General features: G+C 38.7%; 2 protein-coding genes across 2 annotated transcripts in view; both read left to right on the forward strand.

Annotated features, from left to right (window-relative positions):
* The first annotated feature begins 11,904 nt into the window (after positions 1–11,904).
* Positions 11,905–47,229, forward strand: LOC128358760 (protein inscuteable homolog). Its single transcript, XM_053319145.1, has 12 exons — positions 11,905–11,912; positions 28,604–28,970; positions 29,777–29,829; positions 29,927–30,050; positions 31,475–31,588; positions 36,546–36,671; positions 41,341–41,512; positions 41,935–42,113; positions 42,368–42,434; positions 43,833–43,988; positions 44,927–45,003; positions 46,076–47,229. Exons 1-12 carry the CDS (start codon positions 11,908–11,910, stop codon positions 46,202–46,204), a joined length of 1,569 nt encoding a protein of 522 aa, XP_053175120.1. The 5' UTR covers positions 11,905–11,907; the 3' UTR covers positions 46,205–47,229.
* Positions 47,230–66,273: 19,044 nt separating this feature from the next.
* The window catches only part of zgc:113516 (uncharacterized protein LOC541449 homolog), a 26,313-nt gene continuing 20,497 nt past the window's right edge, over positions 66,274–72,089 (forward strand). Inside the window, exons 1-2 of the mRNA XM_053318531.1 lie at positions 66,274–66,817; positions 71,970–72,089. The exon at positions 71,970–72,089 is cut by the window's right edge and continues 143 nt beyond it. Of these exons, the coding sequence (XP_053174506.1) occupies positions 66,677–66,817; positions 71,970–72,089 (261 nt within the window). The 5' untranslated portion in view covers positions 66,274–66,676. The remainder of the gene's footprint in view (positions 66,818–71,969) is intronic.

The raw sequence follows: 72,089 nt of genomic DNA on the forward strand, positions 1-72,089 counted from the left end.
GGTTAATAAAAAATGCAACCATCAATTGCAGATCTAAGTCAGGAGATGAACTGCAGTCTCTTACATGAGAGTCAGACATACTACACATACCTAACAACCAAAGCAACCTTTACACACTTACTTTCCAACTTGCTACTGTAATGCACAGCGCTTTCTGCCTTTGAGTGTAAATCGTGAAGTCATAATCACCCAATATGGATGTAATTCCTATGGATAGGCTGGGTGGGAAGTTTAAAAAAAAAAATCATCTCTGGATCTTTCACTCCACAGCACAGAATAGTCATGTGAGACTCAAATGAATGAGGTGATGCCTTCTGTCCCCAAGTGATTGTTTGTCTTTCTGGACTGGGCCTATGGATGTGTGGCAAAATGCAGAAGTTATAGCAGTATTGTTAGGGTTAGTAGGGTCGGGGTTAGAAGGGTTAGGGTTAGAGTTGGGTTAGTGTTAGGGTTAGTAGGGTTGGGGTTAGAAGGGTTAGGTTTAGGGTTAGGGTTAGTAGGGTTGGGGTTAGAAGGGTTAGGGTTAGGGTTGGGTTAGTGTTAGTAGGGTTAGGTTTAGGGTTAGGGTTGGGTTAGTGTTAGGGTTAATAGGGTTGGGGTTAGAAGGGTTAGGTTTAGGGTTAGGGTTAGTAGGGTTGGGGTTAGAAGGGTTAGGGTTAGGGTTAGAAGGGTTAGGGTTGGGTTAGTGTCAGTAGGGTTAGGGTTAGAAGGGTTAGGTTTAGGGTTAGGGTTGGGTTAGTGTTAGGGTTAGTAGGGTTGGGGTTAGAAGGGTTAGGGTTGCCATCAGTGAGCCATCAATGTAAACATAGACAAGTAAACTTTTACTACATTCAAACTGTCCATCAACTATGTCTTCGATTTGCATATTTTCATCTTTAATCACTGTTTCTTCTCCTCACTTAGTGAACACTAGTGACTTGATCTGTTTGCTCTAGTGATGTTGCTGTTCTGGGGGTTAGAAAGTTGAGTTGAGTTTGAAAAATCTCTCAATGTTATGTTTTTGCACAGATCCTTTGATATTGCAGATCCAGCAGCCGCATATGTGATGACACTGTGGGTCCAGTTTGTGGTTTATTTTGATTACAATTTTGGTTTGGGGTTCAATACCGTTGTTGTGGGTTTTGACAAAGGCCTGAGCAGTCAGACCACAGATTCTCAAATGGATGCACTTCTGTCTCCTGGTTTTAACCTCACTGTTTGTTGATATTTTCTGGGCTCCGTGGTGACTCAGCTGCTTTTGTTCCTTGGAGATGGCCAGTGCTGGACTCTGATTGGGTTTTCCCCTTTTCTTTGCCACGAGGATTACATCTCGGCCAATCATATTCTGTTTCTGAGGTGGGTGTGGTTGAGGTTACATGACAACACCCATCAATCCTGCTATTTTGGACACCACACTGGGCTGTAACTGTTTTTTTTTCTCCCCACTTCAGTCATGTCTTCTCTGCTTTTTACTGACTAGAACTACGTGAAAGTTTTACTGGACTGACTACATCTTATATAAACTAGCACTAAACACACTATAACCTGCTGTGTTGTAAAGTGAGGAGTGCTGCAGGGTGATGTCAGAATACTTTGTTAGCGACATATGTCTAGTTGCATGGCCTGATTATAGTGTTATACCCTACTTTTACCTGACCACGCTGTAAGCCTGTCTCCAATTATGTCAGTATGACTCCCTATTAGCCATGTGGTGTGTGTGTATGTGTGTGTGTGTGTGTGTGTGTGTGTGTATGTGTGTGTGTGGTGCCTCTCTACAGGCCTTGCTCATTCATTATTAAGCAGCTCCTGATGTTTTGCCGGCCGTCACTGCACCGGTGTCAGGTACTCACACGGTCCCCTTCACTGAACCTGACTGCTCCAGGATCCAGTTCCAGTCTCTTTGGCCTGTTAGAGCTGCTCCTTCGAAGCAACTGAGCTCCACTCCAAAGCCTTTTGTGAGCTTTGGATGTTGTCTCTCCTGCAGCTGATTTCCCTCTGTTATTTATTCAGCTAACTGTCGATGGAACGGGGAAGCTTAAAATGCATTTGGATATTTCTCTTGGCATGACGTTGGAGCTATTTGAGCTCTCAGGAGGTATGGTGCTGCTATCATCTGTTTTTTTTTCTTGAAAATGAGAATTACGGGTACTTTTATAGCTGACCATAAAGTACCAAGACGACAGCGTATTCACTTTAGCAGACTTGTGGTGGAGCAATATAGTTATTTATGCAGCTGAATTTCATCTTTTTTTTGTGGGAAAATGTGTCCTCGGCTCCTTTGGTGTCTAAGAAATGAGACTTAAGCAGGAGCTGTTGTGATTACTGCTGCCTTCATGTGTAACTACTATCAGTTGTAGTAATCTGTCCACATTTATTAGTGTGACATTTAACAGGGTGGCTGGTTTCAGAGCATGCTTGGGGTTACAGGTCTGTGTGAGTGTGTATGCAACTCGACCCTGTCTGATGTCATCTCCATGAGCGATGTAGGTTGCCTGGAAACCTCATGAGGGCAAAGTATTTAACTTCCATATTATTATGCCAAAGGAAAGAATGCTCCAAGACCCAAATAGATTGCCCAGTCTTTGGCCTTACAAGGGAATCTTTTCATTTAGTCTAGTCAGGAGCGACTTGAAGTCTTCAAATCCCAAACTAGTGCATATGAGAGGCTACAGAGGATAATTAAAGCATCCTACCCAAAACCAAAATTGGCCTAATTTCTACTCAGCGTTTATACAGACTGCTTTCACTGTATGCAGGGCTAAGAATAGCTGTGTGTGTCTGATATTAAGTTGAAAAAAAGCTGTTGTTGTTATATTGGGACTGAAACAACTGGAAAAACTTCAACTGCACAAATGCTGGAAAATTACTTTTCCAGTTTTTTTATTATTATTATTTATTTTTTTATACTTGTAGTGAAGTCTATTAAGCAGCAAATTGCTTTTTGTTAAAGTAAGAAAAAGTTTGAATCTGTAAGAAAGTGAGATGTTCCTTATTTTTTCTGGGGACCCGCTATACATCCTGGGTAACAGTAAATGGGTACAGTATGAGTGACATAAGTACAATGGAGCAAAAAAAATGTGGCTCAGCTGTCAGGTACACTACTGGAGGAGCATTTCATGCGTCAAGCAAGTCCATCTTCCCCATAGTGGCTGATGACAGATGCTGAATGATAACTATCTCCATTTTTCTCCCACAAATGGATTTTTAAATTCAGAAAGACTTAAATGATCCATTAAGGAGACGTTCTAGTACTTTTTCAGTGAAATACTTTTTCGCATTCCACCAGATTTTGCTTTCTCGAACATTCATCTCATAAAACTGTCAGCAGAAGAACCATTTCAACCCTGTGCCATCCTTATGTAAACTTTTAGTAACCTCAAATTCACATATTTCATCTCTTACTGTCATCATTCATGATATGTTCTGCTGTTGGAGTCCAAACTCTCCCCACCAAGTGTTAAACAGACTCAGAAAAGATGACTCATATTGACCATTTGTCCATACTGTATAAGGCCCACTAAAGTCTCTTTTCTTCCAGCTCAATATTTAGTACTTGGTGGTCAGAAGTGTCTTTTTTGCATTATCTGCTGTTATTTTTGTACATACTGTATATGTTGCACCCTTAATATACTTGAATATTTTACTTTGTTATGTAATTTGATGCAATATTGTTTTTGCTGGTTGTCATTGATGCATTCTTGTGATTCATCTATTTAAAGTCTTGATACAAACCAGATTTCCTTCAGGGTTATAATAAAGTTGAAGTAGTTGAAGTGGTAGTACGTTTGGATTTTCCTCAAAGGGAAAGCACTTGTTGAAAATCATTTAAGCAGTCATTTTAGAATTTATATAAGCATGTCATTCAAATATGTTAATATTTGACATAGTTTGGATAAATGTGGTCTGAATAAGCACAGTCAAATGTTAAGCATTTAGTCCAAATTAACATTGTTTGGATTAAATAAAAGATTTAGCCAAGATATCATCTGTGAATGTCATTTGCATTGTAGGAAATGACATATTAAATGTTCAAATTATAAAGAAGGCAAAGCAGCTGTGCAGTCAGACCAGAGCTAAAACATCTATGACCACATCATGTTCACAATACTGAAGTTTCATAAAGTTAGGCTTTAAATCTGAACATCTAAACCTCTCATGTTGGAAGAATAATATTACGGAAATCGTCTATGTGGGGAACAGTAAATGTCACAGGAGTGTTTGTTCAGTCGTGTGCTTTACCCACAATGCATCTCCCTCATTTCCGCTTGTCATTCTCTTGTCTCCTCCACTTCTTTCTCAACGCTTTCAGTATCTCTTCTGTATATCCACTTTTTGTAGTAAAACTATATGGAAATGACATCCGTGCTTCCTCTCCATCCTCCTACACATTTTATTTCTGACATCATGGTGTGTGTCACAGACTCAAACTTGTGATGAAGTCCCTGTCACCATCACTGAAACATGTCAAGATGTTGCCATAGTTTTCCTCTCATTAGTTGTGTTTCTTTAAAGCAAATATATATTCCTGTGTCTCTAAAAGAACGGCCCTCCCATGATGCTGCAGTCAAAATACTTTACTGTGAGAGGAATGCCCTGGTTTGCATCGCTTTGACTTCCCATCTAAAGTAAATTTAGCGATTAGGAGAATCTGGAGTTAACTATATAGGACCTGTCAGTCTTTGCAGTGGTGGTTCAAACTGTGTTTGACTTGAAGCGTCAGAAATGATTGAGGTGAAATCTGAAGGATGAATTATTTTGACAGACCACCTGAACACCTGGATGTAGGCAGAGGGGAAGCTAAAAGGTTGCGCAGCTGCTATTTTAATACCAGACTTATTTTAAATGCTCTGGTGTGTGTGTGTGTGTGTGTGTGTGTGTGTGTGTGTGTGTGCGCACAGTGACAGGAAAAATGTATGCAGTTTACAGTAGATTACAAACATATGTGCTCTAGTCTGTCAGCTTCACACCGGAGACAAAACTGCAGAAACTTTGCAAAGAAAAAAATGCCTTTGACTTTGAGTTACATCACTAATGTCGGCCTGTGTCAGGAACTTTATTTAAGTGATATTTCACTCAAAATCGACACCCCTTTGTAAGCTCAAAAGAGGGTCGTAAAAGCTGTTTGCTTCATGTCTGTTGCAATGAATTTTAATGGGGAAAGTTTTGCTTCATTGAGAAAACTGGAACAAAACAATCAAAAACAATCATAAAACTTCTCAAACCAATGCTGCAGCAAAATCCACTTCTCTGCGTGTCATACTTAAAACACTCCTTTCACTAACACCATACTAATATTATATCATAACCTACTGTTATTGTGAATTGAGTTCAAAGGTTTAAGGACAATGGTGTCACACAGTATGGAAGAAGAGTACTGTTAAGCCAGATGTTCCATGATGGGCAGCAGGGAAGTGAATTAAGCAGCAGTAGTTTGAGAAGTTTGTGTGGACATTTTGATGCTGTGAAAACTGACATGAGCTTATAATAAACACTGCTTTTTTGTGGAGGACCAAACTATTCCAAAACAAGAAAAGGGTGTGTCGAACACATTTTAGAGTTTTTTGTGATATTGTGGCTTTTCAGTCTTTGTGAAACAGAGCTCTGTAATTACTTTCCATCAAACTAAACTGTGCATGAATGAGCATGCATTTACAACTCTCCTTAGTTATCAGTCTTTGTTTTGAAATTCTTCCTGGTTCATTGTGAGCTTTATGTTTACCAGTGCTGAATGGAGTGGTGGATGGAGTGATGGTAGCCTCGAGGTTTGGCTTTGGGCCAAAACATTTTCTCAGAAGATCAGTAAGATCTGTGGACGAGCTGGGCAAATGTGAGCAGGCAACAACAAGGCACTAACTCCGACTTTCTCTAGTATTGAAAGATGGAAAGAAGGGCTAGTTGTGAACAACTCTTTAGCTGTGTGATTGTGTAGCTTGCTCATGAGGACTCAAATGTTTGTTGTGTTTTGTTTAAACCACAGTGGAAAGGTTAGCTTTAATTGGTAAAATTCATACAACCCAAAGAAATCAAATACGTGCTTGTATACATAAATACCCTCAAATCTGGAACAGAAGTTTGGCAAACTCATTATTTACGTGGAAACGGTAAAGATCCAAATTTTCGTTTTTTGTCTTGGTGCAGTTCCATTGGCACCTAACTCCTAAACAGACCAATTTGAGCAACAAATGTCTCCAGAGATGGAAAAAACATTAACAAACATGCTCAAAGTGGACATACCAGTCAGTCAACCTCACACAAGCAGAGCTGAAAAATTGAAAATATTGGAAAGACTTAGACATTGCTGATGCTGAAATACTAACCATGTTGCCGATGTTAAAAGGACCACAAATCTATCAGCACAGCCTCTTCATATACAGTAGACGACAGTGTGCTTGTTTATTACGTTCACAGACTTAACCCTGTTTGAGTACCAAATGCAGATATTGAAGCAGAAAGGCGGGCTGGGCAAAACATAACCCAAACTTAAAATAAGTTGCCCATGCCAATGTTATCTGTGGAATGCACTACATTTAGACTCACTGAGATAATGAGCTGATGACTGTTGAGTCTGCAGAGAACAAGTTTGTCCTTTCAACATCTGTATCAGACTTGATTGACGGATAATTCGATATTTTATGACACAAAACACCATATCCAATAGCTTGTCAGTTAAGAGCTTATGATACGGTACATTACGTTAGTCTGGGTTGAACTTCTAATTCTTCCACAATTCCTCCCAATTTGTACATCATCTCACAATTCCTCACATCAGGGATCATCATGGTCGGTGTTGTAGATACGGTTTGTGCCAGGCGCTGGCACTGAGAGACATACTTATATGTCTTTTACCAACAAAATCTCCTTCAGTATTTTATGGTAGCATTATGATGGTGGTTCAATGGGTCAAGCATGGCTCTAATACTGCCAGTTTTTTTCCCCCACTACGGCTATTAGAAAAATTATTACACTGCCCTGGGGATAGAAATATAAAAAGAAACTTTGTATCTTACTAACATTTATAAAATTAAATTCAGGGAAGTAGTAAATGAAATGCTGTAAAATGAAGTGGTTTAAATTAGGCACTGAAACTAAACTTATTTTCATTATAAATGAATCTGCTGATTATTTTCACGCCTAATTGATTAATTGATTTGTCTATAAAATGTAAGAAAATAGTGACAGTAACAGTCCAACACCCAAAGATAACCAGTTTACTATCATGTATGTCAAAGAAAAGCATCAATTCATCACATTTGTGAAGCTAAAACAATTATTTGGATTATCAAATTACTTGCAGATTAAATTTCTGTTGATCGACTAATTGACTCATTGACTTAACCATACAGCACAAGTTGACTTTAGGTCTACCTCTTCGCTTTTCCTGGAACTTTCAACTGAATCTCTCTTACTCGGTGGATGGAGTTTTTTTTGTCAAACTACAATTTTCAGGGTCAAGAGTGAATGTTCACACTAGGTTTAGATGTACAGTCATGCTTGCAGATTGGAGAAAGTTGAAGGGACTCACTTAGGAATTCAAGCAGCTCCAAATGGAGCAACAGCATTTCACATCAGTCCTTATCTACACTGCTATGTGTGGGTCTCTCTGTCTAAGTACAAGGGCCCACTTTGAGCCAGCCCACTGTGTGTGGGTTGGGAATGCGGGGTCTACTGAATGGCTCAGCACAGCCTGACTCCAGCTTATTCCCACCCAACCACCCATACAGTACCCATCCTGCCCTGCCTTCCTCGCCGCATGACAGTTCTGTGGTGAGACTGTGACCACTGTCTCCTCCTCTGAACCCAGTCTCCAGCTCAATGATAGGACATGAGCAGCATGGCACCGGCAAGTCGCTGATGCAAAGTGTGTCCACTGTATTTAAAGGCCAAAGGCCAGGAACAACTTCTTTAGTAGATGCTTTATTCAGTCTGTGTGAGTTAGGACAGTATCAGGGGAAGAAGCTTGTTGTGCTTAATCGTTGGCAGTTTTGAAGTGAAGCCAAACCATAAGGAACCAGTTACACAATGAGGCACCCCTGAAACAACAAGGATCTAAAACTTAGAGTACACAGCCTGGCTCACTCTTTCCTGAACTCCATCACATTGATCCAAGCTGGTTTTGGCTTCTCAAAATGGTGAGTGGCTTTGCCTCTTTCTCCTGATTTCCTCAATGTTCAGCTTCTTCTGTTTTTGTCAAACAGAAATTCATTGCTTTTGGCGTAATGAAGCTGAGCCACTGTGGTGTGGTATTTTGTTTTCTGCAGACCAGTTTTTGTATTCATTTTGGTGGTTTTACCCAGAATCTGTGGGAGGCATTCTGCCCTACCACAGAACATTATAAAAAGTATTGCAAATGTATTTTTACTCTTTGACTCTGCATTTTTGTACAGCACAGTGAGGTCAGTGGACAATGAAATCTTGGTGGTAGAATAGAAATGTAATTTTTCACGTCTGTTATATTTGTGAATAGTTCAGCGTTAGTCAGAGTTAGACTGACGAAGGAGTGTATATCTCTGGCACTAAATAAATTTCAATTCCATTCCATTGCCCAAAATTTACAAATTTAGAGTTGATTAGAAGCTAAATATCTCCACATCTACGCTCTTTTCTTCTGGACTACTAAAGTCCACTATAATAGAGTGGCCTCAGTCTGTCAAAGTTATTACTGAACTTGTGATGGTCTTGTATTCAACGTTAACAATCCGTATCACCTTGATCCCACTGGGTCCATATGCATTGCATTCAAGTTTCGACAAGCTGACCGCAGCCACTGTAGTCAATACTTGTGAGTCCACTGGATCCATCGCAGTTTCACAAACATCCCAGAAGCATCTCCACCCTGTGTCCTACATACACGCCTAGTCTATATTTGATCAAGGTGGGCAGGAAGTCAGACACAGAAAAAATAAATAGCATCCAGTCAGTTTTCAAATTAAAACACCCCATGCAGATTCCAGATTGTATTTACAGTAAACGCGATTAAAACAGACAAATAAAGAAACCGATGACATATGTAGCCTACTTTTGCATAAGCACAAACGTAAAGGAAAATGACCAAATCAACAGAAGAGAAAGTCAACAAAATCAGGCAGTTTATTTGCGCTGCTTCTTCACTAATTACGGTAGCCTAAAGCTGCTCATTCCCTTTGACTATAGGCTGCTGTAATTACTGTAGTAGTGGTGCAACTGAATATAAAAGGCTGACTGCAATCAAACACTCTTAAACTCTCCCAGTGGGGTAGGACGCTGTGTGGAGGTGGAGAACATAACTGCATCAGACCTGGAACACAATGCAAATGCACTTTGTGAGACTCCAAATGTTGGATTCTGCCAGTAACAATGGAAAATATAAAGAGATAATTATTAGGTGTATATGCAATGAAAGGCTATTGCAACAACAACAACTAAATGTTTCCCATGAATAGCACAGAAAAGATAATGATAAATGAAGGAGCTGGCGTGACACTAACTAGAGGCCGACATCACATGAAATATCACTAGAAAACTACAAGTGACAGAAATAAAGCACACAACCACACACAAACCTTTAAAACCACCTCTACACACATGCAAAGAATAAATACAAGTGCTACAGTAAATCTGGAATGCAAACCCTGGTGATTTCCCTTACACACACAAGTCACTGAGTGGATGTTGTTTTACCCGGCATGTGACATGGAGCTTAGACAGAGGTGTCCTTTGTTTGGCTTACCTACAACCGACATGTTTCTCCACGGCAACCGAATGGGGAAGCCCACAGGGCCACTCAGGTTTCAGCCCAGACATGAAAAGAAATGTCCACCCCAGCAAGAAAATTAGCCAGGATCCTGTCAAAGCTGACCATCTGCTTAGGAAACTCATATTTCTGTGGCACTTGCAGCCTTCATTCACTTGGGGATGCTTAACTGCAGACGCACACATACGTATGGTGCTGATTTAAAATGAACGGACCACTGTAACTCTTTTTACCTATCGTGAATTATTACAGCACTGCAAAGCATTGCCTAAAACCAAATCAGTGGAGTCTCATATACACAGAGGACCTGCTGTAAACTTTTCACTGTAAACCTTCCCTCGCTTCCCTCATGCATCGTTTGCAGTCGGTGGCCACTCACAGCAGAATGACAGAGATCACTTTTAGCAAAATGGTCCTTAACACGGCACTTAGTGGCACTCTCTAAGTGCTCAGGACTGAATTGCTTGATTGGGCACATCAGACAACTCATCTCCATTTGTATGGTAATCCACAGAAGAGCGTCATAACGAGCTGGAGGCGCATGTAATGGAATCTGCTGGATCCGTGACTCGCTGGCGGTGACCCCTGCGCTCAATTTTAGGGCCAATATAATTCATCTACAACTCTATTGTAATAATCTAACAGTGCAATTATATCAGCACTCATTGTGTGGTATTCTTTTCTAGTCTAACAACGCTAAGTTTAATGAATGTGGGTTTTTCCCCCAACACAGAGTGCTTACTGTCAGTCTTCCAGATTTCCACGGCCCTGGCACAGTCTTGGTATCATTTCTGATTCGCTGTTCTTTCTCTGAAAATGGCCCTTGAGGAGCCATGCCAAGACTGCAGTTAAAAGACCCCCCCCCCTTTCTTCTTGCTTCTCTGTATCTTATCCCTGCTTGCTTCCTCTTCTCTTTTTTTTGTATCTCTCTTTCAAGTCTAGTCTGGGTATCTGTTTTTAGCAGTCACTGATTCAGTAACCGAAAAAAAGTACCCTGAAAAATGATTTCCTCATCCATCTTTAAATAGTTCCCTTTGTTGCTCATAATTATGTAACCTGGGTAGTTTTGTAGCAATCGAAGCAAATAGTAAAAATCAAATGGGTAACTCTAATGCGCTGCTGCTTCATCTTCAAATGCTGCAGAATGGATCAGTTGTTCTGCTATTGTGGCATTTCGGCTTCAAAATGCCTGAACACTGCGGCACTCAAAAAGCAGGCCAGCAACGAGTGACATCTCACATGCATCACCCATCCTTCTAGTCTCAATTTCTTTATTGTGAGTTCTCCTGTTTACGTCTATCGATCCCATAACACTGTAAGCATTTAATAAAAAGCAGGGCACCACAGCTGAAACCCGATCTGTGACACTAGCAGGGTGTGCGTTTGTGTGCGTGAGAGAGAAACTCACTTTGTAACTACCTGCTAATTATACTCCACAGTAAACATGAAATTTGTTACCACACCACTGCAGGATATCATTAACTAAAAGGATTAGGGTGTGGCCCAGGCAGGAGGGCATCCGTGGCTTCTCCCGAATAAAAATGGACTAATCTAAATGGGATACATCAATAAAACGGCAGAATAAAGTTGCGGGCACTTAAGAGCGTCAGCCCCTTTTGCTCAGGCTCAAAGTAGGGAAGAGAGTCACTGGCTGGCAGCCAGCCAATAAATTAGAAGATAAGAAATATTATTCCACTGGCACACCAGCGGCTTGCAGCTATTTAAAACAGGGAGGTTTATTGATAATTGAATTACTTGGAGGAAAAAAAGACAAGACAAGAATAGAATGCTTGGAGGCGGATCAATAAGGAGATATTGTAGTGGATAACGCTGCGGTGGCAAGCAGCACAGCCAGGAGGATGCAGTGTGTGTGTGTGTGTATGTGTCTGCATGTAGTATTCATTTTGTGTGTATTGAATGTGTCTAATAGTGCATGAAGACATTCAGTCAGAGGTGATCCATTTTGTTTTACACAATTTGACTCTTTTTTAAATAATATTTGACATTTAACAGCAACATAAGCTGTTAAAGAAAGTGTTGGTGTCACTTTCATGACTTGTAACCTTGATGTTTATGTTGTGTGTGTTGTGTTTCAGGTGCTGAGCTGAAGTAAGATGGCCTCGGACAGAATGGCAACTCCTCAGAGCAGCTCCAGACAGAGCAGCTCCAGACAGAGCAGCTCACTGTCTTCATCTCCAATGAGGTAAGTAGAAGTGCAGAGTGGTGATGCTCTGAATGCCTTGGGGTTATGGCCCCAACCATGAATCACAATGTCTCGGTTTGCATCCGGCTGCAGATTTTTGTTGCACGTCATTCCCCATCTTTTTCTCTTTCTCATCATTTCCTGTATGTCGCTACTGTCTGCCATAATACCAAAGACAAAAAGGAAAAAAAGAAAACAAATCTAAGAAGTGCTCTATGACCATATGAAGGAAGGAAGTTGCTAGTCAGTTTCTGTAATGTATTTATGTAAACACACACAACCCAGACCATCTCTTAAGGCATTCAGCTGGTTCATTTGAGCACTCAAAGATGTTATGTATTTAAAGGTTGGTTCACCCAAATCACAAAAATAATGTAATTTCCCTTTTGCCTCTTGTAGTATGTAGCCATGCAGATTTTTTTATAGTATTATTTGCTGAGGTATCCACTGCTGAGAAGTCTGCTGACATACCAGTATAATGGAGTAGACCAGTATAATGGAGTAGAGTGGACTTTCCTTTGTGCTGCTCAAAGTACCAACAAGTTAGATTTGTACTAAAACAGCAGTAGGTCTGCAGCTGTCAGGTGTTTATTTTCATTTTGCCCTTGATTCTAAATGTGAGAACATACTTTCACAAAAAGCTTTTTAAGGTTGGATGAGGTAGAAAAATTGGCATATTGAGAATGTATACTCAGTGTTTCATCACATGGTACATGCCTAAAAATTAAAAGAGCATGGCTGGTTTGAGTCCAATTGGTGGCCATATCTGTTACTATAGTGTGTGATAAGGGTATATTGCATAGGTTGATCAGGAGAGACATATTCAATTACAATTTTCATTTTATTCAAATGCTATCTTAAGTGGAACGAAGCAATGAAGTTTCATGATTTAATGATTCATTTATCAGTCAACATATATTTTGTTTTGGAAAATTTTCCAAAACTAGTATAAATTTACTTACAATTTTAAAGGCTATGCTGGGAATTAAATTGAGTTGTTCAGTTATGATCTGTGCACATTCACATGGTTCTGAGCAGAGGTCTTATCCAACAAAATAAGTGAAAACACTTGTCGAGGTGGACAATGGCTGTGCAGGGAATTAAATGGAAACGTAACTCTGTACAGAAACAATAATGAGGTAAGCTTGCATGGAAGACTGCATCTTGAGACAGAGATCTCAGTTTTTAAAGCAATTTCTGTGCCCCATACACTCCATGGCCCGCAGAAATGCTATTCCAAATAGAAAACACACTGAACATGAACACAACAGTTTCAGCCTTGGTGGCCATGTTGCTTGTTAGAACTAAACACTGTCCTTGCCATACAAACACTGAAACCCACATAACACAACCACAGCAATCAAACCATGAATACAACATGGCTAAAACAATGATTCAAACTTGAACATTAACAGTCCCATGAGCCCTTGTGCTCCATTTACATAGAGTTGTCAATAACTAGAGCGGCCTCCTCCTCTGATTGCTACAATTCTTTGGTTACTGCGGATAAAACACAGAAATTGCAGTCAACAGTTGAAACTATTTGCTTGGTTAAATGTAGTTCAATCACAAGGTTTTTTATGAACACAGTTTTGCGCAGTTCTCTCGGCTTCTCGTGTTAGTATTACAGCCATTGGTTGAGAGCTGTTAATATTCTCAATGCTGAGAGCACTTTTCTGTGGACACACGTCACAAACATGTAAAAAACATGTGCAAACACGCAAACACCATACTGACAATAATAGCCATGATAACAAGAAATTACCTTCCTGTTTCATCTGCTGATGGCACCCCCAGTTAAGCAGCATACTTTGGCCCCACATCTCCTTCTGATAATGTACTGTAATGATGACAGCGGTATGAGAAATACAGGTATCATGGCAACTCTCATTGTCACAGATTGAGGTTTCCAGTCGTGACAGGGTCCAGTCGTCCTCGGTGGTTTGTGAGGAGATGAATATGTCACATACATGTCACAGATTAGGCTGCTGTGAGGAAGGCAGGGAGTGAAAAAAATATTGAATAGTACAGCTTAAAATTTTACCATTGTTTGTCAAATATCCCAAATCCAAAATTTTAATTAGAAGTGTATTGTTGGCAGGGTTGCATTTGCAGATGGCTCACTTGTATTTTGACAAAGGGTTTCATTACAGTTCTTATTGACTGACCCAGGATCCTTGATCAACTAATTAGAGGCAGTCAATAACAGACAGAACAAAGGTCAAAACCTGACAAACAAACAAATACACCAATACACACCTTCACACTCCTGCCCACACACCCACACACCTGACCTGACAACATCTGTCCACAATTGGATTCCACATTTGAGGTGCACATGCGAGCCAGAGATTGAATCCAAAATTCCAGAAAAATCTGTAAGACACATGTCTGTGCACATACCAAACAATCAAAAACTGAAGTAAAAACAAAGCAGTTCTGCATCAACGCTGTCAAGCACTCACGAACAGTTGAAAACCAAAACCGGACTGCACTGCTGAGGCGTTTTTTGTTGTTGTTGTTGTTGCTGCTGCTGCTGTAATTGACGGTTCATGTGTAATTTTTTTCACTTTGAGAAAAAGAAAAAAACAAAGCCATTTTTAAAACTGCATGATTATCACGTTTTAAATAAACTGTGGTGACTAAGAAGTCTCTTTTTGGATGTTTTCAAGACATTACTCATATGACACAGCAGTGATTTACTATATCTTAGTGATGAAACTTTAAGTGCCAGATGCTGAATTCTCTTTTTTTTAATGGGAAAAGACTCTTCATCAGCTGCTGTGTTTGAGGATATTTCAGTCACTGATAATAAATGTGATTATATATCTTCTGACAGAGTTGTGTGTACAATTGCTTACACAGCGTCACAGAAGACACGCAGTGAATGCCCTTGGATATCAAATCAGTAGAGCTGTCACGCCATACATAGGCAACCAGACACACACACACACACACACACACACACACACACACTCGCATAAACAAACAGATCATCTCTTACTTGCTTTCTTTGTCTGTCTCTCATTTACACGTTCAAACATAAATCCTATTTGTGCAGCACATGGCTCACTAGCAGTCAGTAAATCAAGTAATGAAAGGAGCCAAATAACTGAATTGTATTAAAATAAATTGAAAACACATACATACCCTCAGTTGACAAACATCTCCAGAACAGAACCAGTGCTTTTCCCGGTTTGTTTATGTGAACAATCTACGCCTCAGGTTACAGTCTTAGAGAGGCTGGAGAGTCATTATGATATGATTTTTGTACCTTAATTTGTCTGTGCTTGTGTGTTTTTCATGTTGCAGATTTTTTCTTGCAGCCAATGCAAGAACGTTGGAAAAGTTAGAAACATAACTGTGTGTTTTTTTGCTGATGTGAGGCAAAAGAGTGTGAGAGAAAAAGAGAGCAAATGAGTCAGCTGGAGATGGTTTGAGACACAGAGATAGAGATTATTCCACAGTATAATGTCTTGTGCTTATACCCGCAATAACTGTAATAATATGCCTACAGTAACCAGGCATGTGTTAGGGCAGGAGTATGAGTCAGAAAAAACAAACAACGGAGAGAATTAAAGGACCAGTGTGTAGGATTTAGTGGCATCTAGAGGTGAGGTTGCACATTGCAACTAACTGAAACCCCCTCCCTCCTCCACTTCAAAGCATATAGGAGAACCTATGGTGTCAGCGAAACTCGCCAAAAACTTGAAGGTCCGAGTTACGTGTTTGGTTTGTCTGTTCTGGGCTACTGTAGAAACATGGCTCTTACTGTGGAAGAGGACCCGTTCCCTATGTAGATATGAAGGGCTCATTTTAAGTTACAGTAACAAAAGTTTAAGGAGATTTTACAGTTATTTAAACATACTTATGAATATTATATTCCATTTCTGCCAATAGATAAATACAAGCACTGGTCCTTTAAATTGAGAGTTGGTTTGACTGTGAGAAAGAAACAGAGAACAAGAGAGAAACAGACTCAGTGTGTTCTGTTAAAGGTGAATCTAGTCTTGGCTACACAATAGAGGCAGCCTGAAACATCTGGGAGTCAGATGTCTGCCCCCTCTGCCAGAATCCAACTGTACCAGTCAGAGGCCACTATATCCCCTTACCATGTGCTACTTCGGGAGGAGCACAGACTCAACCTTCGCCCAGAAAATTAAGGCGTGACATGCACATTTAAAAGTACCATTAGCCATATGTTTTTACCATTTACTTAGCTCATCATGCACTGCCTTTACACAGTAAGGCAGCATTATGTCAAGGAACCAGAGCTATAGCCTTAGTGTAAAAAGGTTTGTGCAGTGAATAGTGTTTAGAAATATGTCTCTTTGTACATATGCCTTCATATTTCATTAGTTTTGGGACAAGAGTGTCCTTGTTTCCTTGTACAGTTGAAGCCAAACCCACAATGGTCTAGGCTCAAAAGCTCGCAGCTCATTCTGCCCACATTTCCATTCACTATGCCCCACTGGACTGCGGTTCTGTTGTGGTATTTGAGAAAGATTTCCATTTGTTCATATGTGACATCAGGCGTCAGAGAGCGATATTCATGCAAAGCAGACACTGGACAACAGCTACGGGCTCCTTCTTGCTTATATTCTGCTGAATGACTTCCATATCAGAAAGCTGTGAGAAGAGTAATCAGAACTGCAGTCAGATACAATGGAGAGACTATTACATGAACTAACACATGTTGCTGTGGTTCTTTTCCAAACAAGCTACTTGGCCTGCCAGTAATATGTATGCATGCAGTCAGTGAACGATACAAGATGTTGTTTTAAACTATTCGGTGAGGGCTTTTATTCAAAACCTCTGATTGTACTGTGCTGTGAATACAATTGGGTAGTTTTAGTCTCTGGAGGATTTTTTTTCTTGGCAAAAACATTTCAGAAACAGTTATCATGCAAAGTTTCGCATTTTTAGAGGTGATGTTTGAACTAATTATATATTAGGTCATAGTTTTAACTGGACTATGAGTAATAAGTGTTGTAATATTTTGTGACATGATTTTCAAGAGAAGTATTTGATGAAAATGAGTATTTTACACCATACAAATATATTTTCATGAGCTAAAGTGAACCCATGTCACCAGAGTTGAATGACGTTCCTACACTTAAATTACTTAAAGCTTCTACGTGGTGCTGCTACTAATCATAATTTTCATCAGCGATATCTTCAGATCATTTTCTCAATTGATCGTCAGCCCAAGGTGACATTGTTAGATCGCTTCTTTTGTCCTAACAACAGTTCAAAACTAAAACATATAGAGTTCACAACAGCTTAATCACATCTAAATCTAAATCCATGTGGTCTAAAAGTTACTGTTTTTTGTGTTTTACTCCACAAAATTAATTTCTGTACATGGTGTTTTAAGAGATGTTAATTTCAGACACTTTCTGGAAACCAGACTGTCTGAGTCACGCAGAGTGTCTACACTTTAATTCAAAACATCAGTAGGATCCTTTTGCAGATGACAGCAGGATGACATGACTTGTAAGGAGACCATTAATCAAGTGGCGTACCAAAGTGAAGCAGACATTACTCAGTCTGTGCTCATGAACTGTGAAGTGTTGTACACAGTGCGTGAATCACCTGGAGCCTCTAGCGATATGTAGAACAAGCCTTATAATGGGCAACCACCCCTGAAGAACAAATTAGTTCCTTCTGTCCAATAACTGCCATACTTGAGTGACAACAGGTGCTCTACTGCTTGGTTACACACCTGTCCGTCTGCCGCTCGCTAACTAGCTACACTACACTGTGGAGCTGATACACTGTGTAGGCCAAAGACGTGACTGTCATTGTGGTTGACACTACAGTTGTATATCCGTTTATTTCCGTTATCCTCCGTGATGTGATTAGCGAGTGACCTAGAGACAGCACACGCTACAGTGTTTTCATGTGGACAAGGTTGCTGTTTTTAGCCTCAAACAAACTGACTCACATCCTGTCATTAAGAATTCTGACAGAGGTCTGTACGTGCTGCGCCAAGTGTTGCTTTTATATTTCCTTTCTCTTTGCTCTGTATTTCTTCTCTCTGAGCTCAGCGAGGATTTCCCCTGGCCTACTGAATGCCTGTCAGATGATGATTCCCTTTGTGTAATGCGATGTCAGCTCGCAAAGGTTTTTGAACATGTTCTGGGTGACTGCGAGGTTCATAAAAGGGAGATTTTATACATAAATGGAATAGAAATTTTTCATTTTATGGTCTGAAAGATCATAAGTTTTAAACAAGTCTATTTTACACAGGGGCAGAGAGGGTGAATGCAAATATAGACACTCAGAGGCAGTGAGTGCTGGAAATTGGGGACTGTGGGTGGTAGCTGGGAAACAGAGGCTGAGGCTAGGACTGGGAACCAGGGCTGAGGCTTGGACTAGAAGCTAGGAACTTAAGGCTGGTGTGTGGGAAAATGGAGCTGAGGTTCGGGCTGGTTGTCAATGGGCAGACCCATGATGATGGTGGATGACATCGACACTGTAGGGCAGGGAAGGTCAAGTGCTGGAAGACAAGCCAGATGGGCGAGAGATGCTCGGTACGTCGGTGGAGAAGGATGACTGCCTATGAACTAGCTGGGTGTTGGCAAAGGCAGCTGATGGCACAGAAACAGGCTGGTTATTAGCATGGACACGAACCAGCGGATACTTTGTTGTGCTGGGCAGCAGAGAGAGAAAGCTAATGGCCTCAGGAATTAGGCTTTCTTCTAGGGGCTCTTAAATGAGGGTACCCCATTAAAATGGCAAGACCCATAGAAAGGGGAATGATTGGAGCATTTAGGGGCAGGATTAGACAGGAGGCTAGCCAAACTGGAGGCAGAGGTAGACTGGACAATAGCAGGGCCAAGGCTAGCTGACTGGGAGCAGACTTGTAGCTACTTAGTCAAATCCAAAAGTGGGGCAGGAATCCTAAAAAAATGATGTATACTACTAAATTGTTTTCCTAATTAGGTTGCGCTGGCGACTATTAATGCTGCCTGGATTATGTTCCCTGGCAATTTTTCTTTTGAATTGAATAATGGCTGCATTTATTTTATTCAGGAGACAGAGAGACACAGTACTCTGGCACCAGAAAATTTCACTTAAATGTTCAGTATCAATATTTTTGCCGAATATGTCAACAACATTTTATCACTATGTTGACAGAAAATTGAATTCTGGCAGCATTATATTTCTAAAAATAATATCTGCTGTTGTAATAGTAGTATATGAACATAATTTCTAGGAGACAAGGTTGGAAGACTGTTGAACTAAAGGTTTTTGACCATTGATTAGTTTTGTAACAGAACTCAGTTTGGGTTCAGCTTCTAAATCCTATTTTACTTCAATACTTGAGGATCCTTATTGACCCAATGTTTTCTCTTGCCCCTAACCCTGACCTTATTGTGCCACACCAGAGTTACATAATTGCAGAGTTTCTGACTCATTAGCATTCATGTCAACATCCAAGTCAATATTACAACAGGGAAAATGCTTAATGATATGGAGGTACGAATGCCACACATCAGCTAAAGTCCATTCTTCAATGTAATTGGTCCCAAACACGATATTTTAACCCTCATACAACCAACCAATATTACAACCACACATGCTCACACACAGTTTGAGTCACAAACCTCTCTCTTTCAGAAATCTGGTTCAGGGATAAAACATCATGGGACTCGATGGACAGAGCAGCACCCTCTCAGTGACTCATCCAGCAGAACAACTCCATGTGCTTCAAGTATATAAAAACTTAAAAAGTGAATCACCTAAAAGCTCAACTTATCATTTTCTCTTGATGTGTTCCAGGAATATTGAGCTCACTCTGTCCTTTATCACCTACTCAACACACCATCGAACATAAAACCATTTTTTCTGCAGTCTGCTTTTTTCTGCCAGATTTCAGTACAACTTTCTTCCCAAAGTTCAGAGACAGGTTGCACAAACACCTCAAGTTAAGATTTTCCTTAAAGTCTGAGTTAAGATTTCCTTCAAATAAAATTGGTTGCACAAAACACCCTTTTGTCTTCACTTTTGTATTTTAAGGTTTTCTCTTTATCCTGGTATTATATTTAAGAAACCCCTTAAAGTTTGTTAAACTGTTTCACAAAAGACCTTGGCAACCAAAGTAAGGAAAACAACTTAAAGTACCTCTGACTCTATCTTAATGGCCAAGTTTATGGTGATAAATTAAGTAAATGAACGTATCCCAAGAAGAGTGATCTGCGACCGGGAGAACCCAGTGGATATGTTTAACGATAAGCAACAGATTTTAAATTACAGATTTGACAAGCACTCAATTTATGATTTGTCAGACTGTATAAAGTTGGATCACTCTACTTTCTGCAGCTGTGCTCTTTCCGCTGTATTGCAATTAATGATTGTTCTACAGTTGTGTCCTGCAGGATCTTTTCATTCAGCAATAGATGTGTAAAAACTGATGGCTGTTAACTTTCCAAATGACCATTGCTCTTTTTTGCATGTGCTTTCTTTAATTGTATACCTCTAGAAGAATAATATTTCCCTCCTCTGACCAATTTCGTCTTCTTATCTTCTTTTTTTTCTACTATGGGCCAACTTTGTGAGGTGATACAGAGAGAGAGAGAACAGTCTTATTAAATACAAGCAGAGATATTAGTAGACCTCATATCCTTGTTTTTGTTTTTTCTATCAGACTTTCTCTCATTAACTCCTGCTACTGCCACCGTCACTCAGTTTACAGCCATCAGCAGATGAGAAGGGCTGATGTTTCATCTTCACAGGATCCCAGTCTGGGATAATAGAGCTGCTGTCGCCTGACCCTCTCTTGGCCCTGCATGTAAATATTTGTCATTCCCTGCAAGCTGAAGTGCACCGCTTCCCCTCCTTTGGAAAACAAACCTATTATTATCATCTTTTTTTCCCCCGTGGTGAGGGGAACGTTTTGTGGCTTGTTGAGCGTGTAAATCAAGATGGGTTCATCCTTCTGTGATGCTGTTTTATAACTGTGGAAAATGGTTTGAAATGGCCATATTGGGTCTCAAATGAATAGGATTCTGCATATTGTTGCATTTTTACCCCTAAGAATGATTTGGTTGTTTGTGTATGAATTCTCTCACTAAGAGTATCACTTTAGCTCACATTTACTGTTTCTGTGTCATCCAGTTTTGTCTTCCACAAACTTTCTCATAGGTTAATTGGGTGACATGTACAGGAAAATGATGCCACTTAGGAATTACTGGCTCTCCATCTCCTCATCAGCCACAGCAGAGACTGGTCATCAAGCTCTTTGTGGCTAATTAGACTCAGTTTGAGTCACTGTGTATTTCACCACTAATCTCTAACACTTCAGTTAGACATTAGTGATGTTCTGAAGTGTTCTGATTTGTGAGAAAAACCTGTGTACCCAGAGGAAGTCTTCAGTAGTGTTTTATTTGTAATGAACATTTAGGAGAAATTCATTTAATTAATAGTCACCTACATTTTAACCAAAACTCATACTTCATCAATTTTCAGACATCATCATGATGACTATGAAGCCATTTACCCCCACTTAACACTTCTAAGCTTAGCTTGCAACTTTTGGTATATACAAAAGAACAGTCTGACATTGATATATTATACAGACCTACGCTTTCCAAATCTTTCCAAAGAGGCCTGATTATATTTTAACCCTTTTGTGTTTCAAGTCTCAGTTTTGCAGCCAAGTGATAATACAACACATTAGGGAGTGCTAATCCACCATTTGTAATCTTATTCTGTGAAAGAAATGTTTCTCTGAAATCAAAGTGCAAGGAGACATATGACCTAAGTAACACTTAAAACACAGACATGTCATTATATATATTATGATTATCATATTATGATATTACCACCTGTACTACAATCAAAGAGGAGGCAAAGAAGGACATTTGAATAATGGCAATATGGTCTAGTAAAGATACTGGAAGTTTTAACCCTCTCTGAAGGTCTGATCAAATTTTGGTCACAATAGGTAAAAAATATGTAATGAAAACCATGAAGCCACCTTGAAAGAAAAATAATCAGAGAAATGCATACTGTACCTACTGCTACTTGTTCTGAGTGATAATTTAAAGGTTTTGTCATAATTTATCCTATATCCAGACAAATAGCCAAATTCTTTAATGATCTCCATTAGTGCTGGTATAGACATATTATTATTCTAGTCCACGTTCGCAGGTAATTGCATCTTCATCCTTTCCCAAATTGTGGGAGATTTATTTGCCTGGGAGTTATTTGAACTGGTGAGCATCCTCACTCTGCAGCCTGCAGATTCATCTGCGTTATTCCACCTCTTGACCTGACAGATGATTGACTGAATGTACAATTTCTATGCATACTATATGTGCATTTATGTGTGTGTGTGTGTGTGTGTGTGTGTGTGTGTGTGTGTGTGTGTGAGGTTGTTTGTGCTTTAATCTTAATATTCCTGAATTTTATCTCTTGTCGAAGGCTCTGTGTCTGTATGTGAAGTTTTTAGTTTAAAGTGAACCCGAAATTCTGTATTTTGGTGAAGAAAGGTGGCACCTAAAGATAGAGATAGAGATATAGATAGATAGATAGATAGATAGATAGATAGATAGATAGATAGATATCGGCCTACATGTGACACAAATGTATATTTCTCCTGGTGACTCTTCCTTTAAAATGTCACTCTAAATTTATTATATAAGTTTATATGTAGTGTAAGATGAACCTCCCCTTTTTTCTTTTTCTTACTGCAATAAAACGGGCAGTTTACGTTCTTTGTTTTTACATTTTTTGTTCATCTATATTTATGTGAGTTTTATTTGTGCCTTTATTTGACAGTCATAGTGAAGAGAAGAGAGAGAGAGACAGGAAACACAACTGTCAAGAGCACAATATCGGTTAATATACAACTGAAGCCCTCTAGTGGCCGTAGCAGTTATACATTTGGTCCATAAGTAGCAAAGGAGGAAACAGAGTGGCCATATTTTAGACCAACAACGTCTGTAGAGTGGAGGAGGCCAGAAAGGAAACACTGGACTTAAAATGGGAGACCATTGACTATTGACAACATAATTTTCTTGTAACCATGACTGTTGTCATCCCAGATCTTAACGCACGCTGTTCCGTCTACGGGACAGGACGGATGTTAGGAGGTAGCCACAAGTTCTTCTGAATGTTTTAAACACCAACCCTTAAACATATATATTCATGCCGTACATCGTTGGAAAGCTTAGATTGTCCTGATTCATTCAAGACCACTCACGACTTATATGGTTGCTCACAGCCGTAATAGTATTAGCGATTAGCTCGGCTAGCTCCTGAGCTAAGTAAGAAAAGCTATAATGCTACATACCTTCAAAGTCTTCCCTTTATCCACAACGATCATCTTATGACTCAGGACTTTCTGTACAGCTCGCCAAATATCCATTCTTGTGAAATATGAAATCCGTTTCCATAAAACCGAAATATTTTCCTCAATATGTCCATGTATTTAGTCCAACACGTAATGTAATAACACAAATAACAAACCATATACGGTCCGTTTACGTCATTTCCTGACCTGCACGTCCATCTCAGAGTACACGTGACTAGATGTTTACGACCGTGAGCTCCTCCTGCTTCTGACTACACCACACACAAGCCAATCGGTGTTTAGGATTAGGCAGTACATGTCTCCAAAGCCAATGAGGACATGTGACCGACAACAATGACGACATGGCTTTGATTGACTGCTGTTCCAGCCTATGGAAATATTCGGTGAAATGAAGTTGATAACCTTTTAGCCAATAGTCTGAGGTTTCCAGCTGTGTGTATGACACTAAGCTATTAAGTTTGGCTGTCCATAAACAAACTCCAAGCGTAACCGGCGTGCGCCCTGTGCGTAAAAGAGTTGAACCATATATCATTACGCACTCGGCATTTTGGTACACGGTTGGTTCTTCTTCGACTTAACATATGACTTATAGCAAAATAAACAGATAGATAGATAGATATGGCCAAACAAAAAAATATGGTTATATGTAATAATAATAATAATAATAATATTAATAATAATAATAATATGGCGTCAGCTTTCATTAGAGACCAAGATTTTGATTGTACGCAAAGGGGATGTGAAGTTATAGGGGTTTGATTGCGGTTATACAGCTTTGGTAACCAAGTGTCCATTTGGAGTCTCCAAAAAGGACCTGAGGAAAACGCATGGACATACCTGTTGAAAAATAATTCTGAAAAATTCATCTTTTGGTCTTTTGACTCCAAATTTGGACTGCATGAAGCCAAGACATGTGGCTGTGGCTATATCCTGCTGAGAGGTCCCTGAATGTCTGTACACATGTCATTGTAAAGGCAAACCTATGGGCGAGTAAACAACCCCATCATTGTAACCTCTGCCACTCTTTGTCAGTAAGTCACAGAATCACACAGACACTTTTACAAGAATCCTGAGAGTGTTTCCTTTCCAATGATACCAGACACATCTCTGAGTCTCAAACTATGTGGGATCTGTGCTGCTCACAACTTGGGCATGTCGTTTAGGCTAACAGCATAAAAAACAAGGGCGTGTGTTAAGTGGTTGACCATGGCATTATCATATATTTGATTTCATTTTAGTGGTAGTGTTCCTCCCAACCGCTAGGGGGAGCACGGTAAAAGAGCGGCTGGGCACAGATAAATATGTCATGCCAATCAATCCAGGTGGGCTCATGGTGAGAACAAGTTTTTTTTTACTGTGCTCAGGAGCAAAGGGCTGTTTTCTGTTTTGTTTATTGTAAATTAATGTGAAGGTAAAAAATTGAAACCTGCGTACACGTAAGACGAATTCGATCCATTAGTGCTAAAATTACAGAGCATAGTCACTACAATTAAATCATAAGACAGTTTCATTTTTGAAACAGCGACATCGTCCTGCAGGAGTGTATATTGTTGGAGGTCTGTCGGGGGAGATAGGTACGACATGCAACAAAAGGTCCCCAAGCTTTGTAGTTGCTGACTGTGGGGTTTGTTTTTTAGCTAGTTGATGCATCACTTTGATTCTTCAGCTCTGCAGTATGTTCAGTCTGTTGCTGTTTCAAACTGTTAAAAATGCTTTATTGTGATTATCTATTATTCTTATACTGTTATGATGTTGGGTGTCTATGTTAAACATGGTCAAAGTTACAAATCTTAAGGTAGCCTTTGTTGCTAACGTGTTGCCTACTCTCATATTGTCGATTGAATTTGGGCTTGAACATGTACAGACATATTTGTGAAGTTTTCATTTTGAAGAAGTGAAATCAAACTGCTATAGTTTGTTGATGTAGTCTTCCGATCTGCAAGAAGATGCAGTTTTTGAAAGCTAACCAGTCAGAACAGGTGCATATCAGGAGGGGGGGGCATAAAAAGACAGGAGCCTAAAGAGGGGGAGGAGGTAAACTGAAGGCCAGTATAAGATAAATAAATATAAAAAAAAATATATCAGTAGAGCTATAGACTTGTAAATGTGCTATGTCCCCATTATGTTCAGCTCTGCACAAAACTGGGCTTATACAAGAACTGCAAATTCGTTTAATAACTCAGCAGCTATTTATAAAAGTTATCTCATCATGATTGTTTCTGTTGCTTTTTATAAGCTTTCACAAGGAAGTAATGTACTGTGTATCATGGCTGAGCAGACAACCGGGTTTCTCAGTCACCAGTAAGAGGAGCTCCATGGTGATTCATAATAGTCAGTTCACTAGGGAGACTCAGTGATTTGTTCGCACATGTACTGTGAACACCTCGGCTATCTGGAAGCCCTCTGTTGCAGGTTTTAATGAGACCTGTTCATACCAAAACCCCACATTTATTTTCTTTAGTAAATAGCTTCCCTCTTGGTGGTTTGATTGTGGATTAGATATAATTGGCACTTTTTTAATGGATCAGTCCTGTGTAACCAGCTCTGGATAAAAGCTGAAACCCAATACCTGGCTTGAGGAAGGTTATATGTTATGTAATGATGATGGTGGTTGTTGCCAGTCGATGACAAATGTTTGGAGAGTACACACAACCACAATGCGAGTTCAATCTATATTCAGTACCAGAGCAATATCCCTGTCTCCAGTGAACAGCCATTTCCAACAAACCACAGAGAGCCACAAGGAATTTATGAAGCTTCATTAGAGATCCTTTCCCTTGTGTTTACTCAAGGCAGAGATGGTTGCTGTAGCCATCGACCCATACTCTCTCAGGGCGCTTTGACTCACTGGTTGCAGGACTCTGGATTGCCCCCTTAAGCCTGCATTCATTAGGTTCAGTGGTGGGGGATTGAATTGTTTACCCAGTGCAGCCCATTGTTAAAGCCGCTTTTAAACTGAGGGGAAATGATAGGTTAAACTAACAAGTGTGGAAACTGGCTGTGATCGTTGGATGATTAACCCCAAGTCGACTTCGTTGACTTTAAGAAAACTGTGACGTTTCACCACTGCAGACTATGTTGGCTGTTTTATTGATTGGCATTAATGGAATTGTACTTTAGAGAGGGGGAGTGCAGGTTTCATTTGCATATATAAGGGTTCATATGTTTGGACGGTAAATAGAATAGTTAGCTATTTAATTTACCATGGCATCATTTATAATTTACCTTTCCCTAAATCCTGCTCACTTACTTACTGTCTGTCAACTTATCAAGTGTTCCAATGCAGTTTACATAGATTTACCAGTAGTCATTTATGTTAATTTGGGACACAATGGATCCTTGACTTCAGATACGATAGTGACAAAATCAGGCCTAATTTTCAGTCAGACTCTGCTGGCTGAAATAAAAACTCTCCCTGGCTGCTTTGATTTATTAACTGCAGTCAGCTGGCTAACTAACAGTGACTCAGTCAGTTCATTTAAATCTATATCCAGCTGACTCATATCATACATCATATAAGAATAAGGGTCTTAAATAGACATGTGATGGCTACATACATTACATCATGTTAACATAGACTGAGATAAAGAGACTGAGACTAAAGCTACAGGCGAAAAGTCAGTGACCTCATCAGCTGATGAAACATGTAATAGACATAGAAATAAAGACATAATATTAGTGTATAGTTGTAGTATATTAGGGGACATGTCATGTTAGATTATATTTCTTTAATGCTGTTCAGATGGTTACTACAAATACATCACTATAGTTACTTGGAGAAGCTAGAAATATACTTTATTAAAAATATTTTGAAGCAATATATTTCACTTTTATGAATAATGAATCAGGACAAATTGATGAATTTGACAAAATCAGCTGGGCTTAATTTCCCCAACTCCACTAAATATCAGGACTGCTAACATTACCCTAAACTGATAACTTTTTCTAGTGTGACCTGTAAGCACACATAATAATATAGATAACCTTTAGCTTTAGAAGTAATGCTTGGTAACTACTAGATGTATTTAGTTAGATAGATCTTCATGTTACCATTAGCAGCTTATGTCAGAGCAGACAAAGACACTCTATACACATTTGCTTTTGTGTTTTTGGTTTTTGAAATACAATTACAAAGAGACAACACCCTTACTGAGTGCTGTTACAGCTTCATGAATGCTGCTTTAACAGGTGAAAATGCAAAATTTAGTCCAGCTGTGCTCAGTTACACTATTATTGGATTATCACTTTTTGGAGTGGTAAAGCAAATCGTCAATTGTAGCAGTAACAGTATTCATTTTTTCATTTTCTTACATCAAACTAAACTAAACTAAGCACTTTCTAATAAAAAAGGGAAAAAATGGTAAGAAAAAGGGAGAGGACTGATTTAAAAAGAGAACAATAGTGGCACAGGAAAGTCGAATGGTCTGTCATCGTCCTAACAGCCAGTTTGAATTCATGAGTCACCATTTCCTTAATTTTCTACTGATTAAGCATGTTTTTTTTTTCTTGTGGAGGAGGCAAAGATGATTAAGGCTTTCTCAAATGCATCATCTCAGGCTTTAGTCAGCAGGCTACTCAGCACAAATAGTTTCCCGGACTTTCAGAATGAGTCTACCCCTCGACATACAGTATCTGTGAAATACTGAGTAGATTTGTTGCATGCATGTGGCACTGTTTGTGCAGTAATTTGTACTTTTCAATTCTACGTCAATAACGAGAGACTACTTAGATACCAAATGGTCAGCTCATGTCAATTTCCTCTCGGCAAATCAATTCAAAAGCAGGAAACTGAATTTGCTCTGTATTCACCAATCAATATAGACGAATGAACTGTGGTCTGTAACATCTGACTTAATTTTGATGTGTGCCATAGATGTGCACAAATTGAGTATGTAAGGGTAAGTACAGTACAGTTTAATCAAAATTGAAAATAGGCCATCCATTTGGGTGATTTAGGTTTCCAACTCAACTGACACAAAACTATTATTATCAGTGATAGCCCATGCAACCACAAACACAAGAGAAGGTGTTTCTAATAATTCAAACAGCTGTAGCACCATCTTTTCCACAGTGAAGAAACTAGCCTTGACTGTATATTTACCCCAACCCCAACCGGTGGAGGCAGATGGCCGCCCACTCTGAGTCTGGTTCTGAGGGTTCTTCCTGTTAAAAGGGAGTTTTTTCTTGCCACTGTTGCTCATGTGGGAATGTTGGGTCTCTTTAAAGTTAAAACCTGAAGAGTTCGGTTTAGAACCTGCTCTATGTGTAAAGTGCCTTGAGATAACTTTGTTGTGATTTGGTGCTATACAAATAAAGATTGACAATTGAGATTGATTTATATGTTTTTCTGTGCTCTTTCCTTCCACAGCACACGGATGCAGTCTCTCCAAGTCGACTCGGTCCAGCGCTGGATGGAGGACCTCCGCCACATGACAGAAGTGGAGTGTATGTGTGTCCTCCAGGCCAAACCTATCGGGGTAGAGGAGGATGCTCAGCAGGGAGAGCTGATTGTGGCCTCAGGGGTGGGTGCAGGGGACCACGTGGCTAGGAACAACCTGCAGACGCTCCTTCGCCGAGCGCTGGTGGTCAGCACAGAGCTCGGAAAGATGTTCCAGCGACTGGAGAAAGGGCGGTGGCAGAGGGTCCACAGCACGGCCGTACGTGCAAATTGCCACGTGCGCTCTTTGGTCCATGAGTACAGTGCGGCACGAAGTACACCACCTGAGATGCAGAAGGTGATGGTTGATTTTGGATGTTTGAAGTTTTTAAGTTTCGAGTTTTAAAAGCGGCACTGAGACTTCCTGACTCACCAATTAAGACCTTTTCAGACTGTCTCATAAAAGGTTTTAATGTGACATCTTTAATATTTTGCTAGTCTAAACAGCCATTAGGTGATTACTGTGTCAGTACTAAATTAAAACTAAACCAGACATTTAAAGTTCATGCTCATTTTCAATAAAAACTTATATTGAGATGCAGTGAAAGTGGTCATATTTCCTGCTTTGAATATATAAGTATGGGTATTATCCTTTTTATAGATCTCCACATTCCACGGCCCTTCTAGTGTCAGTCATCCTAATGCCAAACCAGAGAGAAATGTGCAAATTAGGTAAAAATATTATGTGGTATCCTTACAGATTTGAGCAAACTGTTCTCTAAGACCACTTAAAGGCCAGATTCAAGCAAGTAAATGTGAGATAAATGAATAGATTGTAAACATTGCAAACAGCTGATACATCTGGATTCCAACTACACAAATTTTGGCACTGGACTCAAAAGAGATAAGACTGTTTTTCCAAGAAGATTACAAGTGTAAGATCAATGATCAAAGTGTAATTTATCTGAATGACATATATCAGAAAATCTGAGAATCTTAGGAGACCTATAATCAAAAGTAAGTACAATACAAATATATGTGGGTTATTTATCTCATTTAAATCAAGGTTTTCCTGTATAGGATCAACTTTACTATGAATGTCATATCACATTATCATCTGCATTACATCACAGCTTTATGTGTTTCTTCTTTTTTTCTTTGCAGTATGAAAAATCTCTGCTAGAAAAGTGCATGGAGCTGACCAATATCACAGAGAGGTAAAACACTTAAAAGCTAATGAGCATTGTTAGAAAAAAAAGAAAAAAGTGGAGCACGATGATAACTGTTGTGTTAAATTGCCTCCTTCACCTGCAGGTGCATTCACACTGAGGACGAGTTCTTCTTGAAGTCCATGAGGGAGGCGATCCACGAAATCCTTACTGATGTCAGTGATTCATTCAGCAACATGATTGACATGGCTTTAGCCAATGAGATCCAGGTATGTAACTGCAATGATGCAAATCATTATATTCCTGTGGTCCTGAAACTGGAAGCTAATGTACTGAATCATAACTTCCACCTGCTATGAAACTGAAGCCTCACTGTGTTTACATTATTAGGCTGAACGTGTGTGAGAAACATGTGAGAATGATTTAAGACCATGTGGAGTGAATGTGTCTTTAAAAAATAGAATCATTTAAAATGTTGTCGGTTCACACAGAAAAGTACAGTCTTTATATTTTCAAGATCATTTAATGTGCAGCAGTTTGAGCAGTTTCACACCTACAAGTTACAAGATGTTTAAAGGTAACGGAAAAGTAATGGACTGTTGACAGCTGTTGAACTTGAGAGCTTCCCTCAAAGACCAGGCATCATATGAAAAACATAGTGATCAATTTACTTGTTTTGGCCGTTTCTCACTTCTTGTGATTGGTTTTGAGGTTAAAGTTATAATTAGGTGCACTAGGGACTTAACTGAGGTACTGCAGTTCATTCACCTTAATGCAGTTTGATAGAATATAAATATACTCCGTGACCTGAATTGCATACTTTCGCTTTTTTCTTTTAGCACATACTGCAGCTGTATCTGTTCAATTGGGACATAATACTTCATCTGTCATTAGTCTGCTCTCTCTTGGCAGCCAATACATTTGACATACTATGTATTGGGACATACTAAATCATTTTCTGGCATGCTACATATTATGGCAGTATGAGTATCAGAATGGATTCAGTATTAGGTGTGCTGTGCTAATGGACGATTACATCATCGTTGTAGGACTTAGAGAGTTAAGGTAAACTATCAGGCTTATTTATTATTTCACTCTAATTATTCTATGATTAAAGCCCGACAAGTGAATGATGATTGCATTTCATGTTTTTGTAGTGAGAAATAGAGAGTTAATTTCTGAAGGAAGTTTGTATATTTATATTTTCTCATTGAATAATTAGCACTATTTAAACTATTGTCCTCATAGCTTGCAAGATTTCAATAGAGTTTATTCAGGTTGAGAATAATTTATACAGAACCCTCAAAGAATGCTATATTTTTTTCTTTTGCACATAATGTATGGATCTCGTGCAAAAAAAGATAATAATCTATGCTCACAAGATAAAGACATATTTTCTTTTTGACAAGGAGAATTTAAAGATCTTGAAGTTGAATGTAAAAACAAATGCTAATGAAATTGTTCAACACTGCAGCTGTCACACATTTCTTCCTTTGGTATCATGGAAAGCATCAGACTTTTGTCATGAGAATAAATTTGAGAGATACTATGATTATAGGAAAATTCTACAAGCTGTGTCTTATCCATCCATTACCTTTAAAGCAACTTAAATATCATTGGAAAAAACAACATCTACTGCCAGTGTGACTTGCATTTATGGGTCAGTGATAAAAAGCTTTGATCTTCCTCGCAGGTTCTGATCAAACAGATTGAATCGTCGGACAGTGTGCACACCATCGGCAGTGCCATTAGCAACCTGCTGTCCCTCACCCAGGACGGACCTCAGCTCTGCAGCATCATCGCCAAGGTACTGTGGATGATCCTGACTGTTGCTTAGACAAAACAAGACATCTGATTCTTTTAAAGACCAAACAATTCATCAATTTATGGATACAATAATCAGCAGATAAATCAATGAAATAATAAAAATAATAACTAGTCCTGTCTAGGTTCTCTGCTGCCAGTCTTAAAATTGCACTGGAAGTGGGTTTGATCTAAGTGGAGACTCATTTCAAGACCGCGACCACCAACGACCATTTAAATGAATCTGTCTGAGGCACTGACGCATGTTATTGTGCAAAAACAAACATTGTGGTCGTAGCTCCTGACGTCAGTGACAAGTCAGCAGCATGATATATTAGATTCTTAGGTTTGCGATTTTCACACAGACCTCCCACCTCGTCTTTGGCACAGGCAACTTCATCTAATATCACATCTCCGCCCCCCTTTGCTTCATTCTAGACACACCCCTGTTATGATCATCTGCACCTTTCATCCACCTTCATCATCCAGACCAGTAGACCTGAGTGTGCTGGCTCTCTTTCTACATGCATCCAAAAAGCTATTTCACTGCAAGATAAGACCAGGCAGACCAGACAGCAAGTCTCAATTGGCCATTAGTTAGCTGGCCGCTTCCAGGATACTCTTGATAAGACTCTTCCTGATGGTCCCCCCCCCCCTACGCACACATAAAGAAACGCACACACCTCCTTTGCTGCCAGATTGTCAGATCAATACTGTCAGCTCCCATTAGGAGTGAGCATTGATCACAAAGGCAAGCTGCTCAGGCGTCTTTACCTATCAATCCACTCCACCTTTCTTAACTCACTCTGTAAGCGCTGTAGGCCGAACCCTCAGAGAGCTGTTTAGGGGAAACCTGCCTGCCGATGGCTGTTAATGAATACCCAATACAAAACATTGTCCACCTGCCATCTAAATTAATTAGCTGCCACCAGTCTGTCTGTCACATTCTCACATAGAGACCCTATACAGTTATGCGTACCTTCTGGCTCATATGCTCTTCCCTCATTATTCATTTTTCCACAGCCTGCTGAGCCTTTACTCACGCACTTGTTTTGAATAACTGCAATTAAATTAATAAAACGCTCGGGTGGAGACCTTATATTTCCGCCTTTATCATCTCTTTTCCAGTGTCAGACTGTTTATCGAGTGATGTACAGATAAGTGGAGATGAATCAGTATGTATACATGGAGACTGGGGTTAAATGCATTTGCAGATTTATTAGATTTTATCTTGTTTGGTTTTATTCTGTTGGAAGCACCAGATGGGTGGAGTTGGACAGCGTAATGGACACCAGATAGTTAAAGGCAGCGGCAGTTCCTCAGGGAAATTGGGATTAATATGTAATAATTAGTAATATGTACTGTAATATCTCTTGCTTACATGTCAGGGTTGTTGTTAGGTCATAAACACTGAGGATTATCAGATATAAAAGATGTGTATTAAAAGGCATAAGCATACTTTAAATGGGTTTAAATGAAAATCGACATATTATTGCAAGTTTTTTTTTTAAACTTGATGTTGTAGCTTTGCTGTATAAATCAATGTATAAATATAAAAAACATATGTTTCATCAGCTTTCTGATCTCACATCTGCCATCGTCATCTCTAATTATAATAGCTCACAACTTCTCACAAGTACAAGAACACCTCTAAAACACACCTGAAAAGCCTTTTTAATATTAGTGTGTGTATTAAATGACTGAATCAAGCCTCTGAGTCAAGTATCAAAGGTATAGATTGTAGAAATGCTTATATTTTATTCAGATATTCACCTCATCTTTATGTCTTTTGACTGTGTGGGAGTAAACTGGAGCAGCAGCAGCAAACATGATGAGAACAAGCAAACACTCCAGAAACATGTTCTACATATAAGCTGACAGCGCTAAATACTGAGCCAACTCATAAATCAAACAGCAGCTGGAATATTAGAGAGCGACACTGTCACAATGTAGAAGCGGTGTTTGCTGTCTCAGTGTTAACCTACTGTCATGATGGATACTGATCTAAATGTGTCCGTGTTGGCAGACTCCTCATGTGCGAGTCTTTGCCTCTCGTAACTCTGAAAGCAATAGACTGCAGGATGTGACAGAATGACGTGGAGGGCGAGAGTCAACGTGCCATCATTCTTTATGTATAGGTGAAAATGAAATGTATTCTTTTCATTATAGGAAGTATTAAGGTTGAGCTGCAGTCGGTCCCAGAGGAATTAATAGATGTTATTATTAATTACAAACTGTATTTAAAAAGGTAGGTAACTTGACTGCATCCCCTTGCAACTCAGGAAACTGCAGGCGTTGTGTGAGCGCCTACAATGGACCAGAGCAGAGAGTTCAATTCAGAAAACTATGAGATGGAAAGAACACGTTTACACTGCGTAGGCTGTGAACATGCAAACACACGGATAGAGAAGCATTTTTAGATGAGTAGTCAAGTTTCACATGATAATGTTAGTGTGCAGATTATACCAAAATGCATGAGTGTGAGAGTAAATATACGCTTTATGGGCTTTGTTTGAGGAATGAGGATGAAGTCAGTGGAAACAATAGCAAGTTGTTTGATGATCCGTGAAAAGGAAGAGCAGGCAAAAAGCCGAGCAGATGAAACAAGAAGACAGAGGATTCAGAGACGATACCAATTTGATGGCTGTTTGAATAAAGCTGTCTGGTATCTGCAGCTGCTGGAGGTTTCATTTTTTTTCTCTGATCGATTACTGCTTTTAGACTAGATTTTAAAGTGCAGATAAATTATATGTAATTACTATAGATTTTAAGGCAGGCACTGTTGCACACTGCTGATTTATGTCATATTTACTTAATATGGCATTTTGAGTAAATGAACAAGCATCACACAGTTACATCCATACAGTCCTTTTATTGTTCTTCAGCATCTGTGCTTCAGTGTGTTCAGTTTGAAATAAAGTAATGGACATGTGAAAATGCCAAGTCTCAGCTTTAATTTGATTAGGTTTATGTCATTATAGAAAGTAGTGTGTGGGAGATATTGGCCTTTTAACAAATAGAGCCCAAAGTTTATGGGTTTAAACACAATTGGACACTTGCTAAATGTTTCTTGAATCACATCAATTGGTGTATAAACAGAAATAACTATGCTGGTAAACAGGTCAAAAAGGCATCTCTTACTAAAAAAAAATCACTGTCAAAACTAAGGAGATCATTTCAAGTTCTGTCACCCTTGGGTGCTCCTGTCACACATTTAGATATGAGATATTTTTCCAGTATTTAGAGAATATAAAGCAATCAGAAGTGAAGTCCAAGCACAGACAAATAGATGCACAGTTGTAACTTGTTCTGTAATAAGTTTAATGTTCATGAAAATTGTTGCATCATGTATCTAATCATCTTTAATTAAACATCTTAGATTTCAAAGTCACAAATACAACTGCCTGATTAAAAAAAAATCAACTTTGATATTTCTACCTTGAAAAACTATTTATAACCAAAGAACTAAAACTCACACAAGTACACCATTCAGAGATTCTCCAGAGACTCCGAATATTATTTTTGAAAGCTAAAGCAACATTGTCTGCGTCAGAGAAAACGTCAGGATCAACAGCCTCTCCATCACTACCTGCAACACAGCTTGAATCAGCCTGTGAGCCTCTCTGGAGTCTCAAAAGGGTTACTGAAAACTGTCTGACAGTGTTTAGTGGTTCTTCCACATATGGCGGACCAATATTGCATAGGCAGCGAGCAGGAGAGAGCGGTCAGGCTGGAGGGCAGGATGATTAGCCACTCCAAGCCCTGGCAACATGGCCTTAGCAGCATATGAGACATGCCAGCCCAGTATAATGGCCTTATTAGGATAATGGTGGTAGTTACAGGCTTCGTCTTCCTCCAGGTAATTTTACCTATTTGCACGGTGAATAGAATTGAATACCTGCAAGTGTTTTTTGTCAGAGGGGAGTTTTAGTGTAGATGTGGAGCCAATACAGAAGCTATTTTTGTTTGTTTACACCAAGCATAATCTAACAGAAAATGCTCAGCTATTATGGCCAGCAAATCATCTTTTTTTTCCTGCTCACTGCTTTCCATTCATGAAATATGTATATTTTGGCTGCTTTTATCTGACATGATAAATTGTGTGAGCTATTTGATGGCTCCGTGGTTGGCAGGCTCACTGAGTAAAGCTAGCCAAATTCATCGGTCATTTCGGGTCTCCTGGACTCTTAAAAAACAGCATGCTGCTATTGGCTTAGATCTGCTGGACCTGTTGGCTTTTCACAGCACTGTCTAGCGGGGAGCAATTTGATCCATCATTTTGCACAATCATATGTGCTTGAAGACAAGAGTTGATTATGACGTATGGTTGTACAATTTGGTGTTATGAGTCCGATTGTCAGACCTGTGGAAGTCTCAAAAGAGCTCTGACTGAGTTGTTTTCCCAACTAAGCCTTTTTTTTTCTTCCAGAGTAACTTGAACTGAAAAAGTGCAGAGACATTATTGCTGAAAACACAGTGGCCACGAGACAAGAACCAAACAAATGACCTTTGTGTGAGAACTTAACTCTAAACTCTCAATTATTAAACGTTCAGCTAAACCTGTAACTTAGGAGAGTTTTCACATAAAAATGACTATGCACACATAGTAAATTATACCTCAGTGACATCTGACTGGCATCTGACACTGGGTTGTGGCCATGGAGTGAAGTCATGCAACTATATCATTGGAGTAAAGAAGAGCATCAGATGCAAAGCTGTGCAGCCATAATTACAACTTCAGGGAAGCAGTTGCTGGAACATGAACGTCCTGTGGCTTTAACATTGAAACATGCATAGCTTTTGTAACTAGTGATTCAGCATCATGTTTAAAGACACTTTAAAAGGGCACAAACTGCACGTCATGCTGGACATGGTTTTGCATATATATGGCTTATGAAGGTATAGCTGACATTATTATTTTCACTATTAAAGATTAATGAAGCTCTGTTCGTTTCCCACAGGAAGGAGCTGTGGTGGCCTTGTTTAAGATCTGCAGGCAGGACCGGTTCAAAGACCTCTACGCTCATGCTCTGAGAACAGTGGCCTCCATCTGCTGCGTGGAAGAGGGCATCAACCAGCTGGACAAGGTCTCTCTCTCTCTCTCTCTCTCTCTCTCATACAAACACTTGTTTTTGTCACCCATGAGGATAACGTTTTGACCTTCCCTGGAAGCGTCTGTACAAGTCTGAACTGTACTATCAACCTTATGCAATCAACCTTGTGTGTGTGTGTGTGTGTGTGTGTGTGTGACAGAAAAAGAGAGATGACATTAATCTCAAGTAAGTGCGTACAGTCTTTCCAGTAAAATACCTTGGCTACCTCCAGTCCAGACGGATTATGTTTACACTGATCAGCTGAAGTTGTAGCTCGGGCAGGCAGTTGTTCCTCTTCCCAGCAGCACTGTGTGTTCTGTCTGATTCACATGCAGCAAAAGCTCCCACTTTCAATGTTATGACTGGGAGGCTAGTTTATTTTCACAGGTGAATATTTGCCAACAGCGGCAGCAGAAGGAGCCTTGTCTGCACAGAAATGAAGTCTGTGATCAAAGGATAGAAGAATGAAAAAGTGAAATGAATGTCTTTAGCAGAAAATTGAATGTATTTCTTCGCCTCGCTATGAAAACACTCATTCTTTATGGCAAGCTGAACTATAAGATACTGTAAACAGATCTAAAATATCCTGTATCTTGTATACTTTGGTATAATTAACATTTAAACCCAACACTACCTTGTGCTGGTGCTGCTGGAATCTACCTAAATTAACACCACATTTCCTAAAAACCCTGTTAATTACTGGCAGGAGGAAGATCTTTTTTTGGTCATTTATTAAAGACTGGAGAGAATACATACGTTGCAGGTGGTTTTACACTCTATTGTCGGCAGATTTGATTGGAAAGTGCACTGTAGAAACTAGCAGGGTGTGTTAATTTTAACAAGAGCAGTGTTTTTTTGTTTATGACTCATAATGAATAACATTGTTGATTTTTTACTGAATTCTAACTTTTTTTGGGAAACTTTGGGAAACATGAGTTGAATTTTCCAGCTTTCTATTTACTTGATTAAATTTTCATGAATGACTCCACATAGATCAGTTACCCCAGGATTGGAGAACCGCCATTAAATCCTGCTGTATAAATTTAGGATAGAATACCGTGAGAAAATTAGCATCATACTGTGTATATATTGGGTATGTTTGTATACAGTACACACACAAAAAGATGACTCATGAGTCTCCTGGGTGTGCAGAGATGAGATCATTATATCAGGCCTCCTGACCGCAGAGCTGGCAGGTCAAACATTTAGACGCGCATCGCTTATAACTGTGTACTCTTTGTGTGTGTGTGTGTGTGTGTGTGTGTGTGTGTGTGTGCGTATGAGACAGAGAAAGCTAATGATACACCCTTCTTTGTGTGTCCTTGTGCGTTCCCTATCGAGAATTCCACCAAAATAAACAACAGACGCACCTGTGTCAAGCATTTAAAGAAAGACAAATATAACCTGATTCTGACGAATAATGATGCCACAACGGTGTCTGTGTTCACATATAGAGCAGCTGGGACAGTATGAATCATCCAAGTGTGAAAACTCTTTAACAGGAACCAAAGTCCGCCCCAGATTAGCAGGCTCATCCCAGGAGAGGGACTGTCAGGCATGTCTACGCTACCAACCGCTCGCTGGTGATCGCTCAGGCTTGAGAAACACAACTGTCACTGTTGAGGGGTGATCGAGAAAAGGGGCTGGTATGCACCTGCACTGTTTCATTGTTAAATCTACTGCCTACTACTAAGTTTACTTAGTAGTGCTTACTGTTAAAGTTAATCCCCGGCTGGAACTGGAATATTATGTAATCATAAGATGGTGAATGGGGAAAGTATTGATTAAGGCCAAAAGAGCAAAAAACCTTTGAGGTGCAGATGGGGGATGGATGGTTTTTATTTTATCTGACTGAAAGTGGAAGGTTACACCTTTGCTTCACATTAATGTTTTGAGGTGTCAGGCTTTACAGTGAAAAAATAAACAGTGCCAAAGTATAAAATAAAATTTTAGGACTTAATTACCCTAAAGTGCAACAGACTGTACTATACTGGCCGTGTTGTGTGCAGGTACAGTAGCCAGGATGTGGCTGTGAATGTGATAAAACTGCTGCTTTTCTTAAGTGTCTACGCATGTCAGTGTTGCGTATCCTAACAAGCTGACACGTTTCAATCTGCAGTGGTGCATGTTTTTGTGTATTGCCTTTTCTATTTTCAGCAGGGCTTCTCCAGTTTCTCCAGAGTGAGATACTTCAGGAAGACAGATCTCTTCTTAAAAAACTAAAAAAAATATAACTTTTGGATTTTGATAAAACAAACCATTTAATATATATTACTGTAGCCTGTAAGTGTGTTTTCATTTAGTATCAGAGTTCTGTGTTTTGCTCTTTTGTCACTACAACAAAGAAAATACAATTCAATTATCAGGTAAAGTACTTGAAAACAACAAGATGGCATCAAGCAAAAAACTTTCCATGAGGTGTTGATAGATGAGGAGTTGTACTCTTGATTTGAGGAGTTGGGGAACATCCTATTTTAGGGAGGAGGAGGAGGAAGTACAAGTGGGGACAGGGGGCTAGATGAACGGGGGTGCGGAGAGTGGATTGTTCCACGTCAGTGGGTCGTGCCGGCACAGTGCTGCTGACGTCCATAGAGACAAAAATAGGGAATTGCCCTGTGAAGCTCAGCGCACTGATGCTCGTCAGCAGATAAGACTGACAGGTGTGGCTGGCTGAGAGCTGACGGTTCGCCTCACTATGGATGCTTGTCTCTAAACTTTTGTTTTCCAGAGTGATGGCTGGTAGTGGCTGAGCCTCAAAAACACGTGATATGCACATTTCCCAACTGAAAGCAATTATGACTGTGATTTAAAATTGACAGAATGAAGAAAATGTTTCTGATGTATCAGTTAATGACATTTTTTCATTAAGTTTGGTGTCCATCACCTCCCTGGAAACCATGATCATGCAGATTTTGACTATAAATATCAAAGTTAATTGGTAGCAAGGATGATTTTCCAGAGTGTGCTGAGTTTCAACACTTAGACATGTGTATGATTTGAGAAAAACTACTGCTGAATGATGCACAGTAAATGACAGCTGTAGTAAAGTTTGTATGAACTGTGCACCACTGCCCCCATGTGGATGAAGATATGTTCTACATCTCCATTATTTCCTAAAGTCTTTCCACACTGTCTGGTTTCATATCACACCTACGCACAAACACAAACACAACAAGTTCAATATGACCTCATGCCCCTGAGAAAACTTCTCTTCAAACATTAAGGATTTCCTGCTCCCAGTAGTTCTATAAAACCCGATAATGCACACACCCTGGGTCGATGCCAGCCATATATACAAGCGTTTCTTTGGCGACTATTAAATCAAAGTGGTGTGTTTTAATTGAGATAGTTTTATAGGCAGAGCTGTGAGTTTTAGCCAAACTGACACTTAACTGTCGGTCTCGATGGCCAGTGATGTTGCTGAGGTTTAGTCAACTCTGCAGTGAAATTAAATGTTAAGTGAGAGTTTACTTCAAAAGTGCCAGTGGAAGTGATTTGTAACTCTACTACTTGGCATTCAAGGAAACTACATCATGTTGAAGTCACCATAGTGGCTTTTCATGTTTTAGCTCATAAAAACTACAGTATAAACTGCACATTAGATTATGCCTGACTGTTGTCCAAAGCAAGAACACATTTCAGACAACAAATGGTTTCTATTCAATTTGCTTTGATACGAAAATCAATGTACACATATTTCATACTTGTTTAAGCTGCATACTGTACTGCACCACGACTGGCTCCATAACTAGCTCTGATGTGAAACTGCCCTCCTTTGGCAGATGAATGTGAAAAGTGTCAAACTTTGTACATACATCATTCTGCAAACTGAAGGCCAAACCTCCAAGTCAAGGAAGAATAAGCAAAACACTTTGAGGGACGGTGGACTTTAAACAAGTATGATTTGGAAAGTTGAAACGTTCAGCACACAAACACTGAGAATGGACTTTTCACTTAAGTAGGATGCATCTTATTGAGTTGTTAAACTTGAATAATTGTATTAAAATTTGAATAATATTTGGATTCCCATTTGGATTTTAGAGTAGGCAGAATGTATGAATACTGTTAACAAGATAATTGAACCTTTTGGTGAAAACAAATATTTAAAAAAATTATTAATCCAAGCAGATTTTAAAAAAAAAGAAGTCTTAAACATGTCTAGAGGGATTTTTTAAATTTAGGTAAATATTAGCTTTTTAAATTGTATTGAAATGCAGTTGATATAAACCATGGTGTGCGTATCCCTTGTGGGCCAGAGATGGCTAAAAAGTTGTATTCTTTGTGGTTTTTATTAAAAATGTAAATATTTGCTGAGTGCAGTACCTTACTGTTTGTCTACTGATTCCTCACAGCGCACAGACCAGATGGTGTAGTGATGCTAATACTTTTTAGTTTTAATCAAATGAATCATCAGTCACAAAAGGCTTTAAGTGTTACAGCTGACGTGTTCAGGTCAGGATGTCATGTTCAGTGTCAAGGGTAACATATAAACTGTATTTCACATACTGTATGCAGTATTTGTAGTGGCTCTGTCCTATTTGATGTCTCCCCTAAAATGAAACGCTATACCATGCTCATATACCATAATTACTTGGTTATAATAAATTGTTACTGTTATATAGTTATATCATAAACTGTCTTCTGTATGTTGTGTAATGTGTAGGTGGATGGGATCTTGTGCCTGGCGGACATCTTGACTGATGAGAGCAGCGTGGAGGCGGCCCGTGCCGAGGCAGCGGCGGTCGTGGCTCAGATCACCTCACCTCACCACACGTCAACACAACACCTCGCCAGCTTCCTGGAGAGTATGCACGACATCGTCACTGCGCTCATCAGTGAGTGGACTTGATGATGTCACCCTGACCTTTGACTCACAGTAGGCCAGACTGTGGATTTCTTATGATGTGTTAATATCTTTACATACAAAAACAAACAAATCCTGCTCACACATCATGTTTTATTCTTTATTTAAGTCATTAAATGATCAGTTTTTAAATTGCAGTGGAATATTTATAGCAGGTATTTAGAATTTTCTTTTTATGCTTGCAACACTTATTGTGCAAAAGAAAAGTTACAAAGTAAGTCAGAAAGCTAAATTAATGTTTTTTAGATTGTTAGTCAAGTCAAGTCAAGTCAGTAATCTCAAGCTTAATGTGGCAGTCAACTCTTCATCTTAAGTTTGACTTTTCTTTGCAGCAGGTGTGTTATTGTGTCTTTTGAACCACTGTTTAAAGTAATTTATTTGTCTCTCTGTCAGAGTTGTGCGAGAGCGCCTCCTGTGGTGAAGTATTCCTGCTGGCATCTGCGGCCTTAGCCAACATCACCTTCTTTGACAGCATGGCCTGTGAGATTCTCCTGCAGCTCAATGCCATCCAGATCCTCTTGCAGGCCTGTAAAGACCGGCAGAGAGTCGACACACCATACTCCAAAGACCAGGTAGACATCTGCAGCCATCAAAAAAAATAAAATGGAGATAAAGGAAAGAGAGAATGGAGAATAAACATGTTTTGTTCATCAGAGGCTGTTGAAATGTGAACAACAAGACACTCACTGAGTTGCTCTATAGATATTTAGATTTAACTATAAAAATGTTAGCAGGTATGGTACAGAAAGCAGTGTGCATAAACCTCTGGATAAATATAAAAGAGTCTATGTGTCAGACATTAAATCATTTATTCTTTATATTTCAGGTGGTGACAATCTTAGCAAACCTCTCAGTGTTAGAGCAGTGTGCTCCTGAAGTCCTGCAAGAACAAGGTAATTATTTTCCACCTATAATTTTAAATTAAATATCATATGATGGTTTGGCTTTCAAGGCAAAACTGCTGTTGGCTGCATGAAATGATCACTTACATTCAAAAGCAAGAAAAATGAGTGGGATGTAATTACTCTTTTAGTCCTCAAGATGGCAGCAACAGGTAATATGTGTGAGGTAGCTTTGAAGAGCTGAAATAAAACATCAACCACTGAGCATTTGCAGATATTTTAACCAAACTGTAATATATATTCATATAATTTGTATTTATGTTTTTCAGTCCTCAGTTTCACATTTTATATGTTCTGCTTATATATGTGGCTTTGTTGTGTGTCAGTCATTTATGTCCTACTGGGTTGGCCCTTGTAGAGTCAATCTAGATAACATATTCCATTGGTGCCAAGCTTACATTCATGTGTTATAAAATACATGGATGGATACTGTCACAAACAGGCTCAACAAGTCAGGTTAAAGTGCCAATTATATGTTTTATTGACGAGTACATAACTATTTGAGAGAGAGAGATTTATGAGAAATGTGTATGCAACTACTGAATACAGGAAAAAATGGTGAAAACAAACCCAAAATCTGGAGAATGAGACCAGACTGGTATTTACATCCTTGGTAGAGGTTTACCCAGGTGTTACCACATTACCTTAACGACCGTCCCTGACTGCCAGCTCCTGCAGGAAGTGGCCAGTTGAACCACTGTGGGCAGAAAAGGGGGGAAAGGATTGGGGGGGTTGTAACAATACATATGTTGTCATTATGGGTCTTGGCTGTAGTGTCAACCTCTGATTGAGGCAGTATTAGTATTATTCTATGTATTTCCATGAAAGAACATGAGTCATTTAGTGTTTTCCAAATAGATTTCATGGTTTGTTCTTGCCTACTTTGGTGGAAACTGGTTTGGAAACTACAAAATTACATCATAGAATGAGTAGACAAAACTTTTTCTTCTTGTACAATCATCACAATGTGTTTTAAAGTCAGTTTTGAAATCAGTTTTCTGCTTTGTACACCTGTTCCACACTGACTGTGCTTTCATCTCTTCTCTTTCTTTGGTGTTTTGAGTGTTTTTGGACTTTTGACTTTATTTTTTGCTTCAGTTTTTGTCTGAATCTTTTCTGACAGTGTTGTATTAAGTGTCTGGGTATTGTTGCTAGGTTTACCTGAATACTTTGTGACTGTTGTTGAGTCATGTGTAACTTTATGTGTGGGAGGTTTTGTTTTGTTTGGCTCCTCTTTCTCCCTCTCTAACAGTGTATGCGTTAGAGGCGTTGCTTTTATTGCTTTTTGTGTTTCTTTCTAACTGTGGTCTTTGTTGTTTGTCTATCGTTCCTCCTGACATCCTTGATTCTTGCCCTGCTGATCTCTATGTTTATTCCTCTGTCCATCAGGCATAGAGCGACTGCTGCTGCTGCTGGGAGAAAAGCCGTCCTCCTCCAGTCCGTCAGAGGGCGCGGCCTGCGAGCGTGTCCAGCAGAAAGCTGCTGTCACGTTGGCCCGACTGAGCAGAGACCCTGATGTGGCCCAAACAGCCATCCAGCTAAAAGGTATTTCTTTTATTAAATATTTGACCAATGCAGGAATTAAAAAAAAAACACAAAGTGCTCAAAAACAAGTGGTAAAAAGCTCTCATGAAATACTTTTTAATGGTGCTTAGGGTGCCACAACCACCAGAGGGCTCCCAAACTAGAGAAAAACAAGTCACAATTAATCACTGTACTGCTTTTTTAAAATCCTTATAGCTGACTTAGATTAATTAAATTATACTTTGTGATAGACATGAGTAAAAGACAAATTAAAAAATGAGTATAAAACACATACCTTTTAAAATTTGGAATGGCCCTTTTTGGTCTTGAATTAATTGGCCAAAGTGAAGAGAAGTGGATTTTATATGCATAATTACAAATAAAGCTGGACCTTGAATTGAGCCTTGAGATACTCCATTTGTAAAGGCACACACATGAAAATAACTAACTGTACATGACCTTGAATATTTATTTAATTAAGCGGGGGGAAAAAATGTGATTTCACAGGCTAGAGGTTCTCCTCTTATTGCTTGACAGAAAAAAAAAACCCTTACACAAATGTACTATACATCCATTCCCTTACAGACCTTGTTGTCTCATGGGAGGCAGTTCAATACGAAGGTGTCATGAATAGCCATGGTTTGATCAATAGAAATTCACATATTTTATACTCTGTAGCAAGTCAGAGATTTAAAGTTTTTCATCATTTTCTTTTTTCTTTCCTATAGATGATGATATTATATATCTCTGTGATTGTATTTGAAGTATACTGAGACATGTACAGAAGATTAAGTAAAAACTGAAAAATGAGTTAGAAACTGTTGTTCAGATGTTTACAAAAAGTACTTTTACCCTCAGTGTCTCCTACACACAAGCAGAGCTGTTGTGCACCTCATTTTGATATCAGTGTCTAAGAATTGAACAAGCTGGTAACTGAATTTCTCCTCTGCTGTCTTTAGCTGTTCCTCGTCTTATTGAACTGTGCCGCTCCCCTACTGAGAGAAATAACAGCGACTCAGTACTGGTCGCTTGCCTGGTAAGTGTGTGAGTGTGTGTGTGTGTGTGTGTGCAGACGCTTAGCGATGTGCCAGCTACATTACTTCATGTTGTGAATGCAAATATGTAATTCAGATGCTCAAACTGCCTATTTTAGTTATACCCTTTAAAAAAACTATACATTTTCAGCTGGACTTACTTGTACTTCAGTAGTAAGAATTTAGGGCATCATACTGTACCACAGGTCTGCATGTATAACATCAATGCACCAAATGACCAATTTAATTACATCCACAGGGCAATATTTGAAAATTGAAAATATATCACAACCTTAGTATCTTTAAGCCATGTTGAGATAGCTGACCGGTTCACATCATCTCAAACATTGTATGTTTAAATATGTACATATCATGAATAATATCCCTGCTCGTACTTTATCATTCTCTCATTCTGATCATATTTTATTAAGACCAGATCTTAGGGCCGATGAGGGGATTTGAAGCGCATAATGGTCAGGAGCTTAATTGGGCTGCTCCGCTGCGCTGAGAAATACCCTCTTCTTCACTGTAACCCCACTTGTCAGTCTATTCAGATTAATGTGATTCTATTTTATCCTTTTAGCCAAGGGTTAAGTAGTGCATTTGTAGGTGTTGAGTTTTTACCTTCAAAGGATGCAGAGCTTTCACACATCATTTGTAATCTTAAATGTAAATGCTGGAGGCTCCGCTGGCTTGAATGGGTTCAAGACGTCACACATATCACTCATGCACTCTTGAAATCACATGAGACGTGCAAAAAAAACTAAAACAATTATGGCGTGTTACTGAAACAAGCTCCAGGAGTGAATTTAGTTTCCTGTAGTTTCATCAGTTTGTACAGTATCACTACAGTTTGCTGTTGTGTGCTGAAAACCTGCAGAAATATCCAACCATATAAATCTTGTACAGTGACAATTCTACTTCTTCCATATTTAATTTTTATGTCTACATTTGTATAAAATAGGTGCTGTATGATCTTCAAGTGAGATCTATATGTCTGTTTGTCTTTTCTGTTTGTGCTCATGCATACTGGTGTGTGTGTGTGTGTGTGTGTGTGTGTGTGTGTGTGTCCAGGCTGCCTTGAGGAGGCTGGCAGCAGGGTGTCCAGACAGCATCGAGGCAGCCGACCACCAGCAGCTGATCAAACCGCGGCTAGTCGACTCTTTCCTGCTGTGTTCCAACATGGAGGAGAGCTTCGTATGACGGCCTGCACACCAAACACTTGTGGTGGAAAACTGAACTCGTGTACAAGATCATGTACTGTTTCATGACACAGGAAGGACTAATGAGCAGTTTCACTTCAGAACAAAGTATCTGAGAAGGATTTTTTTTTTTTCCCCACCAGGATTTTCCAGACTTTGTTCTGGACGCACAGTGAACGGAGCCAAACTGTATGGCGTTAGTTTGGATGGATGGATGGATGGAAAAGACATTTATATGTAATTGTAGATAAATGCATAAAATGAATGTGGTGTTCTATGAAAAAAAGGTCATTAGCTCATATTATTCCACATAGATTCATAATGTCATATCGGTAATGATTTTATAAGAGTAGGTGCTACTTTTTAAAACTAAAAGTATAACCCGATCTGAAAATTAAACACTTTATATGCTACCGCTGTGCAATTTTTTTTTGTTATAAGCTGAGTATTTATATTGTATCTGAAGCATTTGGCTGTTTTTTAACAAAGACAAAACCTTCATACAAGAAGATGAGACAATATAATTGATTATGTATGATGATGTATGTCTAGTTAAATCCTTTTCAATGTCTCTTGTGATGTTTAATTGATCAAAAAAAAAAGTGTTTTGTTAATGTTTTCAATCAGCAGCCACTTTATTTGGATAACCAATTACAACTAAATTATTACAGTTGGGTTAATTATTACATGTTTTGTGACAGGGCACTATTAGTATTTAAAGTATGATGAAGACATACTGTACATCTACATGATCGATTTGTCCTAGCGTACATTATAGTGTTTGAAGTGTCTTGTATGGCATATAGAGTTATTTTCTTCAACTTATTTGCCATTAATATTAATTATTATATTTGCTACTGGAAAAAAAGAATCTTTAAGAATGGTCTTGAATTTGATAAAATGCTTTTTATTTAATAAGGAGAACTACCATTAATTGTTGGCCATGCATGGAATAAAGGCAATCATCAATCTAATGTTCAGTGTATTTTATTATAGTAAAGTGAATTGCTGTCATATGTTTTGTTATTGGAGCTCAGTGAAATAAAGCCACTACAACAGAACATGGTGCATACATAAGACTATTAAAATAGTGGGGAATCTACATGCTGACAAACAAATATCAGATGAAAAGTACATAAAAAAAAACCCAGATACTTCACAACAGCCGCTTTAGATTGATCCTCTAAAAGCTGACTGACAAAGAGAGTTATCAAATTGATGTTGACTCAAAAAAGCAATGAAGAGGGATTCAATTCTTCTAAAATTTCTCAAGTTGGTCTCCAGCTAACTGTGTTGGTTTGCTGTTTAGTACTGAGCAGGTAGTGTGCAGTGGATTTTTAGAGCTTTTTGTCTGAAAACAGCTACCTGCTGTGGAGAAAATGAAACTATAAGAGTGATGAAAGTGAACAGAAAACAGTCAAGTTGAAGCTTGACAACTAAACAAAGAGCTGAAACTGATTCTCTGTAGCTTGCTCACATGACTCTGACTCTTACCGTTTGATACATTGTTATATAAAAAAAATATCAGTTACTGCTGCTTTACGGTAAGATGCACTATTGTACATCCTTTTTGACCAGTGTTAAGATGTGCTTGAGAGTGTCAGTATTTGAAGCATCTCTGTATAAAGACTTAACTCTACTGAAATGTCTACTGCAGTTCAATTTGTGGGCATCTTTATTGCGGTCACAGTAATAAGTGCAGCACCACACCACCACATTCAAAATCGCATTTTAAAAAAAAGTCATCACATAGTGCCATCTTAAGGCAATGCATTCAGGTTCCATGCAGCTAAACTTCCCTTGAGGCCTTCTCTGACCTCCAGCTATCTCTGAGGAAAAACACTCACATATTCTGTCTTGCCACAAAAGCAAAGGCACAAAGATAAGCAAAATCCTTTGAATGAGGCTCACAGAAAAAGAGACTAAGAGTGTAAGAGCAGTAGGGCCCAAAGGTCTACCTCTTAGTAGCATACCTGAAAAACCAAGAGGGACATTTTGCTATTTAAGCCTCAAACTTTCCAAAACATCAAGTCTTACATTTGAGGAATACAAGAGCAGATTCTAGTTGTGCACATTTTCATAACCTTGTCATCGAAATGTCCTCTTTTCACAAATTTAGAATTAATTCATTCATGCAAAATAGCTTTGAAAAGACTTCACAAGCTTTATAAAATAGCTCACAATTGATTGGGACATGATGCAGAAAAGTGACAGCACATAAATATGAGAGGGCTTATCTGCAAAAACTTGTCCTTTGTATTGTGATCTCTTTGATAAAAACTCAGGTTTTTTTTTCGTTCCATAAGCCTTCCTCTCCTTGGAGAGACAATTGAGGGTCTTCTTGCTTTATCTGTAGCTTCTTTTTCACCTAAGGGCACTTAGACTGAGCTTGGACTTGTTACAATCCAACCCAGTGTTGAGACAATTGAGCTGCTTTGTGTGTGTGCGTGTGTGTTGTCCAGCATACACGTGGGACTGTGTTCAGAGGCCTTTGTGATAGAATATGCTCCTGCCTTGCTTTGTTGAGACCCAATGAAATATGTATCGACACAGAGGAGAACTAAACAGACGGCCTAAAAACACAGGTTCCTTTGATATTGTTTGGGCTCAACCATGACCATGAGACCGAGTACTGCAGCTCAGAGTTTTTCAGTTTTTTTAGTTTTTCTCTTGCTCTTGAACTTTCACTTTCCTCCCTCTCCATCTAGTACATCACATCATATGTTACTCCGATCTTTATTGTTTTCAGTTAATGGCGTGATCAAAGTTTAAAGGGAGAGGTTTTAGCTGATATTTCTATCAAAAATTGTTCTCCCATATACAGGTTCCAGTAATATTAGAACAACTCATTTACTGCATAATAAAAGGGAAAGCTGCACTCCAGAGATATATTTAATCACACCATAAATCACAGATATTTTGAGTAAGAAAAGGATCTGGTTCAAAAAGACACTTCTCTGTGACTCTAATAGACTTTAATATTTCACGTGTCACATTGTTTGCTTTTGACGCAGAACAGTATGTCTCTGTTTTATACTTTTTTTGTATTTCAGAGACACAAAAATTACATTTCTCCTTCCTTTGAAACATTAGATTTCACCTTTTGAAATCATTTTTCCAAATCCTTTGGCTAAGGGATTGAAAGTGAGTAAGTCCTCACATGTTTTCAAGATACACACAAAGACCTGTGTACGCTTGTTTCCGCTGTTATTCTATTGATTAGCTGCACTTCAGTGAGAGATGATCTAAGGCACAAGGACGCCATCATGAACAAAGAGGAGAAGGTTATTTTCAGGGAGGCTCAACCAGGAGAGGCCTCATGTAAGGAGACCAGGGGCATGCGTTCCAATTGTGAAATACATATTTAAATGAAAAATAATTTACTTAAAAGTTACTATGTGTGTATACACTTCAGTTCTTTGATTATGAGCGCTGCCTACAATCTTTATGTCCTGACGGTGGTAGTGTATGTGTGCAATATGTTCAGCTTTCCCCCGGAGGCCCCCTGAACAAGTTACGCCCAAAAAATGTTGCCAGACTGAGCAATTTATTGCCCAATTGCTGCTTCCTAATTAGATGACATTTACCCTCAGAAGACAGACGCAACGTACACTAATTGTTGTGCTACTGTGGTGATAAATGTAATGTGAAAGCAGTAAGGGGCCACCAAAAGACACTTTTAAAAAAATGCTAGCTTAGATGTTAGCCACCAGCAGCTGGCTTTTTGCTGCACTGTACAGAAAATACATGACCAAGGGATGTAGCCTTCCTGGTGAAAGAGTCAATCCAGGCTACTGAAAGAGACAAGATGAGGGTGTTTAAAAGAAAGTTTGATTTTCTTTGAAGTTTGTGTTAGTTTGGTACACGTGGCTCAGCATGGACGCTTTAATACAATGGCAGAAGTTCACTGAGGTCGGATTATTGACATGACAAGTTCACAGTAGGCTACGCTTGATGTTTTATGTGGTTTAAGTCATGATAACACTGTCAGATTTGAAACAGTGTTATATATTGTAAATAAGGAAAAAAATATTTTGGATCTGAGATTTTTTAAAAGTTCTTAAAAGATAAGAGATAAATATAAAGTTGAAGCCACTTTCTTGGTAGGGCTGGGCAAAACGATTATTTTTGTAATCAATTAATCTAGCGATTCATTTTTTCAATTCGATTCCAATTCGATTATCAATTATTTGCCTTATATAGCAATGTACATATGCTAATTTATGTATCTCATTGAAAAAACACACATTTCTTCATTCCAACATATGTTTATTGTTTTGACCAAAAATTACCAAATTCCAAAATAAAATTCCAGTAATGAAAACAATAGTGCAATCTGACACCAGAGGTGGCATTTGACAAACAATAAAATGAAATAAAATACTTTCAATAAATAAAACTGTTGTGCAAGAATCAAGAAAATGTTATCAACATAAAATAAATGAAATATAAACAGCAGCAGTGTTCTTTTTAAACCAACATAACCTCTTAATACAAGCCCCTATTTTTTATGTTTTTAGCCTAAACGACATGACCAAGTTGTGAGCAGCTCTGATCCCACATAGTTTGGCCTGAACCACAGACTGTATATAAGAACCCCGCCAAACTGATAGCTTAGCGTGATACGTCATAACCGATGGAAACCTCTGACTATTGGCTAAAAGGTTATCAACTTCATTTCACCGAATATTTCCATAGGCTGGAACAGCTGTCAATCAAAGCCACGTTGTCGTTGTTGTCGGTCACATGTCCTCATTGGCTTTGGAGGCATGTATTGCCTAACCCTGAGCACTGATTGGCTTGTGTGTGGTGTCGTCAGAAGCAGGAGGAGCTCACGGTCGTAAACATCTAGTCACGTGTACTCTGAGATGGACGTGCAGGTCAGGAAATGACGTAAACGGACTGTATATGGTTTGTTATTTGTGTTATTACATTACGTGTTGGACTAAATTCATGGACATATTGAGGAAAGTATTTCGGTTTCATGGAAACGGATTTCATATTTCACAAGAATGGATACTTGTCGAGCTGTACAGAAAGTCCTGAGTCATAAGATGATCGTTGTGGATAAAGGGAAGACTTTGAAGGTATGTAGGCATTATAGCTTTTCTCACTTAGCTGAGTGGCTAGCTGAGCTAATCGCTAATACTATTACGGCTGTGAGCAACCATACAATTTGTGAGTGGTCTTGAATGAATCAGGACAATCTAAGCTTTCTAACAATGCACGGCATGAATATATATGTTTAAGGGTTGGTGTTTAAAACATTCAGACGAACGTGTCGCTACCTCCTAACACCCGTCCCGTCCCGTAAGAGGAACAGCGTGCATTAAGAGGATAAACTGCTCTTCATTCATAGGAACATACACTCTGCCTTTTCACTCTAGAATACGGTGTGTAATGTGTGTCTATGTGTGTGTGTAGTGTGTGTGTTTAATCCAAGACATGATGTAGTCATGCATTGGAGTGGAGGAATGTTAGCATTTGATTTCAAGACGCTCAGCAGTCAGGCTTACCCTTTTTTTGGTGACAATGTTTCCAGCAACTGAAAAAAGCCTTTCAGATGGCGTTGATGTGGCAGGTACAGAATTACGAGTTCGTTTTTTACATTGATCAGAGTCAACTGACTCAACTCAACTCAACTCAACTCAACTTTATTTATATAGCACTTTAAAACAACCACAGCTGAAACAAAGTGCTGTACATAAATAGATAAAAACAACACAGGAAACATAAAACAATTAACAGGAAATAAATACTAAGATAATTGTTTATTGTTTTTAAAACTCACTTGCGTTGCTGCTGCCTCTACCGCTACTCATTTTTTTGCTTTCAAACGACGCATTGACACACAGTTTTTGTGTCGACGTAATCGATTACGTCGCCGCGTTGCCCCAGCCCTGTTTCTTTGATCAACAATGCAGTGGTGTGGTCTAGCCTGCCGCAGTATCAAGAAAGACAGCTAGTTAACCAGCTAGCAAGCTAACTAGATAACTTGTGAGGTAAATACATGAATACAAAATACTAGTTTCAATTTAGTACAGATGGTCTTACAAAAACACATACAACTACCTCTTTAAGTCCACAACTGTAACACAGCCTCTCTTGTCAAGGCAGCAACAACTTTTTGCTGTTTGGTTGAAGATCCCCTCCAGTTTTAAGATGTTTAAAAATCCTCTGCTTTGTGTAATGTATTGTGTCTGATATGTTTTTGTTCAACTACCTTGTTAAAAAACCTAAAAAATACAACAGACAGAGAAAGAGAAAGACATCCAGAATCTATGAATGTGCATACATTTTCCATTTCAGATGTTTTAATGTTGGACAGCATGTGTCTTCTGCTGCTCTGTGAAGTCCTTTCTCAGTGTTTCGTGCACTGGAGGCTTCAGGTTTCCTTTTGTAAGTTGCATACTGGACCACGATGGGCTTTAAAGTAGTTGTAATCAGATTTTTGGTGAGCACATTAAAACGTTCCACTTTTAAATGTAAAAACAGCCATGTGCTGTAGAGTCAAACTTTGCACATGCTTCATTCTGCACAGTGAAGCTTAAACATCCAACCGAAGGAAGAAAAATAACAACACATTTATTTTGTGGTAAATTACTTATAAACACAGGCTGCTCTTGGAATATCGACATTTCTTGTGACTGGCAATTATCACCATTAGTTTAAATGAGCGTATAACTTAGGAAAAATTACAGTTTTCAAATCCAGTTAATAAACATCTATCTGAGATATTATAGAGTGTGTAAAAACTGGAAGGCTTTAAAAAGATCAAAGACGCAAGTACACATTCAAAAAGCCCACAAATGGCACATTAGCACCCTGCTGCAGCACATAAAGTTTTCAGACTAATTATGACTTAAGCGCTATCACCTGTCGGACAGCCAATTAAGAGGGTAATATTCTTGTTTACTGATATCGCTAGTCCAGTCCCCAGCTGGCCCCCATTAGAGGACCCAGTGGGATTTTAATTGCTGAAATACAACCACAACATTGAGTATAAATTAATATCAGCACTTTGCGGTTCTAACTTTTTGGCCAAAGTCACTGGAGGGTAAAAGCTCACTGCCAAAAAAAAAAAATCATTTTTTGTTTTTTTGTTTTTGTTTTTTTGGTACACTTCAGGCTTCATGTAGCTGCTGTTCATTAGTACATCATAAAGCCTTAAACCCCAGCGGCCTACAATTACCACCTTCAAAATGTATCCAATGTGTAAATGCGATGTAAGAAAGATAAATCATTTCTGGCTGAATTAGAGGCATGACTTGAACTTTATAAGTAGTTCAGTAAACACTTAAAATAACTTGAATGAACATTAAATGCCATTGTGTGATATTTTAAGTATTCTCAATGGCTAGAAACACAGGTGACTTTGAGGCATGGATGAACAGTACAACAATACTGGGGAAGCCCTCACCCAGTAGGATAAACTGGAAAGTAATATATATCTCATCACTTACTTAGATTAGAAACCTTTAATGACATTTTGGGAATTTTGATTTTCTGATTCAATGAATGTCCAGGTAAGCGTTCCTGAAACCATTTTTGAGGAAAATGATCAAAAGAAGAGAGCTGTGTTGTCCAAAATTTGCCTTTTAGCCTCAAGGTTGTCAAATGTCATTATGGGAAATAAACAGCTAAATTAAATAAACAGATTCATAACAGAGTGCAATTAGAAAAAAGGCAAATAACTGACTGAATGATTTACAGGAGCGGAAAATGCATAAAATCAAGAACTTAAACAAGAAATCCCATAAAGAAATCACACATGGTATAAAAGACTTGTTATACAGATTTAATACTGATCCTGATTCAGCTCTCCCACTTTATGAAGCTGACCAATTTCAATGCACATGGATGTGGTGTAAAATAACGAAGTCTGTTTCCATTTCCCTCCACAGTGTAAATTACTATTGGCACTTACTGGCATTAGTTTGAAATATTTCAGCTTTTTTTTTTCTCTGGAGAATCAGGTTTGTTTGGCATAGAGGTCTCTAAATACTTTAATTCTCATGAGCCTCAGCCATCATTGCTGTGGAGAGGAAGTCAGTTAGAGAGACAAATGAAGAGTTTTATCAATTTGGATCAAAACAAGCACAAACCAAAAGTGACTCAGAACAAGGATTATGAATAGGTTTTCAGTATTTATCCAGCATCCACTCAATAAAACCCAGATAGCATTACATTTTACTGTTATTTTTAGCACGGCTCATTTAAGGGAAAGAAACTGCCTACTGAACCATTTAAAAATTCAGCCTGATGAAACACGCAAGAAGTTACAACACACAGCAAGAGAAGAGGCATTTGCATGTTAATTTGTGCTGAAACCACCACTGAAGCAAGTCAAACAGTATGTACTGTACTGAAAACATTACTTTCACCAGATGCTCAAGGTAAAACAAAACCTGTTTTTTCTGAGAAACAGAATTCCTGGTGGACCACCATAAATTTGTTCAATTGTTGCCTGAGTGCACCTTAATTTGTTTGTGGCAGGCAGGACAGCGGGAGGGCTGCTCTGTGTGGGTCAGAATTGACTCTCAAATAAATGCACCGCACCGAGGCTCCAACAGCTCTTTTTTGTCTCAAGTTGTGTGGCCTTGATCAAATGTTCACAATATTCAGGGCTGTAATTTATTTTTCCGTGCTGTACAGTAAACTATAAACAAAAGGTGATTAATTTTCAGTGAAAGAAAATTAACATTTTGAGTCTCTCTTTCAATAAAATAACTCTTGAGCCTGGTGTACAGTAGCTCATTGGGCAGAGAGCAGCAAGCATGTGGAAAAAGGAATGGATTCATGAAATGTGGTGATTAAAATTTAAGCAGCCACAGTCTTGTCAGTTTCAAAGGGTGTTTTTATTAAGTCTGTATTTTTGCATTTTAGTATGTGTGTGTGTGTGTGTGTGTGTGTGTGTCTCTGTGTGTGTGTGTGTGTGTGTGTGTGTGTGTGTAAGAGAGAGACCGCTACTCTTTAGGGACCAGAGGAATTCCAGCAGAGAAAAACTTATGTACACACACACACACACACACACACACACACACACACACACACACACACACACACATTTGTATCTCTATACTTACAGGGACACTTACCAGCATAATTAAATCTGGTCCCTAAGCCTTAACCATCATAACTACATGACCGCTAACCCAAATCCTTCAACTAAGGAAATCCCCTCCTCCTTCTCACTCTATGATTGCTTTCAGAACTGAATACAAAGGGTAATTTCACCAAATATACATATTTATGTATAAAACACTCTTCTCACTTACTCCATGTGGTATTTAGTTTTATTTGACCAGATGCATCCGTCTCTAATATTTCTCCTCAGTTCTCCAACACAATGAACGTGAATTAAATTAGATGAACAGTTTGAATTACTTAAGCAGTTGCTCCTATCCAGAGTTATGGGGAGACTGTTAAAGCTATTGAATTTGCAGACAGCATGGCTAGATACCACTAGAGGTAATTGGGAATTCAAGTCAGCTCATTTAAGACACAGGTTTTAAGGGACTGTTGCTTTTTGCTCGTACGTAACTTTGGTTTGTTTTAAATGTATTTGTCTCAGACTGTTTATTTTGTTTTTCTTTGTTGTTGTTGTGATGGAAATTCAATTTAATATTTGTTGTATGTGTGTTTTTATAGACTGAACTGGTCTGAAATAAAGATTGAAAAAAAAAAAAAAATAATGTATGCCTGTTTAGGTTGTACTTTTTATTAAAACATTGCTCTCCTTTCCTTGTTTCTCTCTGTGCCAGAGCACTTTGGATCAACTGTATTATATATAAATAGCTTTGAATTGAGTTCCCATAACACACACACACAAAAATATATTGAATATTCTTTGATTTCAGTGTTTCTTACATAAACTCTTCAAAGTTGTCCTCATTCGCTCCTTTTCTGTCATATTTTGAGATCTACATTGTTTACATTTTTGTTTGTTAGCTAAACAGCCTTCTCTCTACATATTTTCCTGGTGCATTGCTACTCTTCATGTCATGTTAGGATTGGAAAGTTGAATAGTATGAACCCAAACATTTGCATCCTTGTATGCAGCACAAAGTAAAGCACAAACAAATCCTGCTTATCAAAACACTTAGCTCTGTGGTGCCTCTAGTGGCCGAAACCTTCACAGGGTGACTTTAAATTAAATCAAATTCCTTAACCTGCAAACAGACAGGATATTGACCAGAATGTAATCACTTTCACAAAAATATTTTCATTCTTAAGGTCTACATCTAGAGTTGGTCCTCATAAAAATAGAAGTACAAGAGCATACACTTATGCCCACACATGTAAATATACATATAACAACTCAAATATGGACAAATTGAGACATTTAGCCAACCTCACATCCTCTACTCCTTTCATTCACACATATTACAAACACACATATGAAATCTGTTGAGAGGAATTATATGTTTTTTCCATTGTCTTTTTGAAAAGCCATCAAGCCAAAACAGAGCAGCCTTATTTAACCCCTGTTCCTTACTGCTGTTAACACACTCATCTGTTCATCAGCAAATCATCTAGCATCCATAATAATCCACAACACACACTGACAGTTATACAAAAACACACACACACTTTCCCCTCTCTAGTCCTCTGAGCCCCCCTCACCATTAACAGGCCACCGCAGCACGCCTTCTCCATTTAGGTCCACCCAAACCCCCCATACACACACACACACACACACACACACACACGCACACACAGACTCCTCTTTCTCCTCTCTCCATCCAGCGTCTCAGAGGATTTGTGGAGAGATTGTTTCTGCTGCAGACGACCAGGCTGCAGAATTGTATTTGTTTTTTTTCTGTAGCGCTGCCCGTGACTGCAGACAGTAGAAAACCGCTGGACTGTGTGTGTTAACTATCTGTGTCCACAGTTATGACGGAGTGTATCATATAACAGCCCGGGTATCCGTAACCTTTAGGTTTTATATGTCTAACAAGCCTGAGTTTGTTTGACACTGTTTTGGATTGGCAGCAGCACTTTTTGGTCTCTGGGGCTTTTCTGATTTGAGTGACATATTGTGTGATGTTTTTCCAAAACTGTGGTAGATGTGAGGAAATGCCAGTAGCTAAAAATTTGCCCTATGTTATATGAGTGTCAGTGACTTTTTTCCTTCCCTCTTACAGATTTTGGAAGTTATTTGTTTTAATTTCAGTGTATATATATACATATGCATAAATGTATATATACGTATATCTTTTTTTACTCCATTTCTTCAACACTGACAAATGTTAAGTAGTAAAAACAATTTCAAGACAGATGTTTTATATCCACCTTTTTTTTGAATAGATGCTATTAAAGCAAATGAAATTAAAGGTCCAGTGTGTAGGATTTAGTGTCATCTAGTGGTGAGGTTACAGATTGCAACTAACTGAATACCCTTCGCCCCCATTCCAAGCATAAACGAGAACCTAAGGTAGCTGTGAAACTTGTAAAAACCATGACAGACTTTATCTAGAGCCAATGTTTGGTTTGTCCATTCTGGGCTACTGTAGAAACATGGCGGTGCAACATTGCGTGCTATAAGGGACTAATTCTAACGTAACAAAAACACAACAATTCTTATTTTCATGGAATTATACACTAACTATAATGAACTTATGAATATTATATTCCACTTCTGTCAAGTCTGTCCCGCTAGATGCCACTAAATCTTGCACACTGGTCCTTTAAGTTCATGGATGATTTCTGCGTAGAAAGAGGCCAACATTTATGTAACCTGTGTCCTAAAGTGACTCCTGATTAAACATTAAGACACTGGCTGATTGAAGTTACCCTATTGGAGTGGATGTTGGAGCATGTATGACTGTTTGTGTTTGTGTTTCTCTCTCTCTCTCTCTCTGTGTGTGTGTGTGCGTGCAGGTATATTCACATGAAGAACACAAGTGAAACAGTTACTGTGCTTTTTAGGTTCTGACACCCAATCCTGGTTAACCGCTGTCATAATAAGTAACTGATGAAACAGACATTGTCTTTGTATCAGGATAAGACTCGGATTGACCTTTTATTGCTTTTATTTAACCCTTTATTCAACCAAGAAAGTTACTTTGAAACAGATTTGTATTATAATCCCAACTTGTTGTCATAATTGTGTCATAAATATTGTAGACATCTTTGCCAAATAAGTTTTGAGGGAAACATGTAATGATGGCCTGTGTATGGCTAGTTTTATGCAAGAAAGCACTTTGGCTGAGTTTAGGGAACAATCATGGTTTCAGTTTAAGTAAAGATAAAGTTCAGATAAAGTAAACACATTCTGTCATGTGTTTTAAATCATTGTTTGAATTTTTTTTCAGTATCTAACCAGTCACCACAATCTTTCCTTGACCTTAAATGAACGCCTATAAACACTGCTATCTGCAAGTTTGCTATTTGCATGAGCAGATATGGTTAGAAAACAAATGAATGATGCTGTCAGTTAACATTTTGCATATGATTGATATCAACATTTTGTAACTTACTATATGTATTAATCAAAACATATTTATTATTGTTACTTTTCTTAGAAAACAAAATTACTGTGAACATAAGTACTGACAGATAGGGGTTTTGGATGAAATAGAGCTGCACCCTGATATGACTGAATAAACATAAACAGAAGAAAAAAAAACTCAAGCCAAAAAAAGAATCATGTTTTTATTATTCAGTGAACATGTCAGTTCAGTTACAGAAGCATCATTTTATCAAATCAATTAAGGTTCAGTTTATGAGATGGTATTTGAGGATATACTTCACCTGCCTCCTCATCTCTGGATTAATACACAAAACAAGAATCATAATAAGGGAAATTGCCTTCAACCCAAAAACTGCACAGCCTTCAACACACCATTTTTTTATCTACCACACACACACACACACCAAAAAACCCTTTGACATGTTCTCCAGTTGCCATAAACTCACAGCACAAACCAGACAACATTCCCATCTAATGTTCGACATCTTTTATTGGGTCCATTTGACTTCAAATCCCTGATGGTTATAACATTTTATTCTTGCAGTCTTCCTCTCTCATGCTCTGTAAAACAGCTACATGCAGACTCAATTCCATAACCAGCCCTTGTTCTTGACCTCAGCTGCTCAACACAGCGTTGTAGCCGATGTCTCCTCTGCTGGGCCATTACGCGTCGCTGCCCTTCGATCTAACATGGCAGCGACATTACCATCTCTGTTTAAATCGCTCTCCGACGCAGAGACGACGGGGGTACGTGGGATGGAAGGGGGCAGAATGTTTGTCAAACCCCTCCACCCCTCCTCACGTAACCTGACTGGGGAAATTACAACAGCTGCTGAACCCAGCACTAGTCTCTATTAGAGACACTTCTAGACAGAATAAAGACTCTTTCATTAAGTGGTGAAGTGAGTGACTCTGTGTGTTAAAGTGTGTGCGTGTTTCCCGGACTGACCAAGTCTTTCTCACAGAACTTACTGTCTATTATATGTTTTTTGTTTTTTGTTTTTTTACAATAGACTATCCTCAGTGTGCACCAGTTCTTTCAAGTATTCACCATTTTCTTCAGGTAAACTTCAAGATTCATTCAGTCATTAATCTTCAACATTTGTACCACCCCACCCGCTCTCTCCGAGATTAAACAAGAGCAGCTCTTGTAACAAAAACAGGTAAGGACAAGTAGATATTAACTAGACAGGACACTTGACAGATGTTTTTCAAATACAGTACAGCGCTTTTTTCCCCCCATCAAAAGAGACCCAACAGCAGCATTGAGGGCAGAACTGTGTGCTTTTCTACTAGATGAAAGTGAATATGTAATTAACATGCTATAATTGCTAGCAGTCTCTCTTTTTATTTCAAGATGAAATGATGCGAGCGCTCTCCCAAAGCCAAGGTCAGAGGCCCAAGCCTATTCAATACATATTTAATGGAGAAAGACAGAATATGAACGTATGTGGCTGGTTACTTCAGCTATACTGTTAAACATCGCCCACAGTCGCTGCTGTTGCTCATTTTGGCCTGCGAAATAAATTAGGCAGTCAAATAAATCATTGCATAGCATCTTAATACTGCATTATTTATCATTTTCAATGTGTCATTAATAAGAAATGTTTTTCAGCTTGCAGAGTCTAAATCCAGAGAATGATTGTTCATTTCCTCCACTTCCAACTGAATTCAGTAGCCAGACCACAACGAGAACACACTCTACTTAACATAAAAGTAAATGGGCTACCTCTGCTTCATGTGCTGACGTGGTTTCGTGGCTCATTCTTCATTTCTAGATCGTTTCAGCGTTACTGCCGTACCGCCATGCTCCATAAACACTGTTCCAACCGCCGCACTGCTCCTTGAAAACTGCATCACAAAGAACAAGCTCCCTCTGCACTTCAAACATATAAAATTGAGAACGATTCAGCTTTACAAGCGGGCCTTGCAAATCTACGCCGGCGTAGAAGGAGACACAGCATTGTTGGATGGCGAACACCCCAAATGGTGTGGTGAGAGATGGAGCTGGTTAGGCGTCTCCCTGCCAATGATATCAGATTAAGCAGGGCTTTCAGGGCCCGTCCGGTGCTGGCTACATAGTTCTAGCTGGGGATGACCTCATCATGTGGCTCGGGTGGTTTTGGCAGCGAGGGACTGTGTATAAGCTGTGGCAGGAGATGACAGAAAACACAGCAGAGACATTTTCTGTACAAAGAGTGTGTTGGTGCAGACACTGGCAATGGTTTGATCCTTAAATGCTTTATTTGATAGAATTAAGTCAACAAGAGTAATGCTTTGGATCTGGATCTTTCATAGGATAAGTGACATATAATATTTTATTCACCCAATGTGTTTACTACACTGTGTGAAAGGTTTGCACACTGGCATTAGATGCACTACCTGAATGTCATTGTTCAGTGCTGATGACATACTATAGTCCAGTCTTCAGCAGTGTTAATAATATGATTATGAGAAGCTTTAATTGTGTGGCAGATGACAAAGTGACCTCCAAACTACTGTACGGCTGTAGGCAATCAATGAAATGTATATTCCACCAAAATGATTCTCCATGATTCTCTTTTGTTTCCCATTAAGTAGCTATAAAGTTGGCACTATCACCTCATTTCACACTTTATCACCAATACTCTTTATCTGCTTGTTCCAACTCTTTATTGAAGCTATGATGTTTGAAACAGACTAAAGTATTCAAACCCAAGAGTGCACCATTCAATTACAGGGAGACCATTTTATTCTTTTGTATCCAAAAAAACCCTATTTCCTCAAAATTCAGCCTGACATATTTGGTATCTTTGGAAAGTGAGGATCTGTACTATAATTTAAAATAAAGTTCTGTGGGCTTGAACAGTGTTTGGCCAGACAACCACTGACGGGCTTGTTGAAGGGTTATTTTAAGAGTCCAAAATATGAAGAGTGAAAGACAAAGCAGACAACATAAACCACTGTACAATTTAAAGAAAAGAAAAAGAAACCAGTACATATTGAATAGAACAGGTAAAACTTAATCAGTGTGTTGATGATTAATTTTTTTTTTTATCACCCAGTGACTTTTACAATAAATTCCTCTAATTCCTTTAGCTGATCTGTTATGTATTCTGGTGAACTATATAGTTGAATATAAGGACAGTAATTTTAATGAAGTCGTGATTTTTACTTCACAAACCTGCAGCACAATCCAGAGCAGGCTCGAAGTGCAGCAGTAAACATCAGCTAATTGCAACCACAAACACTCCTGCTGCTACTCCAAGATATGACAAACGTGTCACTGCGAAGAAAATCTGACAGAAAAAATCCCATCCACATCTCTGATCTGTCAGCATAAGGGAACAATTAATTGCAGTTGCAAAGTATTTTCTTTCCACATGTAAATCAACAATGTCTCAGGCAATTACTGTTGCTTCCCCCCACTCCCCACCCCCACCCCTCCGTGAGGGCTGAGGCCTGAATCCTGCATGTCACCCTCTTCACATAATGAAGAGACAGCGGGTGTCATGTCTGGACTTGGCAATCTGCTACTGACATGAGAGTTAGAGTATTAAATGGACTAACTGCCGGCTTTACCGTCGAGGAACACCGGTGTCTGAGCCCAATGATTACCGCGGCCCCAAACAAAAATGACATTTGTCTGACAATAAAATTGGATACTAACCTGTCTGAAAGCAGTCTCCATTTGCCTAGAACAAATGTTGGCGTCGGCAAACAGTTTGACACACTTTCCCCTTGAATGCATAGAGAAGGCGAAGCCATCCTTTGGCTCACAGTAATGGCCCCTCATTGTTGGCCGCAGAGGATGTGGCGCTATTCATACCGGTGGATGATTGAAAAGAAAATTGAATCCCTTTTGATGTGATAAATGTGTCTATTACTGCATTTGCACACAAAATGTCGGTGGAAATTATAGTGGGGAGGCAGGGCTCAGAGGGGAAAATACATAGGGATGGCATATTGGCTAGCTTTGATTGGAGCTGAAATATAAATATACTGTACCGGTAGATGAAATGAGCCCAAGCTCCCTGATTTTTCCACAGGAACTTCACAAATGAAAGGCCTTGAGAGCCCCAATTGTAAGACTATATAAAAAGGTTAAATGTCTGCATAGCTCTCTCTCTTTCTTTCTCTCCAAAGAGCTGTTTGATAAGGGCACCAACAACTGTTTGCCTTGTAATAAAAGGGAATTTTCTCTTTTCAAAAACTTTTGAAAGACAGCGAGAAGCCCAGGGAAGAAAGGAACCAAGGTATTTTGTGTTGCATAAAGTGATGCACTGTGAAGGACAAATTCATTTGAAATTGTTAAGACAGTTGATTAAGTGGTTTGATGTATACATTTATCAAAATGTTCTCTTGGTGCCACACACAATCCCCCCCCCCCCCCCTTTTTTTTTGTTGCCAGTTTGGAAACATTTCCATTACAATTATTATTTCCAACGAGTGTTTTCTCAGTTAGCCATGTGTAGAACATACCAGCATCTTATTCACATGTAAAAAAGCAAGCAAACCAAATATTCTTCAATATTTCATCAAAATTCAGAGGAAAGGAGACTGAAAACTACTTGGAAAAAAGACTTCTTGTGCCAATACACATCAGACCAGCATGGAGGATACATGTTAAACCTTTAACAAAATAGTCTCAGAAACTTGATCTTAATGACCACAAATGACATGCCAGCTATTGTATTAAAGTTTTAATCCTTCAGATTTCAGTTCTGGTTGGTTTTATGACCCCCATTGCTATTGTGGTGTATTTAATACAATAAATATAATATTAAAACTGTCAGAAATGCAGAAAAAATGCAGTTCTTTCATTTTTTTAGTCTCATTTTAAGTGAATGATGACATTGTGTTTCCTGTGGTGTCTTCACAAGAAAATTCCACCACACATTGTCAGTTTAATTGTCTTAATGTGAAGCAGCAGTGTTGTGAAATGGTTTTATACAGCTCTGGTATGTGTAAAAAGAGTTGAAAGTACAAAGTGAGGCTGATATCAATAATATAAAATGGGTTATTTTTCTTATGCAACTTATTCTTACATATTCCAAATGCATATAAAGGTAATTTGAATCCAGTGTGAGAATGGTGAACTCCATCACTAACATGAGAAACTACTATACAGGGAGATCATTACTAAATGTAAATACAGACGGACGACAAATGAAAGGAAAAGCCAACATAAAGTGTCTTAGTGAGGTGTTGGGCTTCTGCTTCAGTGCTCCTTGTTATTGACTCTACAGTCTCAGAACTAACATAACAGACATTACGAAACAATGTATTTTGTATTTGAATCATACTCGAACTGACTTCAATAAACAACCTCTGCACTCTTCCTCTGTGTACTTATTTATCCTGTTAGGATTCGTTTTTGTTAATGTTTCCTTGAAGAACTTCTCAAGAACTGTCTTACAAACATGCATCTAAATAATTCACATTTATGACATTTTAATCTGATCTCATTCAATTTTACTTAGAATTCATCTGAATACTAGCTAAAAGGGGGGGGGGTATCAGTCTGTGCCCCCAGTGTGCAGTAGAAAATATGTTAAATATGTCCTTATTTTACGAGCCCTTTCAATAGATCTTATTAAAATTTCTTTGTAGTAACTTTGAATATTGAAAAATCTTTTAAAGGACAAATCCGGCAAAAATCCATATTTTTCTTATCATCAAGAAAATTCCATGACAGGATTAAAACCAATCGTGAGTTTGTATGTGAAGCTAAAGCCTATAATGATAATAATATTACTAATGATAATAATAATAATTAAGGAATATCACCAACCTTATCCATTAAAATGTAAAGTTGTGGCCATGTCTGATGCACAGTTGCTGATATTGGAATTGTTTCTGATTCGTGCCAATAAACAATGTATCCAGAAACCTTGGGAAATGAAGGAAAAGTGAGGATATATAAAATTATAATCTGCAAACTATAAACTCTTATTATATCTACGTATGTATCTATCAGTATCTACTGTATATAATCGTTTTATGGCTTTAATGGCTGAGTCTAGTTAATGTCAAGAAGTCAAAAGAAGCTAAAGCAATATTATCTTAGTTTTTTTTGTTACTCTTTCATGTCTTCAGCACAACTGGTACTTTGTTGATTCTTTCATAAATGATTAATTTTCAAGGCTCAAAGGCCCAAATGTTAATGTCTGAATTATCTGCATTAACAACCACTAGAAAAGAAGAAGAAGAAAAAAAATTTGAGAAGCCAGACATAAAGTAAGTGGATTTGTCTGAAATGTGTCAAAACAGTATATGTGCTTGCTAGGTTTATTGTGTGTGTGTGTGTGTGTGTGTGTGTGTGTGTGTGTGTGTGTCATCTCTTTCTCTAACTAACCCTCTTGTTCAGCTGCACTTGAGAGGTACATGCAGTAACACAAACACTGACTCCACTAGTCTATTCAGTCTGACCCTTACATTTTTAATCGAGACACTCATCTCTCTTTCAATACACAACATCTTTGATGATGAGACGCTCTTTGATGGCAAGTGAATTTCATTTGCGTCTAAAAGCTTGTAAAGTGTTCGGTTCAAGACGATCACCACATTCGTGACTTCTAGGCAATTACTGTAATGATGCAAAATGATAAACATTGGCCCAACATCTGAATTATTTAACAGACTGAAAACACGCTGCTCCAATGTTTATGAAATTCGTTTTGTTTACAGAATGATCATGTTGAAATGTTCCATGGCATTGAGCTAGCATCAAAGGTCATGTTTGAATGAACTAATTGCATGATATTTAAATGAGTCCTCTAGATTTCGATGACTCAGGTCAAAGACAATAGACTCCACCCTTGTAAAGTCTTTGCTGGTGCCCAAGAGCCAAATGTAATGCATCTGAGAAATATTTAGAGAATCAAGAGTCGTCTTATTGGTCTGATTTTTGGCATGTGTTTACTTTTTAGCTTGAATAAAGTTCAGTAAAGTGCTCCATAATCTAAATTCTGTGGGGGGGCTTGTAGAGATGTTTGCAGCAGTTTACAGCAGCATGATGGACCATCACATGAGTGGAAATTGACTGCATGGAGAGTCTTATGTGTTTGTGGCTGATAGCGCACACTTCCATCTGTGTGAATGGAATCTCATGAAAATAATAATAATAATAATAATAATGATGCATTTTATTTAAAGGCGCCTTTCAAAGCACTCAAGGACACCTTTCAAGGCACATATAACACAAGTTAATTAATTGCAGCCTTTTATTTTTGTGTTGCAGTTCAATGTTAGTAATGACCTAACATCTTAAAGCTATATATTTCAGTCATTATTTCACATCATCTAAACTCTATTTACAGTTTTTAAACTCTATTACATTTTTCTTTTTGTTACAAACCAGACCTTCTCTGATGCAGCATGACACCTAATGAGTAAGTAAACAAAAGTAAGAGTGTACGGTCTATTGAAACAAAAGCGTAATCATTATGCTTCACTGCAGAGCTTCAAAATCAGTGTTTCACCCAAGAACATTTCTCTTTTAATTATGTTTAACACTACACGTGCCTGCAGCACAGCTCCAAACACTGGTGGTTAATGTGTAAACTCTGCTGCAGTGTGGATGAAGATGCCCATAGGAACATTGGCCCCTGATAAGAAAACTGGTTGTTGAGTCACTGGACACACAAGTGGACGACTTCAGTGACATGCAAGCAAAACCGCTGAGTCTTGATTCGGTGTGACAGTGCTGAAACATTAGATCTGAAACCTCAGTTTAGAGCTCTGTTGTGGATTATTTCACCGTCATCAAGACTACTCTATCCACCTCATCTCAGTTTGTTTTTGTTCATTTTTGCATTGTTCCGAGATTAAACCCACATTGGACTGTTTAAATTTTTGATCAAAGTGGTCCATGTTTGGATGATGTCTTCATGATCCGATGTATCTGGACACAACTCAACTGGTCTTAGAACAGAGTAAGACTTTGGTTTGAGAGTTTCTGAACTTGTTCATCTTTAGTGTTCCATTGTGACATCTCCGAGATCTGCTTTATTGAAGATGGACAGTAGTTCTGTATGTGCTAGGAAGCAGCTACTCCACATTGATGTCCACATAGATGAGAATGAACCTCGAAACGGCATCCTGGAGGTCCTCAGCAGACTCCGTCCTCAGTGGAAGGCACAGGACATTCAGATGAAGGCAAGTGGATGTCTGTGTCTCAATGCACTCAATCACCATGAGATAAAAGGATGCGATGTCACGTTTCTGATGTAATAATATAATAATAAATAAACATAGTGTGATAATATACTAAAAATGGTGATGAAACACACAATAATATCATCTTCATTTCCAAACACAGTGCAGCAGTGTTTCTATTGACCGACCGGGCACATTAGGTCAAAGCTGAACAAAGGTGAACTCTGACTTATGAAACCATACAAGCCGGTGCAACAACACATGCTTGAGTTTGGCCATCAGACAGAAGTGAATGAAAAACTGAATGAATATATGCTAGAAATGCTATATGGTACATAACGTAACCCCCCCCAAAAAAGCTTGACTAAAACCACTTTCATCATTTCCATTAATGTGAATTCATATTTAGCAACAAATGGGCATATGTGATGACGCATGATACACAAATTTTGTTGGTAGGGGTGATAGTGTCCAAATATCACAGTTTCCAGGCAAGTTTTAGACATATGGAGAATGTGTTTGGATCCATTAGTAAAACTTTAATATAAAACATCCAATATTTTTACTCATTTGCTGCAGACTAACACTTAACTCTTTGAATGTCACATTATTAAGCTGCATGAAAATGACATTAACATCACTGCATCATGAATGTCACGTTGACATTGATTGTTCCTCAGTAGTAATGTGTTTATTAGCTTTTGACTGCGTAGATAAAAAGCTAGAAGAAAATTGTTCCTGGCCTTACAGTTTTGTATCTTTAAACACAAATGACAGTTGCAAGGACAGAAGATAAAAGAAAAAGATGTAGCGGGGGTGAAGTTTTTTAAAATTTTTTGTCCCAAATTCACTTAAATGAGGCATCCAAGTTGTTTAAATGTAGTGTAATGATGTGGCAGTTTGTGTGCAGGCGATATTAAACAGACACTGTTTCACTCATTGGGTAACAGCTGTGCAGTTGTGTTCAATGATCAATCTCAATATATTTTACTCATTGTCAATAAATGTCATGTGCAGAGCCAAACCAACAATGAAGTGATTCTACTTTTAAGTACTGTGTGTGTGTGTGTGTGTGTGTGTGTGTGTGTGTGTGTGTGTGTGTGTGTGTGTGTGTATGTATGTGTATCCAAAGGCTGATGTATTGTTTTCCTCTATGCTGTAGACCTCTGCTGTTGCCCAAAAACTGTTAAAGATACATCAGTGAGTTGCACCATTTCACTGGGTAACATGCTCCTTCACTCTAAACATTAAAGTCATGTTTGTTTGATTAGAAATGGCTCCAAAGAATAATAACAGCGACCATGGTCTCCAGTCTCCAGGGAGAGCAGCTCCATGTAAGGCAGATGACATTTCCATTTAAAGTGTTTCATTAGCTTGTTATGCTAAATATCACAGTCTCTTGCCTTTGTACAACATTATACATTGTTAATAACTTCAATATGAACAGCTGATTAATTGCAGCACAGAGGAACACACACATTATTTATAAGTAGATAAATTAATTGTTGGTTTGGCTCTGCACATGACAATTGTTGACAATAAGAAAATGATTCACCTGTAATTCTTTAACCCTCCTGTTGTCCTCAGGTCAAGGAAGGAAGGAAGGAAGGAAAGAAGGAAGGACAGGAGGAAGGAAGGAAGGAAGGAAGGAAGGAAGGAAGGAAGGAAGGAAGGAAGGAATGAGGAAGGAAGGAAGGAAGGAAAGAAGGAAGGGCAGGAGGAAGGAAGGAAGGAAGGAAAGAAGGAATGAGTAAGGAAGGAAGGAAAGGAGGAAGGAAGGAAAGAAGGAAAGGCGGAAGTAAGGAAGGAATGAGGAAGGAAAGTAAGAAGGAAGGACAGGAGGAAGGAAGGAAGGAAGGAAGGAAGGAAAGGAGTAAGGATGGAGGAAAAGAGGAGGGAAAGAAGTAGAGGAAGGAAGGATGGAAGGGAGGGATGAAGGAAGGAAGGAAGGAGGGAGGAAAAGAGGAAGGAAGGAAGTCGAACAGGAAGGGAGGAAGAAAGGAAGGAAGGAAGGAAGGAAGGAAGGAAGTGAGGAAAGAGGGAATGAGGGGAAGAATGAAGGAAAAATTAAAGAAAGAGGGAGGAAGCGAGGAACAGTCAAAAGAGGGTTAAGGAATTGAAAGCAAGTAGCAGGTGTGATGCATATTATGCTTATGTTCAAGTAGCATGTATTAGATGAAGGAGCTTGTACAATAGAACAGGAAAAGGTGCAGGTCAATTTAAATCACTGTAGATTGGGTTCAATGCAGTCACAGCACTCAGAACAAACTATACAATTTTTTTTTGCCAGAGACAACATAAGAACCAATTTTCATTTATACTCAGCCAAGCAAGGTCGTACCCACTTTAGGCAAAGAAGATTAAAAATCTCAGTAAGTACTTCACATAGGTCTGCTGAACTTCGACATTCAGCTCTGAGAACACAGACAGAACTGTGCAGACAAAAAACAACATGAAAAAGCCAAGGTAACCAGACAACAACGGTAGACATTTATTTATTTTTTTAACCCTGGGAACAGATGCGTAGTGTTGGGTGAGCATCAGTCTGAACAAGATAATCCCGTTTTGGTCCCATGTGCAAACACAAGGTCCAATCTTTCAGAGAAATAGGGTTTATGTTTGTAAGGTGACAGCACGTTGGGTGGGTGACCTCTCCATCTACACCAGGTCCAGTTATGTACACAAAGGAGTAGATGTTTCCCCTCAGCTCTCAGATCCCAACAGCCCCTTTAATGATGTAGCGCGTTCCTCTTTTTGGAATATACAGAATGTGCAGGCGAAGGACGACTTCCTCTTCTCACACCTGTGCAGGAAGGTTATCACATCCTTTTCTTTAACCCTTACATACTGTACACCCTATACACATTTCTTTAAGCCAAACTTTTCCTTATGTGACTGCCTATATACACAAAATGGAAATAAAATACATAATTGTTTACATTTTTGTGCAGCTGATACACATTTTGATATATGCAAATGTACAAAATTCCGTTTATTAAAAAAAATTAAAAAAAATCAAAAATCAGTATTCAAACATGTTGTATTCATCATATTCTATAAAATGTTCTACTGGACCATAAAATAGTGATTGTGAAAGTCTTTTTTCCATTTGATTAATCAAACAGAAGGATTAATTAAACATTTATTAATGACTGATGGGGAATGAATATGAATTGAATTATGAATCATGAGTCAGAATATGAACAGCATGTAAGGGTTAAAACTGCTTTCTCTTATTTTAATCTCTAATGCTAAAAATCTATTTTATTATTGTTCATATGATTTCCTGTGATACACTTTGTTCCGCTAAAATTACACTTTTCCTTAAATAAAACAAATAAATACAGTTTGAAAACTTCACAGCAAAGAAATGATTAAAATGATGCACTCACATTTGGGTTTAAGGATGCTGTATGTTCAAAAAGAAGTTTAGGAAGTGATCTACAATAAGAAACTAAAAAAATAACAAGAAACTATATCAAATAAAACACAAGAAGACTTATGTGAGGCTGATATAATGCATATATCAGATACAAAAGGCTTGTGAAAACAATATCCAAGCCAGAGGAACAGTCCCCTCATCCACTGTATAAATTCTTCATCAGATGTCAAGGTGGGCATGTTTGTTCACTTTCCATCCAGATGAAAAAACGGTGTACTGTGCGGTTCCCCATCTGAGGCTCAGAAAATGCCTTGGAGACTGTGGCAGTGAATGAGAGACTTTGAGAAACCACTGAATGACAACAAATGTCCGATGAGGGATTTGCAGGCAAACAGTGGTCACTGTGGTATTGTTGTGTACACATACAGTACACGCAGTACAGGCTGTGCTGAAAGTGTGATCTTTAACGTCAACAAGTTCAGGTTGCAGCTCTACAGATGTCATTTATCTGCCGTTTCATGTTCTGTATATGCATGCATATGATCTGTTTCTCTAATGTCGCTGTTTTTATTGTGTTTCATTGATGTTTTGTTTATTGCAACAGTTTTCAGATCACAATCTTATTGTATATGGAACAATGGAGTCTTATTTATATAACATCTGCAGTCCGCGTTAATCCTTTATGTCTGTTTGCTTCAATGTCAGATTATCAGGTCAAAGGGAGATTTCTAATGGTATAAAGGATTAAAAGTGTATGCATATGTGAAGTTCTTTCATTTCTTTTGAAGTATATAGATCACTAATTGCTGGTAAATGATCTCTCTGTGTCTGTAATTTTCATTTTTTTTGCACAAAACTGTCTTTAATGGATGGTTGGTGAAAAGGTTTCGCTAAATTAGTGGCCTGTAAATTGATATAGAAGGAAAAGTTGTAATCTAGAGTACTGAAACCAAGCCTTTATTTAAGCTCAGAGGGTAACCATGTTTATTGTGATTTGTCCGAGATTGTTACAAACAAGCAGTAACCTCTTGGTGACCCATTAAACGTCACCTGTTATACTTACTAAAATGACTTAAACATGCTGTAATTTCATTGTCCACCATGTATCAGTGAACTCTAAAAAAGCTATTGTAAAGAAAATTCCTGCTTTTTGTCATCACAATGTCATCATATCATCTGTAATTACAATTTACAATGTTCTTAGAAAGTCAGCATTTGGTGGATATATTATGGACTTTATGAAGATTCATATGTTGAAGGTTTGTGGTGTACTATTTTGCCTTAAAAAGCCACACAGCAGTAACTACAGAAACAGGGATGTTGAGTTTATGAAGGTGTATGCTAACAGCCATGAATTAGCCTCCCCAACAAAACAGAAAGCATCATAGAAAATCAGATACATTAGGCCAAATCTAAGTTAGGCTCCTTAGTGTTTAGCAGGGCTGTTTTTTTCCCCATGATATGATTTAACTCTACTACCTTAGTTACGAGTTATAACAAACTCAATTATTAAGATGTTGGAGCATCAAGAATGGCTAACGCTAACTAGCTGGCGTGCATTCAGTGCTGTTTGGTTTTTACCTCTGAACATTATACATTTCCATGGTAGGCTATAATCATTTTAAAGTCAGATTCTGGTCTTAAATCAATAATTTTACCAAATATGTAAATGCAGTGTTTTGGCTTTGCGGTGTAGTATTCATAGGGTTGTAGTTGTTGTTCCACCTGCAAAATCCAAGCAGTAAGTATTTTTTCTGTCTTGACTTCCAGACATTCACAGAAGGCATCACCAACCAGCTGCTTGGCTGTTATGTTGGCTCTCTCCAGGAGGCTGGCTGTGTTCTGGTGCGACTGTACGGAAGAATGACGGAGCTTTACTTGAACCGGGAC

Source organism: Scomber japonicus, chromosome 5, assembly GCF_027409825.1.
Source record: "Scomber japonicus isolate fScoJap1 chromosome 5, fScoJap1.pri, whole genome shotgun sequence".
Lineage (NCBI taxonomy): Eukaryota > Metazoa > Chordata > Actinopteri > Scombriformes > Scombridae > Scomber > Scomber japonicus.

Excerpts from the sequence above, each read along its gene's own strand:
- LOC128358760 (XM_053319145.1), top strand. Across the intron at positions 30,051-31,474 it reads CTTTAGCCAATGAGATCCAG|GTTCTGATCAAACAGATTGA; the intron begins GTATGTAACTGC and ends TCTTCCTCGCAG. Across the intron at positions 41,513-41,934 it reads CATCGTCACTGCGCTCATCA|AGTTGTGCGAGAGCGCCTCC; the intron begins GTGAGTGGACTT and ends TCTCTCTGTCAG.